The sequence below is a fragment of the Podarcis melisellensis genome (genome assembly GCF_964234715.1).
Source record: "Podarcis melisellensis genome assembly, chromosome: 1".
Lineage (NCBI taxonomy): Eukaryota > Metazoa > Chordata > Lepidosauria > Squamata > Lacertidae > Podarcis > Podarcis melisellensis.
In genome coordinates, this window is record NC_138528.1 from 121372768 (window position 1) to 121444856 (window position 72089).

Sequence of the window (72089 nt, forward strand, 5' to 3'; positions counted from 1 at the left end):
CGTACAACAAGGAAATTATTAGCTCATAAAAGGAACTATGCAATAATGCTGACTTTGGAATTCGCTGCTTGCCTGACAAAGAGAAATCGAGGGCTGGAATTTGGCTGTTTCTTGACGTCATCTGCTTTTGTTGAACTGTGCCATGGGCAGCTGAAATGAATTCAAGGCTTGCTTCCAAGGTAGACACAGACAAGAAGGTGTCAAGGGCAGGGAAGTAGATGCAATAGCTGTGGGCTTCGGGTCAGCTTTTGCAAACCTGGTGATCTCCACATTTTTTTTAACTACAACTTCCATCAGACCCAGCGAGTGTAGAGGGCATGAGCTTTGTGGAAGCTGCCTTAGATGAACAGAGTGTTTTTTATTGGCTTAGCCATCTGATTTCAAGACATTTTGGGAGGAGCCAGGTGATGGAGCTGAATACAGTAGCCAGCGGTTCCTTCTCTCTTGCACTTTGCAGCCTTCTGGCCTTCACCCCCTGATGGTAGGTAACATTGTAGGAACTCAGCCCCCCCCCCCTCAAAAAAAAAAATAAGTGGGGCAAAAACACTAAGTCCCCCGGAGAGAGCACCCCTGTATTATATATACATGGGAGCAGACTTTTCTTTCTCCATGCAATTCTCCAGGAATGGGTTGCATGTATGTTTTATTTAGCAAAATTTATACAGTGGTACCTTGGTTTAAGAACAGCTTAGTTTATGAACAACTTGGATTAAGAATGCTGCAAACCTGGAAGTAGGTGTTTTGGTTTGTGAACTTTGCCTTGGAATAAGAACATGTTCCACTTCCTGTTGAGTGTGTTCCATTTGTAAATTGAGTCCCCCGCTGCTATGGGAAAGCACGCCTTGGTTTAAGAACACTCTGGTTTAAGAATAGACTTCCGGAACAGATTAAGTTCATAAACCGAGGTACCACTGTATACCACTTGACTGCAAGAAAACCTGAGTGGTTTGGAGTATGACATATAGTAACTCTGTCAGAGCAGTTTAAAATTATTAGGTTGTTTTTGTTTTTATTTTGGTCATGCATTTTGTGTTTTGTTTTATTTTGATTATGTGTTTTGTGTTTTTATATTGTGATTTTATCCTGTGAGCCACCTCGAGACTTGCAGGTATACGGTGGTATACAAATTTAATTAATAAATAAATAAATAACAACAACAACAACAGTTAAACTAAAGATAATGAGCCCCTAAATGGTTAAGTCCAGTCAAATTTGACTCTGAGGTGCGATGCTCATCTCTGCTTTCAGGCTGAGGGAGCCGGTGTTTGTCCACAAATGGTTTTATGTACATAGGAAACTGGCTTGGGCCTGAACCAGGTTAATCCATCCATCCATAATGAAGGAGGACTTCTTCTTTGAGTTGCCACGGCTCCCAAATAATACTTGCACACACGATTGTGCATAGATTTGGAAACTGCCAATTAAGCCAGAGCTCAGAAAATACTCCTCTTGGAAGTGCAATGGCAAAGAAGATGAAGGAGATTCATAGAATCATAGAGTTGGAAGAGACCACAAGGGTCATCGAGTCCAACCCCCTGCCAAGCAGGAAACACCATCAGAGCACTCCTGAGGTTGTCAAGCCTCTGCTTAAAGACCTCCAAAGAAGGAGACTCCACCACACTCCTTGGCAGCAAATTCCACTGTTGAACAGCTCTTACTGTCAGGAAGTTCTTCCTAATGTTTAGGTGGAATCTTCTTTCTTGTAGTTTGGATCCATTGCTCCGTGTCCGCTTCTCTGGAGCAGCAGAAAACAACCTTTCTCCCTCCTCTATGCGACATCCTTTTATATATTTGAACATGGCTATCATATCACCCCTTAACCTCCTCTTCTCCAGGCTAAACATGCCCAGCTCCCTTAGCCGTTCCTCATAAGGCATCGTTTCCAGGCCTTTGACCATTTTGGTTGCCCTCCTCTGGACACGTTCCAGTTTGTCAGTGTCCTTCTTGAACTGTGGTGCCCAGAACTGGATATAGTACTCCAGTGAGGTCTGACCAGAGCAGAATACAGTGGCAACTAAGCCAATTTAAAATCAGTCAGATGGGACTCCCAAATCCTGATCTGATAAGGTTCTCAGAACAGACAAACACAGCCCAGTGATGGGCAGACTTCCTTCCATTTGGTGGGGGCTTTTTATAAGATTTCATTAAGGAGTCTCATCCTTAAGAGATCTGAAAATGCTGGGGAACATTTATGTCAAAGAGCATAAAGGAGCATGTGATCTTATCTTCCAGTGTGCAACCCCAACTCTACTCCATGAACTTCTCAATCAATGCGGAATAGTCTTGTGTGCGACCCGGAAATTGTGAGAGACATTAAATTGGTATAAGGATCCATTCTGTGGAACAAATGTGCTGTTGAGCCTGTATTTCCTTCTCAGCACCAGCACTGAGTATCACAGGAACAGATCAGAATAAGTGAATTTGTATGTAATTATCAGTTCACTCCTAAGTGAAATCCAACAAGTTATTTTTGCTTAAATGAAGGGAAATGAACGATGCAGCTAAACCTTCAGTTCCTGCAGCATACATCACTGCGCAGATCTATCACAAGCAGAAGCTCATTTTGCAAAGCAGCATGGTTGGTGCTACCCCACGGATATCTGCAGGAATGATCTCTCATTTTATATGCATCCTGACCTGAGCCTGCTTAGAATGGCCTTTTTCCTTAAGGTAGTCTTTAATAACTCCCAAAAGACAAGGCTAACACGTCACTAATTCAGAAATCAGTGCTGCTCATTCTCAGCTGATGAACTGATGCTCCTTAGCCTGAACTGGTAAATTAACTGATTGCTCAGCAATGCCGTGGAATTGGGAGCTTCCTGAACATCAGAGATCAACTTGGAAGCAAGTACCAGAGGCTTCACACCATCCCTGAGTATGCATTTGTGTGGCAAATACTGGTCCTGAATAGGGCAACTGAATGGGGCAACTGTGCCCCTGAAGGAGCAGGTACCTAGCTTGGGAGTCATTTTGGATTCACAGCTGTCCATGGGGACGTAGGTCAATTCTGTGTCCAGGGCAGCTGTCTACCAGCTCCATCTGGTATGCAGGCTGATACCCTATCTGCCCATGGACTGTCTCGCCAGAGTAAGGCATACTCTAGTTAACTCACGCTTGGACTACTGCAACACACTCTACATGGCGTTACCTTTTAAGGTGACCCGGAAACTACAGTGGTGCCTCGCAAGACGAAAAGAATCCGTTCCGCGATTCTCTTCGTCTAGCGGTTTTTTCGTCTTGCGAAGCAAGCCCATTGACAGCTTAGCGGATTAGCGATACAGCAGTCTAGCAGCTTCTAGCGATCAGCTGTTAAGCGGCTTATCAGCGGATCAGCTGTTAAGCGGCTTAGCGGCTTAGGAAAAGGGGGGGAAAGCAAAAAAAAAAAACCGCGGGGACTCGCAAGATTTTTTTGTCTTGCGAGGCAACCCCATAGGGAAATTCGTTTTGCGAAGCGCCTCCAAAACAGAAAACCCTTTCGTCTAGCGGGTTTTCTGTCTTGTGAGGCGTTCGTCTTGAGGGGCACCACTGTACAACTAATCCAGAATGCGGCAGCTAGATTGGTGACTGGGAGCAGCCGCCGAGACCATGTAACACCAGTCTTGAAAGACCTACCGGTACATTGGCTCCCAGTACTTTTCTGAGCACAATTCAATGTGTTGGTGCTGACCTTTAAAGCCCGAAACAGTCTTGGCCCAGTATACCTGAAGGAGCGTCTCCATCCCAATCGTTCTGCCTGGACACTGAGGTCCAGGGCCTAGGGCCTTCTGGCGGTTCCCTCAGTGCAAGAAGCAAAATTACAGGGAATCAGGCAGAGGGCCTTCTCAGTAGTGGCAGCCGCCCTGTGGAAGGCCTCTCATCAGATGTCAAAGAAATAAACAACTGTCTGATGTTTAAAAGACATCTGAAGGCAGCCCTCTTTAGGGAAGTTTTTAATGACTAGTGTTTTAATGTATTTTTAATCTCTTGTTGGAAGTGGCCCGAGTGGCTGGGGAAACCCAGCCAGATGGGCGGGGCATAAGTAATAAATTATTATTATTATCAATCAAGTGATCTCACTGGTATGACTAGCAGGCCTGTGGTTGAGATAGGCAGGAAAAGGTCATGGGATCTAATTTTGCTCCTATTCCAAGATGATTCAGTGCACATCTTGATTTGTGGGGAGATGCAGCTGAAGACAGGAAGTGCTTGCATGTAAGAAACCAGAATGTATTGAGCAAAATGTTCCTAGATGGATAGACCGACAGACACAGACTCACCACTTTCTTCTCATATCTGCCTTTCCGTGACACTCCCAACCCCCTGATGTATCAAGATTGGGCTCAGTGCTCTCCCACACACCAATTGCACAATTGACCAACACATGGAAAATCTGGCTGTACTGACATGTTGCATACCTGTCAACTGAGGGGGCTATCCCAGAATTACAGAAGCCATCCGACTTATGATTGGCTCCAGGGATGTCCCATTTTGGCTCCTGCGAGAGCATGGCCCCAAAAGATGCCCCTTTTGGGGGAGAGCCAGGTGACTCACATGAGAGCACAGCCCCCAAACAGGCATCTTTGGGGCCACAATCTCATGTGAGTCACCTGGTTCCCACAAGGGCATGGCCCCAATAGATGCACATCCCGATTTCCCTCTGTGGCATGTTGGAGGGCACAATATTGATCCTCTATTTAAGGGAGGAACCTTGGCCCAAACAGGATTCCACCTTGCACGGAGGGCTTTCTAAGCAAGTTTGTTGGTAAAAATCCCTATTTCATCCACCTGCTCACAACGAGTTCCCTGGGAACAGAAATAACTGCTTAGTTGGTGGCATAGACAAATATTCCATAAGTGTGAGTCCGTTTTGAAAGTGCCCCCAAATCCTCAAGCTCAGTGGATCTGTGAGGAAGTTTGGGAATTACGCTGGAATGTCGCTGTTTAAGACGGGCTTGTAAAAAGAAATGTATACAGCAATTTCTATCTGCAGGATAATTACTGCTGTGCTCCTCAAGGTAATTTGTTTACAATTGCTCTTTTTCCTCATTCTATGTGCTTCTGGGTTCACTCGATTCTATGCGCAGAGTTTTCACACCAAAATGAGCAGTTAGCTAAATGCTAATTAAAACCAGTGTGCCAGTTTAGCAAGCACAGCAGGAGCCAGAGCAAAAGAGCATGCTCTGGAATTAATTTTTCAGTGTTTACCTCCATAGCTTCTTTTTAAAAAGACAAAGAAAATGTTAGATAAATTCATGTCACCGAGCCGGACCACTTTATGCCCGGAGACCATCTTTCCCCTGGCACAATTGCCATAGTAATTCCTTTGGAAAGACTGCTGCGGCAGGGGCATAGCATGGGGGGGAGCAGGGGGCACAATTTTGATGGGGTACCACCAGGTGCCCCCATGCAGGTGGGCAACCCATCACACCCACATTCATGGTGATGTGTGCAACCCATCACACTGTCGCAGCTCAGTTGCTCTGAAGGTGTCAGTGGTGACAGCTGGGTGGGTGCTGCGGGCTCCGTTCACCCTCCACGCCCCTATCCCCCGGTGTGCGCCTGTCCTGGGCACCGGCAACCCACACTACACCACTGGGTTGCAGTTCAATCCTGTGCTACCTATATTGCCAACAGCCTAGTTTTCCTGAGTTTCCTGTCTATAGGTACCATGCCTGTTGTATTTCAAAAGGCCATCTCTTGTGTCTAAAGCACACGATTGATTGTATTTTTCTGTGGTGGCCTTCCTCAACATGGTGACCTTCAGATGTTGCAGACTACAACTCTCATCTCCCCTTGACCATTGGCCATGCTGACTGGGCCTGATGGGAGTTGGAGCTCAAAACATTTGGACCCCACCAACCTGGGAAAGGCTGGTTTCCTGCATACACACATCTTCTTTGAATGGTCGTTATAGGGGAAAGAAGGCTCTTGAGCAGTATAGTGACATGCTAGTAAAAGTAAAGTTATTAATTAATCATATTAATATGCATCTCTTATATGGCTGTTCCAAGCTACTAATTAGGAGATGGTGGCCCATAACGGTGGTGTGGGTTTTTAAGTAATGAGCACTCAAGAGAATCGTGTTTTAGTCGCAACATACCATCTTCATGTTCTTTCCAAGATACAGTATATTGTTCTTTTAGCCCTTGATTTTGAGGTCCCGTTAGGATCACTAGATTAATGGGGAGGGGGTGTTAATCGCTAGATCCTACTATCCCTGCAGCATGAACAACAACAGCACACAGACTCGACAGCATACAGTAGACCAAAGTGGATGAAAATTTCATCCCTGAGATATTTAGTGTCGGCTGCGGGTTCTTGGTGTGAGTTGTTTGAGGCCACAGCATCTTGGATGGTGATAAGATAAAAGGAAACTTCATACCATCAGCATAAATAAGATGCTAAAGAATAATGAAGAAAAAGAATAATGTGGAACCATGCCATGGTTGAAAATGGAATGTGGATGTGACCCAATTAAAGCAATTAACTGCTATGCTATTTTAATGGGCTTGTTTTATTGTACATTTTAATGACGACCTTCTGAATGTTTTGGTGAAATGGTTGCATTTTCATAGAATTGTAGAGTCAGAAGGGACCCAAGGGATATCTAATCCAGCCCCCTCCAATGCAGGAATCTCCGCTAAAGCATCCATGACAGATAGCCATTTTAATTGTGTGTGAATATATTTCTGTGATTGGTTTTACATTTATAAACTGCTTAGAAGCCAGTTTGGCAAGTGAGCAGTATTTAAATTAATAAAAGATACTTATGCTGCTGTAACAGCCAGGCTCTTGGATGTTCCTTCCGCCAGATACATTATTTTATTATACTGATTGGTTGGTTTTATTCAATTTCTATACTGCCCTTCATCTAAGGATCACGGGGCAATTTACAATATAAAAACAAAAAAAAAGCATAACAGAGTAATAAACAAAAGCTCTCACACACGCTCTCTCTCTCTCTCACACACACACACAAACAAACATGCAGTTTAAAAGGGCATAGATTGTTTAATTAGCCAAAGACCCGGAAGAAGAGGAAAGTTTTTGCCCGGCACCTAAAGCAATGTAACAAAGGTGAGCCATTCCATAAGCACAGAGTCAGTGCAGGAAAAATCCTGTTCTCATGTTGACACCCTCTGGACCTCCTGCAAAGAAGAGCCTCAAATGATGATTGTGGGGTCTGGTTCAGTTCATATGGGGAGATGGGGTCCTTGACGTATTCTGGTTCTGGGTCATTTAAGGCTTTATAGGTCAAAAGCAGCACTTTAATTTGGGCCTGGAAACTAATTGGCAGCCAGTGCAGTTGGGCCAAGATTGGCATTATATGCTGAAACCATCTTGTCCCAGTGAACAGCCTGACCCCTGAATTCTACACCACTTGATGATTCCAAACCATCTCCAGAGGCACCCCTACATATAACACGTTGCAGTAACCTATCTAAAGTATACTCGGAGTAGACAGCGAGTGAGTGATTTTCCCCAAAACCTCTGGCTATATATACATTATTTACACAATGGGTCCCGTGTGATTGGCTGATTCAACTCCCCTCCTGCAGCCTGATTGGGCGGCTCCTGCAGGCCACTCCAGTTGCTGATTCACTTCCTCCTGGAGCCGGATTGGGCGGCTCCTGCAGACCAATCAGGTCGCTGCCTTTTAGGATCCTACCTGCCTATTGTTCTAGGATCCAAGGTCAGTACATAACACTATCTTAGAGGTGACCAGAGCATAGACAGCAGGTGTTAGGCTATTCCTGTCTGGACTGGGGTGCAGCAGGGCCAACAGCGAAAGGCACTCGTGCCAACCAGGCCATCTGAACCTTAAGCAACAACAATGGATTGAGAAAGACCCCCAGCAGTATACCCACTTCTTCAGAGGGAGTGTAACCCCATCAAGGGAAGCACTCACTAAGTGTTTCTCAATCTTATCTCGATAGAGCTTTAGTTTAATTCCTGAGGCAAGAAAATGAGTCAGTACATTCACTGCTACACCTGCAGGTGTAAAGGAGAAGCAGAACTGTGTGTCATCAGCATACTAGTGACAACCAGGGCAGAGTCTGGTCATCTTTCGTAATATGGCGTCCTGTGTGAGGTTGAAATGGATCTTCTCAATTATGGAGCTTCTCAATTTTGTGCCACCTCAGCTTGACCCTGTGTGAGGGAACTGCCTGCACTGCCCAAAATCTGGTACTGCTAATAACATACTCCAAAACTCAGGATGATCCCATTTCCTGTCCCTCAAATCTGCCATAATTCTGCACAAGGTAGGTGCAATTATGGATTCTCAAAGTCTACATCTGTTCACAGATACTATGAGGACATAGACGCTGGCAACTGCCAGGATCTCTATAGCACAACGGAGGGAATCATTAAGAAATCTGACTATATCCTTATAAAAATCTCTGGAATTTAGTTATTTCAGAAAAAGCAAAACACATAAGTTATGGGTCTCTAAGGAACAGGAAGATTCTGATTCTTTCTATTCAATATGATGCAATTTTATTTCATCTAGTTTAGTTTCAAATTTACAGGTATCTCTCCCCATGCCATCTAGAGAAATGCAGGTGTCATCATTTCAGATTGCCTGTTATTATTTAATATGTTTAGCTTTCATATGCCCAGCCTTTAGTTGGATATATTATTGAATACTTTTTAATGTATACTTGTCTCTGTGGCTCCATAATAATGTGAAAACTATTTAAGAAACCAGCCCACACCAGTAACAAAACTGACATGAAAGGTAGAAAAATCCATCTATCTGGTTCAGTTCCTAATCAATCTAAAATGTGTTCAGAGAATCATTCTATCCCTCATTCTTTTTCTTGCTGCTTTCTGCCTAATTAACTTTTCTTCACATGCATTCACCAAGCCGAAGGCAATGGCATCCTGGCCCATTGTTGGCTTGGTAACCACGAACATTATTCCAAATTGCTAAGAGTGCTAGGAAACCTTAGAAATTAGGATATGCCATGGAATGTAGAAGTTCTGTTTCACAACTAGATGGGCTTCAGAAAGTTAGAAGCAGTCCAACACTATGGTTTGGGGGGTGTTGTATTCTAGTCCCATGGAAAAGTTTCCAAGGCTGGAGGTACGGAAAGGCAAGATGAGCCTTAAGGAAAGACAGAAGCTTCAGCACCATGGATAACTCCAAGTGAGCAACGTGCCTCTGGTAAGAGTTGGGGCCTTTTAATCCTCAGTCACCAGACTTCCTAAATAAAATCTTAACACAAACTGGATTTACTTTAATCAAATAACATGTAAAATCACAAGCTCTGAGGCCCTTAACACAATCTGAAAATTTGTTAAACACGGTGGGGTGAAGAGAGGAAGTATTAGCTTCTAAATTGTACTTTATATTGCTCAATATAACTGACGGATCTATGGAACCCAGCAAAAAGATACGGGAACAAAATACTGCCACACAAATTATTTCCAAGGACTGGAATAAAATTTGGAAATCACAACCCTTAAAATCTGTTTCTAGTTTTCTTATGGGAAAACTCCGTGGAATTATTACACAAGGTGGCATTGCACTCCGTTGCAAATGTCAAAAATGGTTTCTTTTATATCACCTAATTGTTGGAGGGGTTCCCATAAACTTAGTACAGTGGTACCTCGGGTTAAGTACTTAATTTGTTCCGGAGCTCCGTACTTAACCTGAAACTGTTCTTAACCTGAAGCACCACTTTAGCTAATGGGGCCTCCTGCTGCCACCGTGCCACCAGAGCACGATTTCTGTTCTCATCCTGAAGCAAAGTTCTTAACCCGAGGTACTATTTCTGGGTTAGCGGAGTCTTTAACCTGAAACGTATGTAACCCGAGGTACCACTGTACATATTATCATTTACAGTGGGAATGTCAGTTGGTGCAAGGTTTTTGGAATTTATTTTTGATGAAATGAGAAAGAAACTATTGCATGTGATCCAGAAGTAATGTTACCAAATATTTTTGATGATCCAAGCTACGCATCATGGTGGCTTTGTGCTGTCTGCAGGATCAGAGGCAGTTGGCCTCTGAATGTCAGTTTTTAGGGATCATGAGCAGGAGGTATGGTTTGCACACATGTCCTGCTTGTGGGCTACCCAGAGGCAACTAGTTGCCACTGGGAGAACAGAATGCTGGAGCAGATGAGCCTTTGGTCCACCCCTTATGTTCTTAAAAACCCTTGGGCCAGCCTCTTAGTTTGGAATTAAGGGGAAGCCAATGGAGTGCTGAGTGTCCAATTTCATTGCCTACAAATGCTATAGCATTATGCACCTCTGCACCCTGGTGGAATGGATTATTCAACAACATTCTCTTGGTTGAGATTCACTCATTTCTAATCACCCCCCAAGGCTCTGGATCAAGGTGAAGATGTTTATCATGCCAATGAATCGCTTCTAAGCATTATGCTGGAAAGGATATAATAGTATTCTATTGCTATCCATTAATGATTTCTACATCTGTACCCTGAGTGGCACAGATTCACTCCTTTGGTTTTAACAGCAATCAATAGATATTACATCAGATGAGATTTTAAAACACTGATTCGACTAATGACTCAGTGCTACATTTTTAAAAAACAACCAAAACTTGCCAACCCATTGAAAAGTGTTCGTATGCCCCGAAACACGAGATTTGATTACCCTCATCATTACCCTACCTTAGAAGCTACAATTCTTATTAATGACCTTCAAATTATCTGGCTTTTTACATTCTAACTCAAAGTCACAGCATATGTTTAAATGCCATCTCTTTCAGCAGAGAATTTCACAGACTTAAATGAGAGCAGTATTTCTTTTGGTGAGCTCCAAGATTTGCATACAGAATTTTCCAATTTGTTTCCCAGGGCTGAAAGCATTTGTCAATTCATTGGTAGCAGAGATGAATTGCTATACCTTTTATTAAAAAAAAGAAAAGAAAGGGATTTATATGTTTATTGTTCAAAACAAATTAATTTGAACATGAATTGTTGTAACCTGTGTTCAGGCCCTGCTGAGCTGAAGAAGAAGAAGAAGAAGAAGAAGAAGAAGAAGAAGAAGAAGAAGAAGAAGACGACGACGACACTATGTTCAGTGATGGGCGCAATCTGATGCTTCCACCACTGCACCCACACCATGCCTGCACCATGGTAAGCTCCTGTCAGGAATGAGCCATCTCCAAGCAAAGGTTTGCAGAAAACAGCAGAAAGCAGCCAGAAACAGAGAGGCTTAGATGTTAACCAGGCAGGGGAGAGGCAGCAGCTGCAGACTTTGGCTCTTCCTGACCTTGACGGGCTGATTGATAAGGCAGCAGCTGAGAACGGGCTGGAACACAGCCAAAGCTCTTAGGGAGTTCAAACAAGAGCAAACAGACACAGATAGAGTTTCTCGAAAAAGAAAGAGGCTGGTGATGATCCAATAAGACTGTGGAGTTGGTGAATGGGAGGGCTGCTAGACAGGAGACTAAGGTGCAAAAGTTCAATATATTCTGTAGACACCGATGGAGTCTTCAGAAGGGTCATCTTGAATAATGATGCCGGGGGCTTTGTTAGAGCCGTCCGGAGCTATCTGTTTGTTTTTGCAATAAATCCTCCTTTTTAATCACCTACGTTTCTGTGTTATCAAGCTGGGAACCTGGAGTCCTGACAGTTCCCCAGCCTTGTCTGTCCTTTGGTAAGTATCAGCAATATGTGTCAGTAAGGCAGGAGAACAATGCAGGCCCAATGCAGCCCCAGCCCCACATCTCTGTTGCCCCCTATTGAATTCAGATATCCACAGACCAAAACAGGATGGGACAGACTGAAATAGCTTGGTCCATCCCTACTTTCTCCCCTGCAACTATGCTCAGCAATGTGGTGTCTAGCTGCAGGTCAGTTACAGTGCTGGTCCCAGGGGCGGGTTACCGTGAGGCGTGGTCAGAGTCCGGTCCTGGGCCAAGGGTCTGGAGACTGTCCACCAAGGGCGAAGCGGGGTCCAAAGCAAGAAGCCAGGTGTGGTCGGGAACTCTGGAAAAACAGATCTGGGTGCTGGCAGAAACAGGTTTCCAATGTCGTTGCTCCCGCAACCTGGGACTGGGCTGACTGGCCTTTATCTCCTCTGAGGCCAGGGGCGGTCCCGGCCCACAGGTGACCTGCCTCTCCTGGCCTTAAAGCAAGCACTCCTCCTGAGAGAACTTAGTTCCCTCCGCCTCTCTGCCCTGAGCCTCTGCAGCTCAGGAGACGCTGGAGTGTTACTGGACCCAGGGGCAGCTTCACCTTCTCCTGACAGAGCTGGGAGAGGAGCACCTGCAGGCAATGGGTCCTAAATCACCTCCAGAGCCAGAGTGGATACATCTGGTGTCTGCTCCTGAGGATCCGGCACAGGTGCAGGCCCTTCAGATTCAAGACTCCTGTGCAGGCTGGGACTCCTTAGGTTCAGATTCTGAATCAGATTCCCAGGCCATCACAGTTACACAAATGCTGATGCCTGTGACCTAATTAGGATATTATCTAAGGTCCATGAAGTCTTAACATGGAAATAGATTCAAATCGCTAGGACAAATTGCTCTTGGACTAACTTTATCTGTGCCAGATAACAGTCCTGGAGCAAATGTTTATGGCCTGATCATAAAACGCACACGAATGTGCATTTCTCAATAAAAATAAAATGCTGACGCAACCCCAATACAATAATTCTTGGTCAGGTTTCAAGCCACTGACCTGACTGAGGAGTAGAAATAGCTCTAAATAAGCCATCTCTGTCTTTTTTGTCAAGCTAATGAAATTGGCTATCTAGAGGATAAAATGTGCATGTATTTCATAATTGTATATTACTGCTTCCCCTCAAAGTCTGGGTTGACTTAAAATGTGCTCTCCTGGTTATGAACACACACACACACACATGCACACACACACACACACACACACACACACACCGTATTAAGTTGCTTTAGCTCTGTATTATCAACAGTGTGGACTAGCAAAGAGATGAAGCTAAATTTGCTTGAGCATTTTTACAGACTAATGACCTTCATTCTGGCTTGACATAGACAATGGGTTGGTGCCTGAGATAAGTTAACTTGCAGGGAAATATTTTGCATATCTGTTCACAGGTGAGCCACGCTGAATTCAATGGAACTTACTCCAAGGTAAGTATATGATTGCAGCCTTAAGATAATTCATGGAAGGAAAAATCCCCCAGTCTAAACTCATGCACTATTGCAAAAGTATTCTGCTTCATTTTTTAATCTGTCCTTTATTGCTTTGGACAGCTCTTACTCTATAATTAAAAGCCTGTCCACTGCAGAATGATTAATTTAATGGCATTTCTATATTCCACTCCTCTTGGTAAGTACTTCACTTGAGCCTATCACAGACAAACTTATTATTGGTGCAGTTGACTGTCAAGAGCAGAGCAACATTAGAACATAAGTAGAGGGTCATAGAGTCACAGAATTGTAAAGGAACCCGAGATCATCTCATCTAACTCCCTGCAGTGCAGGAATATATGGTTGCCCCATACAGGGATCGAACCTGCAACCTTGGCATCATCAGCGCCATGCTCTAACAAACTGAGCTATTCCTGGCTCAAGCAAAGCCCCATCTTGTCCAGCATCCTGTTCTCTCAGTAGCCAACCAGATGCTTATGGGAAGCCTGAAAGCAGGACATGAAGTCAACAGCACTTTCCCCACCTGTGATTCCCAGAAACTGGTATTCAGGGACATACTACTACCAACAGTGGAGCAGCAAATGGGATCACTGTTTTTGTTTCTCATTGCAAGTGAGATTTGCATGAAGAGGATATTGGCAAAACCTATTTGGTGTTTCGCAACTTTTTGACTAGTTGCAGGACCTTAGCCAGACCTAGCAGGGTAAAAACAGAATCCACAGAAGCAATTGGCGACTTGGCTGCAGACAGGATAGATGAAGCAGGAAACAGGAACAGTTAGGTGTTTATTATATACAGTGGACTATTTACAGGAACAGAACATGGATCTTATGCTAGCTCTCTCTGACACAACTCTCAACTCCTACACTAACACCCTGAACTCTGAACTACAAAATACCAGTTAATAGGCCATTAATTATCACTCCCTTGAGAGAGCTTGACCAATCAGGGAGTGGTCTCCATGCCTTCGTTATCACCAGGCAGACTTACTCCTTCAGATTGCCTTCTGGCTGTCTGCCAAACTTTAAATGACTCTGTGTGAGTAGCTGCAAGTACACAGTTTCCCAACAGAGGAAGAGTGTGATGGCCTGGGAATCGGATTTGGATGCTGAGCCTGAGGAATCCCAGCCTGCACAAGATTCCCTGCCTCCAGAGCCAGCTGAGCTGGGGCTGGAGCATGAGCCTGAAGGGTCCTCACCTTTGCTGGATCCTCAGGTGCAGGTACCAGCTGAGTCTGCTCTGGCTAGTGAGGGGATGGAGGACCCATTGCCTGCAGGTGGGTCCTCAGTGCCGTCAGAGGAAGCTGAGGTTGCCTCTGGGTCTGGTAACCCTCCAGCCTCTCCTGAGCTGCAGAGTCTCAGGGCAGAGAGGCAGAGGGAACTAAGTTCCTGAAGGAGGAGTGCTTGCCTCCAGGCCAGGAGAGGCGAGTCACCTGAAGATCGGGGCCGCCCTATGCCTCGGGGGAGATAAAAGCCAGCCAGCCCCAGTCCCAGGTTGTGGGAGCAACATCGTTGGTTGTCAGTTCCAGCCTGATCCCTGACCTGCTTCCCTACCGAAGCTCCTGACCTTACCCAACTCTCTGCCCTTCACCCAGCTTCAACTTCTATGGACTGCCTTCATATTGCACCATCAACCTCAGACTGGACTCAGACCTCACCTCTCAGTTATCCCCCGGGACCAGCACAAAGAGGTTTTCCAAAGATGGATTGTCTTCACCAGGAAAAGGGCTGTTCATGGAGAGCAGAGAAGGGAAGCAGAGGGTTGGATTTTATAATTTATCTAGATGACTATCATGATGATGTGGTTTTTGTATATAGCACCACCAATGTGCATGGTGCTTTATTGAGTACAAGCAGGGCGCTTTTTCAGCTGGAATTCACTGGAACTCATTGCGTGGCGATTCCCACCTCCCCCCAAGTGGAATAAATAAAGACACAGGACACCATTGATAAATAAGTATGGAGGGGTTTGGATTGCTCTGTTGAAGGGTGGACACGGGAACTAGATCATTCTTCCCAAGCTGGTGCCCTCTGAACATTTCAGACTACAATTTCCATCACAGCCAGCTGGCATGTCCAATAGTCAGGGATGTTGGTAGTCCATCAACATATTGAAGGGGAAAGATGAACTAGACTAGGGTTATGCCAAATGTTTGCTTAATTTACCTGCTTTCTAAATTTGCACCAAATCTGTGAAAGCCTCAACACAGCTAACCACAATGTAGTTGAAAAACAGTGATCAGCTCTCAATGACTACCAACAGCAGATAAAGAAATAAATGCAGTCAAGATGAATTCTGCACAGTGTCAGGGACTCGCTTTCTGCCAACTCCAACTCTTTGCCTGTCTCCAACCAGTCTCCACGGGTGTCGGGTCATTTTGCCCCATTCAACCACTCTCAGTGATAAGAGACCCTTTCACAAGGCTGCCTGTTGTATCTCTGAATGAGTTAGTGCTGTGGTTTCGATACTTTCAAAAGCAGGGAGACTCACACAGACACCCATGGGCACAGAAGGTGAGTCATTCCAAACACAAAGCTTCCTTCCTGTATGAGTGATGCTTACATCCAGTTTGGCTACCAGAAGTTGAAAGATCTGCCTCAGGAGTTAGAGAGTTAAAAACATAGTGTTCTTCCAGCAAACATGCTGAGTGAGACTAAAATGTTCACCGCATTTTGATTAGCCTCATGTTGACTATGGTTTTGTGGGGGGGGGCGGTTGTGTGTTTTGTTTTTTTTACAAATTAAGCATATTTTCTTATTAATTAGAGAAGCTTTCTTTAATGCAATCACTTATGACAATATCTGCAAGATGCAAGTTAATTAAATCTGCTGCGATGGCTGCTTTCAAGAATTCTTTCTTTCCATTAGTCATGATATGTTTTCTTTTCTGGAGCCCCATAAAATGAAGTGACATGAATAAATTGGAAGATGTATACAAAGTGATTGGCAAGGTTCAAGTAAATGCAAAGTGCAAGGGATATTGCATACCCTCTAACGTTTCTCCAATGAAGATAAGGACATCCTATTCCAGAATAATAATATTTTTTAAATTTATAGCCTGCCCATATGACTGGGTTGCCCCAGCCACTCTGGGCAGCTTCCAACACATATAAAAACATAATGAAAATTAAACATTTAAAAAACTTCCCTATACAGGGCTGCCTTCAGATGTCTCCAGGGTCACACCCATCTACCTGGTCACACACAGGGGAAGGAGCCATTGTGTCTTTTTGCCATTTTCTCCTTTCAGACTTCTCTGCAGGCCTTAGGTGTTGCCATTGCGAATATTGTTTCAGCTACTGCTGTACCAAGATGTCCTTGTGTCCATCACACAACCCCCAGATATGCGTTGCCAAGCAATCTGATGATTTGGATGGGGGCAAGGCATCTCCAAAAGCAGTATGGGATGGGGAAACAGAGCAGCAGTGATACCTGCCTCCCAGTGGCAACAGCACTGAGCTCTCTAGGATGAGGCGGGACTGTTGGGATGCGTCCAAGGAAACGGGAGCAAGTGGCAGGCCCCCAGCTGGCTCCAGCCCACCGGCTGGCAGCCAGGCAATCTCCGGTTCTTGGATCAGCGTGTAACTGTGACTCGAGCTTCAGAAACCTTCAGAAGCAGAGCACGCAAGCCAGCAGAGAATAAAACTCTTCGCAACAGAAGGGCAGATAGAGGCTGTGTAAAGCGTATTTACAGTGGTACCTCGGTTACATACGCTTCAGGTTACATACGCTTCAGGTTACAGACTCTGCTAACCCAGAAATAGTGTTTCAGGTTAAGAACTTTGCTTCAGGATGAGAACAGAAATTGTGCTCCGGTGGCGCGGCAGCAGCAGGAGGCCCCATTAGCTAAAGTGGTGCTTCAGGTTAAGAACAGTTGCAGGTTAAGAACGGACCTCAAGAATGAATTAAGTACTTAACCTGAGGTACCACTGTACAGGCATTTTATTCAGCATCAGGACAAAGGGAAACACATGTCTTCTCCCCTTTGTGTCCAAGCAAGCAGCATAAGCAAAGGCTATACACACAACGGAAGTTCCCAGCAAGCTGTGCTGGAATGTAAACAGACATGTGACATACAACAACTCCACACATCTGTTAAGGTAGAATATCATAACAGGAACAAGGTAGTGCTAAAGTGGGAGGAGTTCTGGCTTGGCAGCAGCAACCCCAATAGTGAGGAGAGTCTGGCTCTTACTTGAGCAAATGAAAGGAGAAACCTGCCGTAAATTGGGGCTGAAGAGCATTTGACATGTGTGAGAGGGCAGAGCTTGTATGCACACTTTTGTCCTCATCCTTACATCCAGTATTCATTGAACATGGCTAATGACTCCGCACACATTCCTTTCTAACTGATTTTGATGAAATGAGGAAATCTCGGGGTGCGGGCAGAAACCAAGCATGGATTTCCTTGTGAGAAAACCCATTTTGGTACTGAAAAACAAAACCCTGGACTCAATTTTAAACTTCTAAATGTCAATCCTTTGCACTTCATGCAGGTTGGGGTTTCTAGTAAAACATTAAAAAACCAAACTGATGTTGCCAGCCATTCCCTGTATTATACCATGCGTTTTTGTAGCTTCAAAGTAATTTAAGCAAGACATGTGCTTGTTCACTATTTTGTCTTAAATTACTATTCAAATATCTTATTACCTCGTAATTTTCCTGTAAATCCCCCTCTGGGAAGATCTCTGCTTTAAACTGTCTGCATTTCTCAATAGATTGATTTTCACACTCTCACACCTTTTTTCACCTATTCACCTGAATTGGCAAGGAAGGTCTTAACACAAATTAGAGGGAAATAAATTGGAATCGTGTTTGTATCTGTTTCTTTTCAAGATAATTAAGAAGAGCCTCTTGGATAGAGTCGTTGTGTCTTGCTTTTTGGAATGCTGTGGCTTGGCTGGACAGCTGCACTGTGGCTGGAAGGTATTTTCAAACAGGTCCTCCGTTGCCACCTTGGCAGATGAGTGGCGGAGTTCAATGCCGCCGGTTGTTGCCATCAGAAGCAGGGGTTAGCATTGCAATCCATGGCTGGGCGCCGGGCCACTTTGGCAAAAAGGCAGTGAAGCAGGTGGTTGCTCACAGTGTGGCCACTCGGGAGAGGATGTGAAGCCATTTGGCACATACATGCTTTCTGAATGGAAGCAAGCAACACCTTTAGCAGAGGCAACCAGCCCGTTTGCTGAGGACACACAAAGGCCTAGGAAGCGGAGAATCAAAATTTGCAAACGCTGCATTAGAGACAACTGGAAAGTGAGGCTGATTTTGACTTCACAGTGTTGAATAGATTGCTTGGCTGTCCTTTCACATTAGATTTTACCACCCCTTAGATGTGGACACCTATTGGTCCACTACTGCAACACGCTCTGCATGGGTCTACCTTTGAAGGTGTCTCGGAAACTACAACGAATTCAGAAAGTGGAAGCTAGACTGGTGACTGGGAGCAGCCATCAAGACCATATAACACTGGTTCTAAAAGATCTGCTTTGGCTTCCCTGTGGGTTTCCGAGCACAATTCAAGGTGTTGGTGCTGACTTTTAAAGCCTTAAACGGCCTCAGCCCTGTATATATGAAGCAGCGTCTCTACCCACATTGTTCAGCCCGGACACAGAAATCCACCTCCGAGGGCCTTCTGGCAGTTCCCTTACTGTGAGAAGTGAGGTTACAGGGAACCAGACAGAAGACCTTCTTGGCAGTCATGTCTGCCTTGTGGAACACCCTCCCATCAGATGTCAAGGAGATGAGTAACTATATAACCTTTAAATGACATCTGAAGTCAGCCCTGTATAGGAAAGTTTTTAATGTTTTATTATGTTTTTGTACATGTTGGAAGCAGCCCAGAGTGGCTGGGGCAACCCAGTCAGATGGGCAGGGTATAAATTAAAAAAATGCTATTAATACAACAGCAGAGAGTTCTAGCCTCACATTTTTTGAGATTTATTTTTTTAAAAAAATCAGGCTACACACCCTTTAAGGAGTCCCAATAGTGCAATATAAATAGCAGCAAAAAAAATAAAATAAAAACTGTACACATCAGTGGTGTCTTGGTTCTCAAATGCTTTGGTACTCAAAAACCTTGGTTCCCAAACACCAAAAACCCGGAAGTAAGTGTTCCAGTTTTCGAACGTCTTTTGGAAGCCAAATTCTGTCGGCTATTGTTTCCAAGGCACTTTCACCAATCAGAAGCTGCACCTTGGTTTTCAAACATTTCTAGGCTTCCGGAACGGATTAAGTTTGACGCTTTTGTTTTTGCTATTTATTTCACACTTTTGTTTTTGAGGCTTTTTCGGATAATTTGTTTTTGTGACTGTGTGGAACCCAGTTCAGCTACTGATTGATTGACTGATTGTGTGATGGCGGAAATGGATAAAAGCTCCACATCCAAACAATGACTATCATCAGTGCAGGTAAGAAAAAAAATATTAATTTTTGTCATCAACAATACTGTATTATTTATTTTATTGTATTGTATTTTATTGTACAGTATATTGATTATTGTTTTCATTTTATGGATCAATGGTCTCATTAAATAGTAGAATTCATGTTAAATTGCTGATTTGGGGGTTGTTTTTAAAAGACTGGAATGGATTAATCTGTTTTGCATTATGTTCTATGGGAAAGCGCACCTTGGTTTTGGAATGCTTTGGTTTTGGAACATACTTCCGGAATGGATTAAATTTGAGAACCAACGTACCACTGTAGAATCATGACTCAATGGGAAGAGCACATGGTTTACATGTTGTAGGTCTCAAATTCAGTCCTTGGCACCTTACATCTCTGGCTAAAAAGATTTTAGCATCAGGGCTGGTTAAAACCAGTAGTGTACATAGTTGGCTGAAGCAGACAGTGGCCTAACTCAAATCTAAAGCAGCAAACTAGAAGCATAAGAAGCTGCTTTGGTCCAACAAATTCAGTATTGTCTAACTGGCTGGCATGCTTCTGCAGGGTTTCAGACAAGGGATTAAATCTGGGACCTTCTGAATGCAAGGAGATCTTCTTCCATTGAGCTGTGGTTACATTATGCCCCGAAACGTTAGAAAAATTCCCTATCCCTATTAAAAGCTGGCCACCAATTTAATGATAATAGATTAGGAACTTTTAAACTCCCGTCACAAGAAGCCTTTGAGTAAATAGTGTTCCTTTCCTGAAGAAAGAAACTCTGAACGAACAATGCCAAAGGGCAGCGTATAGAAGAAGGCGGTAAATTCTCAAATTATTATTTTGATCAATGTACTAAGTGGTTGCAAAAATCTGGTCAATCCATTAAATGCAAAAGTTAATAAGGAGATAGAACTATCTCACACTTCATAAAATAGAACAGCAAAGTATAATTTTTCAAGTCTTAGCAATTACATTGCCTATCACACCATTACTGATATAATGGGAAGCTAATAAGCCAAGTAATTAGATGCACTAGGTCAGAGTTTTCACCTTCGATTTTGAAGGGTACCACAGAGACAGTGCTTTACAATATTTAGCATATAACTCAAACAGCAGAAATTGAATGTAAGAGAAGGTTTGCTTGTGGGGGTGGGTACCCTGTGAGCTTCATCATAGCTGAGTGAGGATTTGAAGCCATGTCTACTGAGTTAATGCTCTGTGTGTCTTTGGACAATGAATATATAAAGGGGGGAATTCTATGTCACACTTTTTCAAAGGTTTCATCAGCATAAGCATTTAAGTTTCCCTAACTGAACAATCCCTCCTCTCCTCACCCATGTACCATTCTGGAGCATCTCCTGACACACATACCCTGAGCAAGTTGGGTGTGGTGCACAAGGGGAAGAGAGTGAGGGCAAGCCCCATTGCAGTAGTGAAACTCCTTGCACGGGCTTCCAATAGTGAGACTGATGAGTTGAATCTGGCTCAGAATGTGTGTGTATATGTGGATGGATGATATACACTGGAACCTTGGGCTGCGAACGTGATCCGTGCAGGAGGCATGTTTGCAACCTGCACCATTTGCAACCTGCAGCACCACGTCTGTGCATGCGTGGGTCACGATTCGGAGCTTCTGCGCATGCGCAAAGCATGATTTAGCACTTCTGCGCATGCGTGGGTGCCAAAACAGGTTAACTCTGTGTCCAGGGCAGCTGTCTACCAGCTCCACCTGGTATGCAGGCTAAGACCTTACCTCCCCGCGGACTGTCTCGCCAGAGTGGTGCATGCTCTAGTTATCTCACGCTTGGACTACTGCAACGTGCTCTACGTGGGGCTACCTTTGAAGGTGACCCGGAAACTGCAATTAATCCAGAATGCGGCAGCTAGACTGGTGACTGGGAGTGGCCGCCGGGACCACATAACACCAGTTCTGAGAGATCTGCATTGGCTCCCAGTACGTTTCCGAGCACGATTCAAAGTGTTGGTGCTGACCTTTAAAGCCCTAAACGGCCTCGGTCCTGTATACCTAAAGGAGCGTCTCCACCCCCATCGTTCAGCCCAGACACTGAGATCCAGCACCGAGGGCCTTCTGGCGGTTCCCTCATTGCGAGAAGTGAGGCTACAGGGAACCAGACAGAGGGCCTTCTCGGTAGTGGCACCCGCCCTGTGGAACGCCCTCCCATCAGATGTCAAAGAGATAAAGAATTACCTGACGTTCAGAAGACATCTTAAGGCAGCCCTGTTCAGGGAAGCTTTTAATATGTAATGCTGTACTGTTTTTAACACTGATTGGGAGCCGCCCAGAGTGGCTGGGGAAACTCAGCCAGATGGGCGGGGTATAAATAATAAATTATTATTATATTATTATTATTATATAAAACCCAGAAGTAACCCTTTCCAGTACTTCCGGGTTCGGTGCAGTGCACAACACATAATTACGTAACCTGAAGCGTCTGTAACTCGAGGTACCACTGTACAGCCATACCTTGGAAGTCGAATGGAATCCGTTCCAAAATTCCATTCGACTTCCAAAACATTCGAAAACCAAACTGCGGCTTCTGATTGGCTGCAGGAAGCTCCTGCAGCCAATCAGAAGCCGCGAAAGCTCCGTCGGACGTTCAGCTTCCAAAAATAGTTCGCAAACCGGAACAGTCACTTCCGGGTTTGTGATGTTCGGAAGCCAAAATGTTCGAAAACTAAGCTGTTCGAAAACCACCGTACATATAAGCGATATGCACACATGCTTATATACTAACACAGATATTACACAAACACACATATTGGCATTAAAACATTTATTTATATATTTTACCTGATTAATGCACCAATTAATTTTTTAAAAATACTTTAGGGCTTTACATAAAATTGTACAGATTGTGTCCCCTGTTTTTAATGTCTGTTTTTATGACTATTTTAAAGGTGAAGTGTTTATCTTTAAAAATAGTGATAAAGACAGGCATTAAAAACAGGGGACACAATAAAAATAACATTAAAAAACATACAAACAAACCCATACATAACAAAATGGCATCTCTGCCTAAACATAAAACAAGAAACATTGAAAAGTGCAATGATTTATGAATACATTTGTGTAAATTATTAATTATTAATTGTTATTTACTATTACTGAAATTGAAGACAGCAACCAATTTAAGGTTCCCAAACCTAAAATCTATATATAGCACTATTAGACAAAATGCACAAATGAAAAAAGACTCTTTCAGCATATGAGTCAGAACTGCGTTAATAAATATTCTGTGCTGTGAACACACACAAAGGGGCTGTCCAGTCAGAAAAGGTTACCATATGGTACCAGCAGTGCACCTGCAATGTTTTCAGAAGATGATGGATCAGGAGCTCTGGCTGCTAAGTGGCATCATCTATTACTTAGGAAACATATGATTAAGCGTTGGAGAAAGAAACAGGCTAATGCGGAGTATCATGTCCTCAACTTATCCGTAAGAAACAAAAACTTTATCACGACTGCGAAACATGTGACACAAGTGGCACAGCAGGCAGCAGGCAGGATGGAGAGTAAGCAGGCTTGTGGGTATGGCTATAATAATAATAATACTTTTCAGTGGTTTCCTCAGCCACTCTGGGTGGCTCCCCAAAGAATATTAAAAACATGCTAAAACATCAAACATTAAAAACTTCCCTGAACAGGGCTGCCTTCAGATGTCTTCTAAAAGTCAGATAGTTGTTTATTTCCTTGACATCAGATGGGAGGGCGTTCCACAGGGCGGGCGCCACTACTGAGAAGGCCCTCTGCCTGGTTCCCTGTAACCTCACTTCTCACAGTGAAGGAACCACCAGAAGGCCCTCAGCACTGGACCTCAGTGTCCGGGTAGAACGATGGGGGTGGAGATGCTCCTTTAGGTATACTGGGCCAAGGCCATTTAGAGCTTTAAAGGTCAGCACCAACACTTCGAATTGTGCTCAGAAACATACTGGGAGCCAATGTAGGTCTTTCAGGACTGGTGTTATATGGTCATGGCAACCACTCCCAGTCACTAGCCTAGCTGTCACATTCTGGATTAGTTGTAGTTTCTAGGTTACCTTCAAAGGTAGAGTGCATTGCAATAGTCCAAGTGGGAGATAATTATGACCTTTCCTCAGAAAATGGACATCATTCTTCATGTGACGTATGTTTGTATAACTAAATAGGAAGCTGCACTATACTGAGTCAGACCTGAGTCAGATCTAGCTCAGCATTGCCTAGGCTAACAGGCTCTCCAAGATTTCTGACTGGGGTCTCTCTGTTCTACATGGAGATGTTGAGGATTTAACCTGGGACCTTCTGCATGCAAAACAGGTGCTAACAACTAGCTGTAGCCCTTCCCTCCATTACTGTATGGACTTAAGGAGTTCTGTCTAAAAGACACAAGGCCAAAAACCCATTGGGGGCATAGATCCAGTCTCATGGGCTCTTTTGCTTGTGGTGACCATAACAGTCATTAATGAAACTGTGTTGGCAGCCCCCGTTTGTGAGCCTACATAAAGGTAAAAGGTAAAGGGATCCCTGACCATTAGGTCCAGTCACAGACGACTCTGGGGTTGCGGCACTCATCTTGCTTTATTGGCCGAGGGAGCTTCCAGGTCATGTGGCCAGCATGACTAAGCCACTTCTGGCAAACCAGAGCAGTGCATGGAAACGTAGTTTACCTTCCCGCCAGAGTGGTGCCTATTTATCTACTTGCACTTTGACATGCTTTCGAACTGCTAGGTTGGCAGGAGCAGGGACCGAGCAATGGGAGCTCACCCCGTCACAGGGATTTGAATCACCGACCTTCTGATCAGCAAGCCCTAGGCTCTGTGGTTTAACCCCCAGCGCCACCCGCGTCCCTGTGAGCCTTCATAAGAGAGAACAAAGTGAGCATCTGGAGTAAACACAATGTTAAAAGGAGGAAGAAGACCTTGAGCCAGGTGTTGTTCTTCTTCCACTAGCTTAATTGTATACCTCCTTGGTTCTCATTGATCCACCTTGGACCTATGGGGGTGTGAATATGACTGCAGCCTTATTGCCCTGTCATCCCAGTGGCTTGCAACCAAGTCATACTCAGAGAAGACACACCAAAATCAATAAAGTTGATAATTACTAACTTAAACCCATTGATTCCACTAGGTCAATTCTGGGGAATGACATAGTTAGATACAACCCAATGTGATATGGAGAGAAGGTGGTTGAGAAAGATCTTCTCTTTTCTTGGCTGTGCTGTTATGGAGCAGGGTTATTCCTTTTTGAATTCTAGTTTTCGCTTATTTCTTCAGCCTGCAGATCATCACATAGAGCAGCAGGCTGTATTCACATGGCTGCATGCAATGATCTCTACCTGGTCACCTGTGGAGCAAATGATTGGTGCTGAGTTGGGGCGACTTCAGAAAGACAGCAGAAGGGGGAGGCAGAGTTTTAAAAGTTTTCCTGATTCCTTTTCTTCCATTTTTAATATTTGCCTAACGTTCAAACACCTGCTATTGACACTTTGGCATTGTTGTTAACTCTTCCCTCCCACCCTGATATATCCATTTCCTTAGACATAAGACTGAACTCTGCAATTAAGTCCTGCTGCTAACAGTGTTTAATGGATAGGGGGATGCTTAGAATTCTGTGTGCAGATTGCCATTCTATTTGAGCCTGCTGCCCTTGGCTTGATTTTCACCCTCCACTCATTGGTTGCAGTTGCTATCCTGATATTATTTCCTTGAGATTCTGCTAGCTCTCGCTGTTTTCCCTGCTGTAAATATTGGTTGCTGCTCTCATCGTTGCTTCTGTATGATTCCTTTCTTTCCTTTCCCGCCTGACCTTTGCTGTCACCTACAGCTGGCAAACTGTTTGTCTCATGTTGTACTTTGGTTGCTATCAATAAATAACCATCTGCAACCAAACAATTTTCTCATCTGGAAACCTTCCTGATATTCAGCTAGTAGTAACAAAGGTCTGTACAGTAAAAGCTATGGTTTTCCCAGTAGTGATGTATGGAAGTGAGAGCTGGACCATAAAGAAGGCTGATTGCCGAAGAATTGATGCTTTTGAATTCTGGTGCTGGAGGAGACTCTTGAGAGTCCCATGGACTGCCACAAGATCAAACCTATCCATTCTGAAGGAAATCAGCCCTGAGTGCTCACTGGAAGGACACATCCTGAAGCTGAGGCTCCAATACTTGGCTACCTCATGAGAAGAGAAGACTCCCTGGAAAAGACCCTGATGCTGGGGAAGATTGAGGGCACAAGGAGAAGGGGACGACAGAGGGTGAAATGGTTGGACAGTGTTCTTGAAGCTACAAATATGAGTTTGACCAAACTGCGGGAGGCAGTGGAAGACAGGAGTGCCTGGCGTGTTCTGGTCCATGGGGTCATGAAGAGTTGGGCACGACTAAACGACTAAACAACAACAACATTTTTTATTCCTACTGCACTCTCCCCCCTCCCCCCGCTTCCAAATCTCTTCTCATTCTGAATTTGGGTCTGATCTCATTACTTTGGATGGGTAGAATTAAAGGTATTCATGCTCTGCTTAGCATACCGGTTGGGTTCCATAATGTGTTGTCTGTGGGGCTGCCCTTGAAGACAGTTTCAAAATTGCAATTAAGTGCAGAACATGTCAGCTAGATCACTAACTGGAAATGAGCCAAAATAACACATCTCACCAGTCTTAACACACTCCCTCTGGGTCCATTTCCAGGCTCACCTTAAGGATCTGCTTTTTTTTATTTTAATTTTTTTTAAAAAAAAACCTTTAAAACTAAGCAGCTATAAATAAAATTCACAAGAGAAACTTAAAAAAAAAACCTAGATAATTTAAATCTAGAGAGTTTATGGGCACAATCTGAAGAGCACAAATTATTATTATTATTATTATTATTATTATTATTATTATTATTATTATTATGCCTCGCCCATCTTACTCAGTTTCCCCAGCCACTCTGGGTGGCTTTCAGAACACACAAAATTGTAAAACATTAGACATTAAACGTTTTCAGGGTTGCTTTCAGATGTCTTCTAAAAGTCAGATAGCTGTTTATTTCCTTGATATCTGATGATTGGGCGTTTCACAGGGCGGGTGCCACTACTGGGAAGACCTTCTGCCTGGATCCCTATAACCTCACTTCTCGCAGGGAGGGAACTGTCAGAAGGCCCTGGAGGCTGGACCTCAGAGTCTGGGCTGAGTGATGGGTGTGGAGACGCTACTTCAGGTATACTGGGCCAAGGCCATTTAGGGCTTTAAAGGTCAGCACCAGCACTTTGAATTGTGCTTGGAAATGTACTGGGAGCCAATGTAGGTCTTTCAGGACCAGTGCTATATGGTCTTGGCGGCCACTCCCAGCCACCAGTCCAGCTGCCGCATTATGGATCAGTTGTAGTTTCCGGGTCACCTTCAAAGGTAGCCCCCACATAGATCACATTGTAGTAGTCCAAGCAGGAGATAACCAGAGCATGCACCACTCTGGTGAGACAGTCCACAGGCAGGTAGGGTCTCAGCCTGTGTACCAGATGGAGTACACAGTAATGACAAGGGAATGACATGGTCTGGTCCTAGCATAACTCCCCCTTCTACCTGTGATCACTGAGATCAGGTGTTCCTGTGCGCCCCCCACCCGGAACCTGTCCCAGTTATTCTGTTCGCTGGGGCCCACTCACAGGCAGCCCTGACCCTCTCCCCTTCAGAATAGGATATGTCATGCAGACTGTACAATAAACCAATAAAACAGTAAAGGTAAAGGGACCCCTGACCATTAGGTCCAGTCGTGACCGGCTCTGGGGTTGTGGTGCTCATCTCGCTTTATTGGCTGAGGGAGCCGGTGTACAGCTTCCGGGTCATGTGGCCAGCATGACTAAGCTGCTTCTGGCGAACCAGAGCAGTGCACGGAAACGCTGTTTACCTTCCCTACTTGCACTCTGACGTGCTTTCGAACTGCTAGGTTGGCAGGAGCAGGGGCTGAGCAACGGGAGCTCACCCCATCACGCAGATGCGAACTGCTGACCTTCTGATCAGTAAGTCCTAGGCTCTGTGGTTTAACTCACAGTGCCACCCTAATAATACAATAGAAGCTAATAATAAGCCACACATTTTTCAGTTATACTAAAATTAAAGTAATCCCCAACCCCAACTAAACATTTATCCCACCCCCAACACAACAAAAACAAAACAAAATTTAAAATGCTGCAGATTAAAAACTATTTAAAAACATTTTAAAACATTTAAAGCATTTTAGACAGTTGCCCCAAGCCCAGAGTTTTTCCAGTGAGTCTGGGCTCTTCACAACTCACAGCAGGGCAATGTCTCTCCGGCCTCCCAGGAGCCTCTGTAGCAGAGCAAGGTGAGTCTGGTGATCCTTGCCCCCTAGGCCAGGTGGAAAGGGTCTTCAGCACTCACAGCAGGGCTGTGAATGGGATGCAAATGTGTGCAGGTGTCATCATTGTGTTTGCAATTCCTTACTTCTGGGGAGCAAAATCAAGATTCATTCTAAAGGAATAAAAAGGACCGCATTAATTGCCCCAATAAATCCACAGGGCCTTACGACCAAGGAAGCAATGAAAATAATGCATTATATATTCCCACTGTTATTTGCAAGAGGCCACCATAACCACTAAATAAATGAGAAATTCAATTGATATAATGGCTTCCGATTCCAGAATGGGATTTTTCCTATTCACCATTCATGGAATTGTTAGAAGAAGATCAAAAGATAAATTTATTCATATTTCTGTACAGCATTCAGCATTATCCACTTTCACATCTGAATAGCAATTTCCCCCCTATATGTTTGTTTTTACCAGATTTCCTTTTGTGTATGTGCCAGTCTGGAAAGTGGCAGAAGCCTAATGAAGAGCTTTGCTATTAGAGTTTCTAGAAGTTAAGCTTAACAAATTCTCAAATCATATGGAGAAATTATCATTAAAATAATACTATCAGAACTTCAGCCTTTTGGAGTTTCAGTTCATAAATATGCTCTTTGATCGAAGAAGCACGGGCCTCTTTTATGTCGTTTGAATGTCATCAAGGAGATATTCTCATGCTAATTATTGCAGACAATTCCTGACTGAACAGCTCATGGATAATAAAAGAAATAAGATGGGCTTATTTTCAAATTGCTCTTTTTTTAAAAAAACACAACGTTTGTTAACCAGATTTGCTACCAGGATACAAGCAGGGAGCAGCTTCAGAAAAACACAATGTTTAATTTTAAGTATCTGTAAATGAGTTATTAAGCAAGCAGGTGGTTTTTTTAAAGGGTGCGGTACATTATTAAAGCTTGTATAATAATGCCAAGCTAATCTCAGCATATGTGGAGTTCCAGCTAAGCATCTAAAAACTGCTTCCAAAACCTTTGATAACCAACACCTTTAATATTTCCCATGTTCCGTTTCTGCCATCATTCATAACCATTGGTAATGCTGATTGGGGTTGATGAGGAGCTAGAGTCTAACAACATCCAAAGGGCAGCAGTCCCTTGATTATTTTGGTTACCTTTTCTGTTTTCTAATAGTAATACAGGCTCTCCCATTAGGAACTGACAACTAAACGACTAAACAAGAACAACTAGCACTTTAGAGGTGAAATAACAGTTGATTCTGGTACCTACCGACTGTGCATTGTTGTTGTTGTTTAGTTGTTTAGTCGTGTCCGACTCTTCGTGACCCCATGGACCAGAGCACGCCAGGCACTCCTGTCTTCCACTGCCTCCCGCAGTTTGGTCAGACTCATGTTTGTAGCTTCGAGAACAGTGTCCAACCATTTCGTCCTCTGTCGTCCCCTTCTCCTTGTGCCCTCAATCTTTCCCAACATCAGGGTCTTCTCTTCTCATGAGGTGGCTAAAGTATTGAAGCCTCAGCTTCATGATCTGTCCTTCCAGTGAGCACTCAGGGCTGATTTCCTTCAGAATGGATAGGTTTGATCTTGTGGCAGTCCATGGGACTCTCAACAGTCTCCTCCAGCACCATAATTCAAAAGCATCAATTCTTTGGCGATCAGCCTTCTTTATGGTCCAGCTCTCACTTCCATCACTACTGGGAAAACCATGGCTTTTACTATACGGACCTTTGTTGACAAAGTGATGTCTCTGCTTTTTAAGATGTTGTCTAGGTTTGCCATCACCTTTCTCCCAAGGAGCAGGCATCTTTTAATTTCGTGACTGATAGATTGTATCCATTCATTTCTTAGGCTTTAGCATCATACTTGATATTCCATAAGCTGATAACTGTATCACGGGCCTCAGATTATAGCATGGTACCTTTCCATGTGATCACTTGTAAGACCATTGTCGAAGCACTGAATTTACCTTTCATCACAGCAATTACATTATGAGAAACATTTGCTTCCATATAGTTCCAGATGCTTGCTGTCCATGTCACCTCCAAGTCAAAGGATTTCAGATAGCAAGACTGGTACATTGGAGAGCGACTGAGCTGGACTCAGTGGATCAGTTGTTAAGCAACTTGGTTTAAGGCAGCAGGGATGTTGGAGAATTTCGTGAGCTAATCTGATTCATACCTCCCGGACTAATACATGGATTGAAATATAATTATGCTTTAGATATTGCTCTGGTCTGAAATTTCTTATAGGGGTCTTTGCTAAAAAAAAAAAAAAAAGTATCCAAATGCATTATTTAAAAGAGTATACTTTAGGATAAAATCCATTTAGAAATGTATACACTGAAATAAAAATGCACATTCCAGCACATAAATATCATTTCAATATGGTTTTTAATAAGGATTCCATGAGGATCTTTTAAAAAAGTAAACTGATGTGAAAATGGGATGGAAGGACATATGAAATTTACACAAACAGAAGATAGAGATGTTCATTCCCATAAGCTCTACCCATTCCTTTTCAGATTTTTATTTAAATAGTTTTCTTGGTTCTTTGAGTACTTGAGGGCCTGTTCTACATTTCATTCTCTTGTAAGATGTATTTCTCTTGAAAAGTACAATGCGGTGAGGAAAAGTGGGGGGGGGGGACACCTGCTGATACCACAGCTCTTATTCCTTGCCTGCCTTAGCAGTTTGAAGCAACTGTCTTCAGCAGAATTGTGATGGAATATTCTCAAATGAGCTTGGATGATGTCCAGTTGGCACAGCTCACAAATCCTCCAGGTGTTCAGTGACAGGAACAGTGGAGACAGCAACAAAACCTGCGAGAAATATGGAGGCAGCTCCACGGTGGGGTAGACATGCTTGTTCAAGCAAATCCTAAATTTTGCCGGGACTTTGTATGAAAGAGTGGGTGAGCGATTCTATGCAGAAGTTCTCAAATGTAAGATTCAAGGTTGGAGTTTCATCATCTGCCTCGCCGACCTCAAATCGTCCTGAACGCCATATATTATTTAAATGCACAAGCAATGGCATCCGTAATCATCTTAGCATTTACTCTCCTCGACTTGTTTGTTTCTGAAGGTGTCAAAGCCATTTGTTTGGACCTTTGCCCCTCCAGTCCAAAGCATGAATCCGAGAGTAGCTGAAATGTGCACAAGTGCGTAACAGTAAATGTCAGGTTTACAGGTCAGTGGGTCTGTAAAAAATAAACAGAGGGGGAGAAAATCCCTCTTGTCTGTAAAAAGGGCAGCCAGAGTAACTGACAGGTGGGATCTATACAAGAGAGTCTTTTGTTAATTGTTTGCAAGCATATCCTAGAATAACTCCAGAGTCAATCAATATTTCTTTCTTTGCAGACCCAAACTAACACCTCCCTCTTGCAAAAAAACATTCCCAGTGAGGAACCATCCTCAGAGAAGGACAACTACATTTTCCTACATGAGACATTGTTTCCATTAGATTACCATTGACCTCTTGCTTCATGCATCCAAGTTGGTAATTAGACCACTCTATCTAGCAGGCATAAAACTGAGCTATAGAACAAAAGCCACTTTTCCTGCTGGTGAGTTTACACTAATAGGTTTACAAACCTGTTTGAATTTATCTGTATTTTTGATTAATATTTTCTGTTGTTTTATGTAAACCACATGGTGGCTTTTGTTCACTGAGAGACATATGAATCTTTTTAAATAAACTACTACCACTAGCTCCTGTAAATGTCTCTCTCCGAGCCCTAAACTCTTCATTTTGGACTGAGATCATTCCTCTACAAATGTCTTTCTATTTGCAATTGGAACTGTTTGATCAAGGAACAACCTATGTCCCAAGAAATAGAGCCTTCAACTAAGGGGAAACCTTAGAGGATGTCTTGATGGTGTTATTAAAAGGACCCTGGACATAGTAATTTTAATAAAATTCTAAATCTGTGTTTTCATCTTTTCTGCTGTAAAGTTATGTATGTTGTTCTTATGGCCTTTTGCTGCGTGTTTTGATTGCCAGTGTGTTTTTGCTGCCACTGCTTTTAACAGGTTTATTCTTCTTGCATGGATCCAAAATTTTTGTTGCAAAGCCTGATAATGAATAAAATGCTTTGAAATTCACACTTAGACTAAACTCTGTCTCTTTGTGACTGGCTCTGTGCCCCCACTGCCATTTTGCAGCTGGTGGGCCTCGGTAATCTTTAGCCACCTCAAGTGGGCTCTGGGGTAGAAAGTTTGAGAAACCCTGTGCTAAGGACTTTTTGTTGTTTTATTGTTGTGCATTAGATCCAAAAGAATCAAGGTGTGTCTAGGCATTGCTAGGGAAACAATGGATGTGGAAGGTCACAGGCTGGGGAAACTGGTAGCCACTGGTCCTCTGCAGCCTCAGCATTCAAGTTGCCCCAATTTCCAGGAAATGTGGGTTTGCCAAGATAGGGAGCAGCCCTCCCCTATGCCACTGGGTAAAAACCAGTGGGCCTCAAAATGCAACAGTGGGGTGCCCCTCCAAGCACAAGCTAACCTCAGGTTAACCACACAGACCAGCTGACCTGAAACATTTAGATTTGAGTCCATTTAATAGCATTATATCACACCTTGGAACTAAGTAGGAAGTGTTAATTGGCCTAATTTTATAAGAAGGAAGAACGCGTGTCAACTTGAATGCAAGCTATTTTCTCTGTTCCATAACAAAAATTGCCATATCAGAATATCCAATTTATTTCCTTTTTGGAATAAAACCCTGCTCTTTAAATAATAATAAGTCTTTGACTTTAAATAATAAAAAGTTTTTGACTTCCCTCTAAATGCTGCATGCACCTCCACTACCCATTACCCTAATATGGAAAGTGAAGCAGAACTAAAGTTTTGAATATATTACATTAGGAGCTTAGACCAGAATGAAAAGTGAGAATCCAGTAACACTGAAAAGGCACAAAGGACAGAACCTGTTATAAATGATTTCTGCCTCAGAATTAGAAGGTTGGGAAGGCAAAGGCTTAAATATTCCTGCACTCAGAAATGTAAAATCATTGATCGGAATAAAATAATGTGACAGTAGGGTGGTTTTAAAAGGGAATGTATTTTTTTGGGTGGTGTACTATCTCTTGTAATAAGGTTTATAAAAATGACCTTAGTATGTTTAGTTGGACTTGTCAAGACTTTGCAGTGTTTTAACATAACTATGGTGCTGGAGGAGACTCTTGAGTGTCCCATGGACTGCAAGAAGATCAAACCTATTCATTCTGAAGGAAATCAGCCCTGAGTGCTCACTGGAAGGACAGATCATGAAGCTGAGACTCCAATACTTTGGCCACCTCATGAGAAGAGAAGACTCCCTGGAAAAGACCCTGATGTTGGGAAAGATGGAGGGCACAAGGAGAAGGGGATGACAGAGGGTGAGATGGTTGGACAGTGTTCTCAAAGATACCAGCATGAGTTTGACCAAACTGCGGGAGGCAATGGAAGCCAGGAGTGCCTGGCGTGCTCTGGTCCATGGGGTCACGAAGAGTCGGACACGACTAAATGACTAAACAACAACAACATAACCCGAGAGTCTGATTTATCAAGAAATTCAACAAGTAGATATTAACTTTGTCCAGTATATTCATTCATGGCAATGACTCCATTCATTTCTATCATGGCAGCCCCATACCAATTATTTTGGAACAATTGTAAAGGAATCTCTCAGATTTTCAGCAAGGGTGAAGGAAATATTTGAGCAAGATTTGAAGAAATGTGGGAGCAACTCAGGCAAGCTAGGCTCAAGGAGACTGAAGGGAAGGCATGCTGAATATTTTCAAATATTTAAAAGGAAGAGAAAGAGTAAAGAAGAATACACATTCAACAAAGAAGATGAAGTTCCAGCAAAGGGATACAAAAACTTACGGAATATGCAGAAATTGCGAAACTTAGCGGAAGAATGAGAAATCAAGATAGCAAACTTTTTATGAAAGAATGCAAATGGTTTGTTGAATATTTACAGATACATTGTAAACAGATAAAAAACATTTGCAGGATTATTATAATAACCTGCAGTTTCATAAGAACGTATATTCAAAGAAGATAAATAAATGAGCAAATTATGTTAATTAGCATATACAGAAGATTGTAAAAATCAATTTAAAGAACCGCAGAAAGAGGGGAAAGGAAGTCAGGTTTTGAAATGTCAAAATGATTGTAAAATCAGGGAAAGTTGGGAAATAATGGGAGAAGAGGAACAGGCAGAGCTGGAGCAGCAGCTGGCAGACATGTTGTCCCTAGAAAGCATCCCAGACCATTCCAGAACCCGGCAGGCCTTAGAAGTAGGAGAGCAAAGAGCTCAGAGACAGAGGGCAGTTAGCGTCACCCATAGAGGAGGTGATGATGATGACAAATGAGGAAGTGGGAGAGATGGGGGGTGGAGATTCACTCAGAACAACGCCATTATCCAAGAGGATGGGTTCTATAGCCTCTCTCTGTAAAGTTTGAAATAAGAAAGGACTGTGAGAAACTTTTCCTCATCTTTCTACTTTCCTGGGCAATCAGCCAGGAGCCGCCGACAGCAATCCTGACAGCTGAGCATAGATTCTGTTTGGTACAGATTTAGACAAATACTAGCACTGATACTACAGTGGTCAGTTTCTCTCATGACCACATCGCAAACACTTTGAGGCGCAAGCTGTGTTACAAGTACTTCTGTGGACTCAGGCGTGGCGTTGGGGGGAAGAACTGCATTTTGTCTTTTCCAATTAAAAAAAAAAAAGGAAACCAAGCTAACTAGGGAAACAATCTGACTTCAAGTGAGTAAAGGAGTGGAGAGGTGGGGATTGGGATAGGCAGAAAAGTTGTTGAGTGTTTTTTGTGAGGTTTTTTTTTTTAATTTTACCCAATTCTGGGCGTATGGCAACTCTAGACTGGGATATTTTATTAGGAAAGGCAGGCCTAGGCTTTAATCACAGGGAATTGTTTTCTAATGACAGTGATTTGTGGGAGGGATGTTCCGTTCAAGTGATGATTCTTTTTCACTCCTGGGAAAGCAGGCTGGATGATTAACATCCTTTCCAATCACTTTCTGCTTTCTAATATACAATTAAAAACTTATACTTCAATCAGTTTCCTTTCATTCTGCCGACTCCCTCCCCTCTCAGATTGCTTTAGACTGGTTATGACTAATTAATTTATTTATTTGTTCCTTGTTTATTCTAAACTCTTTCTGTCCCCTACTCCCCAAACCATTCTGTTTTTCTCTTATTTTTCCTTAGGTTTCTGCAAACCTCTCTTAGAGCCTGTCATCTCTCACCCTCAACCACTGTGTGCAAATATGCTTTTTACGTTTTTCCAGTTGTTTTCTCCCAGTTTTCCTTTGCTTGCTCAAAGTTTCACCCACCTGGCTTCAGTTTTTGGGTACCTCTGATATCATTACATTGAATTCTTGCCATCCAGTATTATAGTTTTTAATTAAAGTTTGGTTCCCTCTCTCCTCTAGGTCTGGCACTTTCCCCTGTGAGAGGGAAACACTGTGAGAGGTCTACCCATCGCAAAATAATAGTGCCCTCTGTGAAAGAACCACTGCACCTATTGTTTTGAAAGCTGGCAGTTTCATCTCCACAGAAGACTCAACTATGTCTACAAATTTCATTCATTCTGGCCAAAAAGTAAGAATTTGGAGGGAATAATTCAGTGTTGCCCTTTGACAAACGTCCCATCTGCAAAAGAATTTCAGCTTGCCAGATGGAACAACCCCAGCCTTTCTACCTCTCTGGTGTTCTGGTCCCCCTCCCCCACTTCTGAGCCAATTTTTGCCCAGGACTTTTTGCTGGCAAGAATGATCAGGTTAGCAGTGCCTGGAGGCTTTTCATTTTCAATAAAACCTTTGGGTTTATCTGCATGAAAATCCCTGAATGGACAATTTGGCAAGCTTAATACACTCTGGAGAGGCTCCTTTGCCTGAAAACTTCATCCACTTCTGTGAAAAGGAGTGGGGAGTTACAGCTGTTTTTGGATTTTCCTTTATAGTTAATGTGGGAAACCAGTGATTTGAATTTAACTGATCCGATTCTGACATGAATAACAAGTCAAATTAGAAAGACACCGAGTAGATGCTTTCTAATAATACTGATACAAAGCGAATCCAGTTATCAGTCTATTTTTAAGGGACTGGAATGAAACACCTTGGGCAAGCAAACAAACAGGGAAAGTGGACTTCTATTTAAAACTTAATGAAGTGTTTTCCCCCTCCCAGCCTTCTTTCATCCACCTGTGCTAAAGAGACTGGTGGGTTGTAGCATCACACAGGCACCATTCTAATTACAATTTTCTGAAAGTTAAAAACCAAAGGAAAAGGCAAGGGCAGGGAGCCAGTTTCTGTTTGGGGGAAGGAGGGAGTTGCTCAAAGCCACAGAAGCTTTTTTTAAAAAAAGCTTCTGCAACTCTTTTGAAATTACTGAAAGGTAGTCATTAAGCCAAGAGTTAGTTTGTTTTCCTGCCGAGATTAGTAGGAGGTGGTTGATGGCCAAGGAGATCAAAAAGTGCTCGGGCTACTTGTTGCGCAGCAGAGGCCAAAACACAGAGAAGTAATTAGAAGGTCAAAACCCACCATTATAATAACCAGAAGCCCACCGAGAGGAAGAGGGAGGCTTGGTGGAGTCGCTACTTACCTTTGTTACAAATGTGTGTGACCAGTCAATTGGGGATTGCATTTTCACTGATGTGGTCCAAAGGAAATGTTACAACATGGAGCTTTCTTTCATCCTTATTTCTTTTTTTGAAAGTGTAATACTTCAGCAAGGGAAAGAGGTGTGCACAACAGCTCGTGCTTGCTTTTGTTGTTGTTGTTTAGTCATTTAGTTGTGTCCGACTCTTCGTGACCCCATGGACCAGAGAACGCCAGGCACTCCTGTCTTAAACTGCCTCCCGCAGATGGGTCAAACTCATGTTGGTAGCTTCGAGAACACTGTCCAACCATCTCGTCCTCTGTCGTCCCCTTCTCCTTGTGCCCTCAATCTTTCCCAACATCAGGGTCTTTTCCAGGGAGTCTTCTCTTCTCATGAGGTGGCCAAAGTATTGGAGCCTCAGCTTCAGGATCTGTCCTTCCAGTGAGCACTCAGGGTTGATTTTCTTCAGAATGAATAGGTTTGATCTTCTTGCAGTCCATGGGACTCTCAACAGTCTCCTCCAGCACCAGAATTCGAAAGCATCAATTCTTCGGCGATCAGCCTTCCTTATGGTCCAGCTCTCACTTCCATACATCACTACTGGGAAAACCATAGCTTTAGTGCTTGCTTTTAGCATGTTCTAAAAGCTGCATGGCAGAGCAAAAAGTCAACTGGTGAAGCACATGAGTAGATAATGAGATGCTACACCAGTGGCCATCTCTCATGAGCTTTCCCATCCTCAAGGGCAGTGTTTCCCAAACTTGAATTCCCAGCTGTTATTGGACTACAACTCCCACCATCCCTGACCACTGGGTATGTCAGCTAGGGATGATGGGAGTTGTAGTCCAACAACAGCTGGAAACCCAAGTCTGGGAAACAATGCTCTAGGGCTGAGGTGAGGGACCTTTGCCTCTCCAGATTTTGCTGAACTACAACTCCCATCAGTCCCATCAAGCATGCCCAGTGGCCAAGTGAAGGTGGCAGTGGTAGCCCAGCAACAACTGGCGGGACAAAGGTTTCCCACACCCAGAGAATGTTTCGTCAATGAGAGCTAATAACTGGAAATGGTATCTTGTGGAGCTAGAGAGGTCTTTTCAGGTTTTAGAATATGATGTTAGGGTCATGGTGTCTCTTGGGCTGCTTCAGATACTGCCTGTTCCAGCAGTCTACCCATGTTCTTTTCATTTCACACTTCAGCTGAAAGCCACAGGACGAGAACCCTTTCACTCTCACCAAGGGACAGAAAGACCTATCAAGTTTGGTTCGTCCAGTTTCTCATTTTTCCAGCCTCAAATTCAGTTCTCCAAATTTTTGGAGCAATTTTGATTTTTTAAAAAAATCATATGAATTTTCAGTATTTTGGTGTAAATTTCTCCCAGTAAACACATTTTTGTAGGCAGTTTGGACTAATGTGAGCATTTTTCCAAGCATTTTCTCCCAATATTATGCATTTTGTATGTTATTTCATTTTCACCAACCTATTCCTTTTCATATGATTTTTTTCTAAAATAGGTGTGGCCAGAGAACAACATTGCAAAATTCAAAAAAGTGTGAATTTTGGAGGATGGCTTTGTTTTGATTTGCACATTGTTTCAAAATGTGTGGATTAGATAGTTTGCCTTTAAATTCATTGAGTCAAATTTCTCTCCCGTCCCTTCTCTCACCTTTTGGATTGCACCCTTGCCAGGTGGGTTAAAAATAGTTCTGTGAAGTTTGTACTACACATTTGAAAACAGGTAGCTCCCTTTCTTTTAGAGAGTGGTGCAGTGCTTTGAGCGTTGCCCAGAACCTACGAGACCAGGGCTCAAATCCCCACTCAGCCATGAAGCTCACTGGGACAGTCAATGCTTCTACACTTTGCTTAACAGGTTTGTTGTGAGGATTAAATGGGGAGGGGAGAAGCAGGTACCTTGTGCTCTTTGGGATATTAAATAAATAAATAAATAAATAGAGATAGATAGATAGATATAGATGATAGATAGATAGATAGTACCTGGGTGAAAAGTCAGTGTGAGAGACAAAAGAGAGAAGTAAAGAGGTGGATTAGGAGACAGGCAAGAATAAGGAATGCACGTGGGCTGCGAATGCAATTATTTGTACTTAGGCTTCCTTTTAGTTGAGGGTGGGGGCTAGATAAAGGCTTCACAAAAGAGGTATTGTTGTTCTTTTCGGCCTGCATAAAGCCTCAATCCATAAAACAAGGGAGGAATCCTAATTTGTATTGGCATCTGCATCTAGATCTTCAACATTTGTATTAGGATGTTCAGAACAGAGAGGGACAAAAGCCAATACAAATTAGGGTTGAATATTGGAGCACAAATACAATATTGCAGCCCCACCAGCTCTTTCCTGTCCTCCTCCTATACCTTTTTCTTCCTTCTGTTATTGCCATAGTTGTTGACTGTGGGTGGTGCTGTGGTCTAAACCACTGAGCCTCTTGGGCTTGTCAATCAGAAGGTTGGCGGTTCGAATCCCCGCGACAGGGTGAGCTCCCGTTGCTCTGTCTCAGCTCCTGCCAACCTAGGAGTTTGAAAGCACACCAGTGTGAGTAGATAAATAGGTACCACTGCAGCAGGATGGTAAATGGCATTTCCGTGCACTCTGGTTTCCATCACGGTGTTCCGTTGCACCAGAAGCGGTTTAGTCATACTGGCCACATGGCCGGAAAGCTGTCTGTGGACAAACACTGGCTCCCTCAGCCTGAAAGTGAGATGAGTGCCACAACCCCATAGTCGCCTTTGACTGGACTTAACCATTCAGAGGTCCTTTACCTTTACCTAGTTGTTGACAAATGTCTAAGTGTAGTATCTGTTGGATAGATGGACATTTTCACATATTTTAATAATAGCGCCCAACAAATAGTTCTCTGGATCCTACTCATATAATTTGCTATACTCATATAATTTACTATATACCTATATTCATTTTTAAAGTTCAAATGGATTTTCCCCTTGCTTTTCAATGATAATTATTTCATGTATATTTGTTTTATGGATTTCATCTATGCTTTTACTTAAAATCTCTGCTTAGCAGGGCTTAAGTCATTCACGAATGACAATATCGCAGGCATCTGGTGGACCAGCATGAGAACAGGATGCTAAACTAGATGAGCCATTAGCCAGATCCATCAGCCTCTTCTTATGTTCTTATGGTATCCAACTCACACATTCCAATCAATGCAAGGATTTGCATTTGTGGAACAGAACCTCAGCCCTCTCCTCCCCAGTGCATACCCCACTTCCTCCTCAAATTTATTCCAGGGGAATAAAATTTTTAGTTTATTCTCTAGCACGATGAATTGTCAGTTTGGTTGCTGCCCCCAATGGTGGTCTCATTTCCTGTCACAGTGTTTCCTGAATCTCAGACAAAAGCGAGTGTTTAATGTGTGAAGTAGAAGTTGGAATCTAGCACAGTGATTGGTCAGTTTTGTTGTTACCACCTCTGATGGCAGCTTCATTTCCTTTCCCGGTGTTTCCTGAGTCTCAGACGGAAGCGAGCGTTTAATGTGTGCAGCAGTGTGGAATGTGGATGTGTGGTGTTTTACTGATGAAAGTTTGACCTCGTTGAAGGGCAGTATTCCGAGTCAAAATGAGAGTACCCCTAAACATTTTTTTAGAAAAAAATCACTGCCTAGAACAAATTTAGGGGTGCACGAGAGGATGGGAGAAAGTTCTGTTTGTACAAGCATAAATCTTTGCGCTGGCAGGATGTGTTGGTTGGATCCCCCGCCCCCAAACTATCTAAAATTAATAAATAGGAGCAAAAGCTAACAGCTTTCTTTCTTTCTTTCTTTCTTTCTTTCTTTCTTTCTTTCTTTCTTTCTTCCTTTTAGTCTTTAAGGTAGCCGCTTGTTTCAGTAACAAACCTTCTGGCTTGAAAGAAAGAAAGAAAGAAAAACCCAGGCCAAGATCTTCAGCACAGACAGGCATAATGAAACACATACTGAGAAAAGGAATAAAAAATGGAGATGATTAAAGCTTTGGGAAGCCAAACAGTGAGTAGGTTTCTCGTGGCTTAAGGGATTACGTGCTTCCTAAGGTGGCTGTCGCTGCAGCGCATGGGGCAAGGAGGAGAAAAAAGGAAATCAATGGATGAGCTTCCAGTACCATTTCGACAAATATGTAACGCCAGAACGGTTAAGATTTAGCAGCCGGGAGCCAGTGTGTGCCTTTTTTCTCCAGATGACTTTTCATGTACTTTCTATCGACACAGGCTCCCGCAATGCTCTCATACGCACACTTGAAATAAGAAAAAGATGGGGAGATGTTAGTGTTTCATTGTTGGCAGGTGTAGCTGTGAAGACATCTAAAAGGGGATGGGCTTCAGGGTTAAGGGTTTTATCTCTCTCCGCGAGTTTGTCTTTCCTCTCTCACGGTGTAACAAGAAGATATAAATGCAATTATTTATATCCAGTGTAATATACTCCCCACCGCCGAACCTTATTCATTTATTCAAAGAGATGCATTTTCCAGGAGTTTTGTTTCTACAGATGGCTTAGCTAAGAACACTATCTGGAGCAAATATACACAAACGTTGGCAGCCTTGCCAAGAAACAAGATTAGATTTTAAACACATTCACACATACCCCAAATCCTCGGCAGAACCAGAGAAGTGTACTTGTGTAGGCTCTTTTAGGCTGCAGTCCAAGTTTGCGTTAGGAGTAAGCCCTACTGAGCTCAGCGGAGTTAGTATATATGTTTAAAGGTAAAAAGGTAAATGATCCCTGGATGGTTAAGTCCAGTTGAATACAACTATGGGGTTTAGCCCTCATCTCGCTTCAGGCTAAGGGTAAGGGAGTCAGTGTTTGTCCACAGACAGCTTTCTGGGTCATGTGGCCAGCATGACTAAACTGCTTCTGGTGCAATGGAAGACCGTGACGGAACCCAGAGCACACGGAAATGTCGTTTACCTTCCCGCCACAGTGGTACCTATTTATCTACTTGCACTTGTGTGCTTTTGAACTGCTAGGTTGGCAGGAGCTGGGACAGAGCAATGGGAGCTCACCCTGTTGTACGGACTCGAACTGCCAACCTTCTGATCGGCAAGCCCAAGAGGCTTGGTGGTTTAGACCACAGCGCCACCCGCGTCCTGTTGTATAGAATTCTATAGAGCTGTACAGTGAATTAAACTTTTAGAGCAGGTGTTAGGAACATCAAACCAGGGACCAAATGCAGCCTTCATGGCATCCCTCAGAACTCTTCCCAGGCCTCATAGCTCCTCACCCCTTCTCAAGTCCTTTTGCCGAGGTTGAACTCTCATTGCTTCCCTGGAGGGTGCCTCTGAAACGGCACATGTTCACAAGCTGTTATTCAGAATGGTGCATGTATTGAATATTATATACACAGACAGACAGACAGAGCTAAGAATTACATGCGCAAGATAGTTGGGCACCAGGCCTTCTTTTGGATTGCCAACCCCTGAGAGCCAGTGTGGTGTAGTGGTTCAGAGCGGTAGACTCATAATCTGGTGAACCAGGTTCGCGTCTCCGCTCCTCCACATGCAGCTGCTGGGTGACCTTGGGCTTCTCTGAAGTCACACTTCTCTGAGGTCTCTCAGCCTCACTCACCTCACAGAGTGTTTGTTGTGGAGGAGGAAGGGAAAGGAGAATGTTAGCCGCCTTGAGACTCCTTTGGGTAGTGATAAAGCGGGATATCTAATCCAAACTCTTCTTCTCTTCTGGTAATTTGTACTGGCTTCTTCCTTGCCCTTCAAATGGACCTGTCCACACCTCTGAGGGGAAAGAGTTTCACAGACTTTCCAAGCCACCCCGCTTTCTGATTTGATCCCAGAATGTCCCGCTTTTCCTTAGAACGTCCCTATTTTCATTGGAGAAATGTTGGGGGATATGCAGTTATCCAACCCCTGAGCCATCTGAAGGCAACCCTGTTTAGAAAATGTTGCTTTTAAAAAAAATGTTTAATGTTTTGTTATTTTTTTATATGTGTTGGAAGCCGCCAAGAGTTGCTGGGGCCACCCAGACAGGTGGGTGGGGTATAAATAGTAAAATATGATTATGGAATAGGATGTTCCTATTTTCATTGGAGAAATGTTGGAAGGTTTGATTCCATAGGCAGGGTGCCACAACAGAGAAGGCCCTATGCCATGTGAGCTAGACCTACTGGTTGGAGAAAGAGAAGGCCCGCCCCTTCCTGCTACCCATGGTACCTGGGCCAGTTGATAGGGGAGAAGGTGTTCTGACAAACAACTTTGTCCCAGGTTGTTAAAGACCCAGGCATTGCCTTTGTGGCTTTGTAATCACAGAAATTTGGCATTGCTTCCATTCAGGTAAATGTTGGCTTTTCAGATTATAAAATTTCCATGTTGCCTGCTTCTAAGAATGTCTTTGCAGATATTCTTTTGGTAAGGAAAATACATTCTGAGATTTTGAATTTACAGTCCCTATAAAGTAATTTCTGCAGTCAGTGGGTGGCACTAACCAATTGCCAGTTCCCATCTTGTACATCACACTGAGCTATGGTTCTATCTCTTGCAAAACATACCTGAGCATTTAGTCTTTTTAAATGCTGTGAAATGATGTGGTTTCTTTCAAACTCAGTGGAAACCTAACATAAATTGACCACGTCCGTCACCAGTGTCAATTCATTATTTTTGTAGAAAAGCACCTTTACATAATGTGAAATGATTAATCATGTCTCAATAAAATCCCACACTCCTCTGTGCCAAACAGTCGAGAGGTTTAATTATACTGAACATTTTTTATGAGAGTGTCATTTATTATATGTTCCTTTATGCCATCCATTTATACATTTTTTTATCACTTAGGTGGCCAATCAGGGTCCAATCATTGAATTAAGCATGAATTTGACATTCTGACACATCTTGAATTGTCATTATTGTTCCTAACAACTTCCAACCTATCATCAGTCAAGGCATAATTATTAACTAGCAATAGGATTGCAAGTCATTTCAGTTGATTTTTGACATGTGGTGCTTGCATTGGGTTATGGCAATGCAAGTTACTTCCACAAAAGGAAGGATGTCAGGATTAACAGATGATGAGATATTCTTATGATAAGGTCAGCAGGCAAGTTTTTTAAGCAGCAAAAGTAATAGCCTGTGGGAGAGAAAATTCAGAACATGTAAAATCAATCCCAGCTAGGCTGTGACCAATCTCCATACTAAGTGGTGATATACTAAGTCCCTTTAGATGTTGTGGGACTCTAGCTTCCATCAGCCCTTGCAACAGGGTGCTGTCATGGAGATGCTATGTAGCAAGACCTCTAGTTTGGCTCTGTAGGATATATAGGACTTGCCGATCAGAAGGTCGGCGGTTCGAATCCCCGCAACGGGGTGAGCTTCCGTTGTTCGGTCCCAGCTCCTGCCAACCTAGCAGTTCGGAAGCACGTCAAAGTGCAAGTAGATAAATAGGTACCACTCTGGCAGGAAGGTAAACGGCATTTCCGTGCACTGCTCTGGTTCACCAGAAGCGGTGAACCATGCTGGCCACATGACCCAGAAGCTGTACGCCGGCTCCCTCGGCCAATAAAGCGAGATGAGCACTGCAACCCCAGAGTTGTCCATGACTGGAGCTAATGGTCAGGGGTCCCTTTACCTTTTTAACAGTTGAACCAGCTGGACACTGTGGGGCATCATTTGTCAGCAGTGAGATAAGCTGGCACTATTTCAAATTGTTGCTCACCTCTTCCCCGACATGATTATGAGGAGCTTCACAAATGTCCAACGCATGATGTTTTTACATCAACTGTTCCATCAGATTCAAGATAAAACAGCATGTGTCTGCTCATTAAGGGAAGAAAAAGTCAACTGGTAAAGGAAATGAGAGCGGTATAATTTAATTATGGCGCTTCGGGACATCCGTGTTGAGCAGTCAGATGGTCTTCTCCAACAGTAGCAGTGGAAAATGTTGGGAATAATTTGTACTTTCCAAAGGCTGCCTCCGTTCTTTAGTATCTGAAGAAATAAGGCATATGATTTCACATGATTTCATTTTTTAAAGCCTGTTAAGTGGAAGAGGGCCGCGCCACTTAATAATATTTAAAATTATTGTTTGACAAAATTTATAGACCATTTAATCATAAAAGAAAAGAAAAATCTAAACAGTTTCCACAAAGTAGTGTGAAATAATTATGAAATAATAAGAAAATGGCTATATGAGGCTGCTTTATAATGAATCAGACCACTGATCTACATGTTGTATTGTCTGCTTTAAGTGGCAGTGGCTCTCACAGACCTCCTTTCCAATCTCTGTTGCCTCAGATCCTTGGAGTAGAGGTATCAGGATTTGAACCATTGTTGTTGTTTAGTCGTTTAGTCGTGTCCGACTCTTCGTGACCCCATGGACAAGAGCACACCAGACACTCCTGTCTTCCACTGCCTCCCGCAGTTTGGTCAAACTCAAGTTAGTAGTTTCGAGAACACTGTCCACTGTCCTCTATCGTCCCCTTCTCCTTGTGCTCTCCATCTTTCCCAACATCAGGGTCTTTTCCAGGGAGTCTTCTCTTCTCATGAGGTGGCCAAAGTATTGGAGCCTTAGCTTCAGGATCTGTCCTTCCAGTGAGCACTCAGGGCTGATTTCCTTCAGAATGGATAGGTTTGATCTTCTTGCAGTCCATGGGACTCTCAAGAGTCTCCTCCAGCACCAGAATTCAAAAGCATCAATTCTTCAGTGATCAGCCTTCTTTATGGTCCAGCTCTCACTTCCATACATCATTTGAACCATAACTCAATCCAATCTTCCTCCCATGCCAAATGAATGTGACTTCTGCTTCAGGAATATCTGAGGAAGGTGGTGGAGAACAGAGTTCTGTTGAGCCCTACAAGAATTCTCCACACACAGATGCACAAACTGAATAAATCATGCCTCACATTTTTTAGCATTCCAAGTCTACAAGGTACAGTTAAGTTAAAACTTACGAACAGCCAATAGAAGTGAAACTTTCTCTTTTTTCTTTTGTTATTGTCCAGAAAGTGTGCTGGAAAGCCTCAGTTGTCACATTTCAAAGACTGTGACCCTTGGGGCCACTTGTCATATGTTGAACAGTTCTTGGGCATGAGATCACTGAAGCTGTGCCCAAAGGTAACCTCTATAGATTATATCTGTTATATTTGAAAGGAGCTGATGCTTTTGCTTGTTGGGTGGGGCATGGGGAGAAAGGAAAACTAGTTAGTTTTCTTTGTAGAAGTACTGTGACCTGAAAATAAATTCCAGATTATCTTCTGTCCTTCCAGCTTCCACTACCCCCCCAACACAGTTTCTAATAATCTGTTTGCTTTCCCCATGCCCCAAACCCAAATCAACCAACTTTGGAGCCCTTAAAGGTAAAAGTAAAGGGACCCCTGACCATTAGGTCCAGTTGTGACCGACTCTGGGGTTGCGGCGCTCATCTCGCTTTACTGGTCGAGGGAGCCGGCGTAAAGCTTCCAGGTCATGTGGCCAGCATGACTAAGCCACTTCTGGCAAACTAGAGCAGTGCACGGAAACGCCGTTTACCTTCCTGCCAGAGTGGTACCTATTTATCTCCTTGCACTTTGATGTGCCTTCGAACTGCAAGGTTGGCAGGAGCAGGGACCAAGCAACGGGAGCTCACACCGTTGTGGGGATTTGAACTGCCAACCTTCTGATTGGCAAGCCCTAGTCTCAGTGGTTTAGACCACAGCGCCCTTATTGTCCTTTAAGAAAATGAAGCTGGATTTTCTTAAACAACAACAACCCCATGTGTTGCTCTGCCATCTATCCCCACAAATGAAGTCTGAAAATGGACCTGCAGCCTATTACTCTCAATAGCAAGCAAGCAAATAAACAAATTTGTGAGACACTTGTTATTGCCACAGGCAACTCAAAGCAATTTTACAAAAGAAAGAAAGAAAGAAAGAAAGAAAGAAAGAAAGAAAGAAAGAAAGAAAGAAAGAAAGAAAGTCTGCCTTTAGGTGTCTGTCTCAAAATAATTTCTGTTGCTGCCCGCTGCCACAAGAGTTCTTATAGCAAAGAACTGGAAGGGAGACAAAAAACCCCACAATAATAGATTGGCAAATCAAATTTACTGAATTTGTTGAATTGGCCAAAATGGTGGCAGCTATGAGAGAACCAAAAATTTAATAAAAGAATGGAGTTGCGTGAATGAATATACGAAAAAACATTGCTCCAGTACAGAAATATTGATATGTAAAGAACAGAGGTGGTAAGGGGGAAAGGTTACAAATGCAAATAAAATCAGAATATTTGTCAAATACAGTATAACAACACAACTGTAAAGATAAGTTATTTAATTAAGGTCAAGCAACGATGGTAGGAAGTCAGATTTTAACTCACATTTAGAGTTATGTTGAACCAATGGGGGATGAGGTGGGGTGATGCTTTGTGTTACTAACATGTACATATGTGTAAACCTTTCTTTTTCTGTTATTTTGTTGAGGTAAAATCTTCAAATAAAAAATAAAATAATTTCTGTTGCTGCTGCCACTGCAGTTGTTGAAAGGGAAGTGGTCCTATTTGGCCATGCAGGAGCGGACTGACCTGATGTTCTCAGCAGCTGATGATGACTGCTTGGCTAGCATTATCTTATTGGTTGCCTTCACAAATCTTTGGCTCGGATCTGCTTTTTCCACTCCACAAGATTTGTTTAGCGGCTTGTGCTGTGTTGCATAGGGCGGCATTTATTCTAATTCCTTTGCTCACACTCACCCCATTAAGCTTCCATTTTCAATCATCAGCTATTGAAGCACTTCACTGCACCACTAAGCAAGTCGCTGTAGTGTTTTATGCTGCAGCCGTGCTGTCGTCTCCTTTATCACTTTGCTGATACTCGGTGGATAAAACTTATCTGCTGCGAGGAAACTAGTGCTAAGGAAGGCTCCTCGGAATTTTGAAAGAACAAAAGAGAAGGGGAAGAAAGGGGTTTTCTCAGTTCAAAGACAACATTGCTCATAGACACATCAGCAAATCTTTAATCCACCATCAGTTGAAGATGGCTTCAGGATTTAGGGACAATGTGTGCTTTGTGTTTGGAATTATAGCTGCACTGTGGAACTATGAAAAGGAAGGACCCTCAAATAAAAGAATTGTCTTTTAAATCTTCCAAAGGGGGATCTCTAATAACATCTTTGTAAACCAATCTATATGTTCCAGATTTGTGTCATCTGCAACACTGATAAGGTGTCCCTCCATTCTTTCATCTAACTGATAAAATGCTGAAAATATATGGCCCAGGCAGATGTACCACTCCAACAGACACCTCCCTTAGGATGTTGAGGACACATTGAGTACAGGATTTTAGCCAGTTGTGATTCTTCCCAATGACTCCCAATATTTAACCAGTTGACTAACCAGAATATCACCCATAACTTTGCTCAAATCAAGATGAATTATGTGCACAGCATTCCCACAATCTATTAAGATAGTAACCTGACTGAAAAAAGAGAAAAGACAACTAATAACTGCACTGAAAGAAATGTGTTTATTGTAATCTAACCTATTCTAACCCATTCTAACCTATTTTAGTATCTTCCACAGTACAGTGGTACCTCTAGTTAAGAACTTAATTCGTTCTGGAGGTCCCTTCTTAACCTGAAACCGTTCTTAACCTGAGGTAGCACTTTAGCTAATGGGGCCTCCTGCTGCCGCCGCACTGCCACCGTGTGATTTCTGTTCTCATCCTGGGGCAAAGTACTTAACCCGAGGTAATACTTCCAGGTTAGCGGAGTCTGCAACCTGAAGCATCTGTAACCCGAGGTACCACTGTACCAAAATCAGATTAACCAATTTTAATTTTCTTTCATTCGTCAGGATTTCTCAGTTATGACAGGGAGAAGTTCTGAGAGTCAGGCCACCTCTCCTAAGGTCTTTCCCCTGTTGGAGTGCTTCAGGTCAACCCTCTTGCCTGAAGACTGGCACTTCTCCTGTGCTCCATGGTTTCCTGCCTAGAGTGCTCCCTCCACTGTTGGACTGATGAGATAGCTTGGGAGGCATTTGGTTCCTTCAGCCCAGGAGAAGATGCCCATGAGAGCTCTGACTCTGGTTCTACAGGACCCAGTGCTGAGGGTTCCATGGGCAGTTCCCTATCTGGTTCCGTGGGCAGTTCCAGTTCCAGTGCTTCCCTGCCAGTGTGGTGTAGTGGTTCAGAGTGGTAGTCTCGTAATCTAGGGAACCGGGTTCGCGTCTCCGCTCCTCCACATCCAACTGGGTGACCTTGGGCTAGTCACACTTCTTTGAAGTCTCTCAGCCCCACTCACCTCACAGAGTGTTTGTTGTGGGGAAAGAAGGGAAAGGAGAATGTTAGCTGCTTTGAGACTCCTTCAGGTAGTGATAAAGAGGGATATCTAATCCAAACTCTTCTTCTAATCACCAGAATCAGTTTCAGTGATGGGAATTTAGTGGCTCCTTAGTTGGTGAAACTGTAGCATCTGACTCAGGTGGAATCTACACATATATAAGAAACGCTGTGAAAATGCTGAATTTTTGTGTGTGAAACATTTATTGAATTTGCCATAGCTCACCATCACCATCTAGTGTCACATTTGCATACTGTACTTTAAAAGGTAAAGGGAACCCTGACAATTATGTCCAGTCGCGGACGACTCTGGGGTTGCAGCGATCATCTCACTTTATTGGTTGAGGAAGCCGGCGTACAGCTTCTGGGTCATGTGGCCAGCCGCTTCTGGCGAACCAGAGCAGCGCACAGAAATGCCGTTTACCTTCCCACCAGAGCGGTACCTATTTATCTACTTGCACTTTGATGTGCTTTCAAACTGCTAGGTTGGCAGGAGCAGGGACCAAGCAACGGGAGCTCACCCCGTCACGGGGATTCGAACCACCGACCTTCTGATCAGCAAGCCCTAGGCTCTGTGGTTTAACGCACAGCGCCACCCGCATCCCATCATATTGTACTTTACAACACACTTAAAACATTTTATTTGCAGCTGTAAAGCTGAGTCCTCAGTGTCCTGTTCAGTTCTGGACTTACCTCCCATGGCTCTATCTACCTTCTCCAGCTATGTAAGTCATCCAGTGTGCTTGTCTTTTTTAAGAACTAGACTGAGGCTGTCAATGGCAATTGTATTACGATGGTGCGCAAGCCCTTATGTAGACTTTTGAAATTGCCCATCCTGTAGCCCAAGATCACCCCCCAAAACATCATACATACATCACAGAAGGAGGTGGTCTACAGCAGGGGAGGTGATCTACAGCAGAAATACATCACAGGAGGCAGTCTATAGCAGAAATCCTGCCTGTCAAGATACCTGATTGCATTACCTGGGCAGTCTGGTCATTCTTTTGTGATGGTTAATACTTTAGTTCCTGAATCCAGGTCACAGGTTCACTTTATTCATACATAAATATGCCCTTAAGACAGGATTCACAAGCAAAAAGACAATGGGAAGGCTTTCCCCATTTGCCTCCCTTACTGCAGGGGAGAGAGTCATTGGGAGAGTCAAAATGGCTTCAGAATTGCTCTCCCTTACTATTTCAGATGCATGGTTCATATATATTAAATATGTGTGCATTTATGAATATTTATGCTATATTCTTATAACACTTGTGAATTATCTTTAGCTTTTCCAAAGCTCAAAAAAACCTTAGATACCTTCCATATTCTATGGAAATCCTAACTCAAAAACTCCCACATTAAGTCAATTGAAGCTTTGCCCTCTTTAGGACTTCTAAGGTAGCATCTCAGCACTAGGATAGATTTTTCTGCTACTCTTAAATCATAGCACTTATGTGCACTGGGAAATTAAAAAATGAAGCAAATACAGCAAAATGATCAGAACACAGAATGAAAGGGCTTAACATTGCTTAGTCAAGGGATCCAGGACTTCTGATATATAACCGCAATGGGAATCAAAACATGGGACCATAATATTAATAAAGCAGCTCTGTCATTCTTTTAATGAGAAAAGCTAAGACTCTGCCTTTTTGATCTATGATGTTTCATCTCTAACAACCCAAATGGTGTCCCTGTGAAAATTATGAAAATGAAGACATATGCAATGTGTGCATTGATTTTTGATAGATGCTATGTTTAAATCAAAAACATAAAAGCACATAGCACAATTTTTTTAAATAAGTATATGAAAAACTGGGAAATGCTATCAATAGAAATCCAGATGGGACACAAAGACTAAAGATCAAATGGCAGGTGCATTAAATTTAAAAGGAGGCTGGGATTCCACACACACACACCCCACTTATCTCAGAACTTAATGCCCTGTCTATACAACTGATTAAACTGGCCATATGAAATATTAAGCATGAATAAACTGTGCTTTCAGAATCTTCATGGCTGGCCACCGATCACCTCAGTTCCTTTCCCGTAGAAAATTGATTGCAGATCAATACAGGGCCAAAAGGAAATATAAATGAGAATCTCAAACTTATCGCCCTGATTTAGAAGTAATTGAATAACATTCTGCAGTTCCAGGAGAGGACTGTGGATTGTGCCTGTTAGGTGAAATCTTTTGTAAGGTTCTGCTAGAACAGGGGTCAGCAAACTTTCCCAGCCTTGGGCCTGTGTCTCCAGCGCCAATCGCACGGAGGGCTGGAGAGCGAGGGAGTGCATGCCCATATGTGTGCGCACACGCTATTTCCGGCGCACGTCTGGGTCGGAGGAGCACCGGAAATAGCTTGAGCGCATGTGCACGGGCCTCCTCTGACCCAGATGTGCACCGGAAATAATGCTTATGCATGCACAAATAACGCTTATGCATGCACACAAGCTATTTCTGGTGCTCCTCTGACCCGGAAGTGGGCAGCCACGCAGCGCCGCGCCGGTAAGAGCGGGCGGCGACAGCGGGGGTTGCCGCAGGCCAGATAAACAAGTCCCTCGGGCCTTATCCAGCCCACGGGCCTTTGGGGACCCCTGTGCTAGAAGGAGACTGCCTGGGATACAAAATGTGAGCGTTTGCAAGGTGGTCCAGAGGCTCCAGCCAGTTTCGATTCTGTCTGATTTAGGCTAAGCCAGCTGAACTGACACGAGAGGAACTTGCGCCATCTCTGAAAGATGGGCATTCTGGGAGGAAGGGGGAGAGAGAGGTTAGAGCAGAGGGGTGGGCTTACTCTGGATCCTTACTCTATTCTGCTTAGTTACATGGCCTGACAACCCACATCAGAACAGTGGCGTAGCATGTTTGGGCCAGGGGGGCCATGGCCCCAGGTGCAAATTTATGAGGTGCAAGCAGGTACCTCCATGACAAGCTCTGTCATCGAGGCTGGAGCTGTGAGGAGGCAAGCTATGGCCAGGCCAGGCCTTCAGGGATGGAGCAACGCCTCCTTCTCCTCATGGTCAGCAAAGGGACACCCGTGTGCACCCTGCCCCTCGACCAGCTGAGAGGGAGGAAGGAGGAGAGCACTGTGTGTCAAGGTCCCCAAGACACCCCCCAATAAAACACAAGTGACACATTATTTTTGTTTAAGGTTTTTGGCATAATTTTGGCCACAACTTTATTAAATTACAAGCAATGTGAGTGGTTGCTTAGGCATTGGTTGTGACTATCTGACCCCGCACGGGGACAGTCTGACATTCGCACACCTGTGAAGTCAGAAAAGGGTAAGAAACCCGGGCAGAGAGACAGGACTGGGAACCATGCCTCACCTCTCCCCAAATGCTCCCGGGGGCTCTCGCATGGTCCTAGCCCCTTGACAGGGTTCAGACAAAAGCATGGCGAGCCCCTGGGTTCCTTTAATGGAAAACCCTTGCAGCAGCAGCACTTTTGGAGGGGCAGGCACAGCCAAATCCATACCCCTCCACCAACCAATTCCAAAACCAATGCCTAACTGCAACCTTGTGACGATTTGCTAAGCAGTAGGCAAAAACCAAATGGCACCAGCCAATCAGCCAAATGGACAAAATTCCTACCGGGCCCCTGCCCCCAAGAGCAGACGACCCCATGACAGGCATAGCAAGGTCAAGCGAACAGCCTAAAATAGGGAGGGAGGGCGGGTGATCCGATGCACACAGTGAAAAGAGGAAGCTCAACACTGTGTGCAGGGCATTTAAAGACTAGGGCTGTCAATCAAAAAATTGCAACATATAATTCTCCCCAGCAACAGCCAGCCCTCTGCTAATGGTGGCCAAACTCTTTCCCGCCCAGCAACAGCGGGGTGTCTTGCTAGCCCCCACCACAACACGTGCTCTCCATGAAGGAGAACATGCTTTGCCAGAGCCACATGCATTTCCCAAAGCCCCTCGCTGCAAAGAAAGGAGGGTGAGGCAACACAGCAGCACTCCTGGCTCCATGTTTCTCTGCTCCCAGGTTGGGGCTGGTTTGCAAGGAGAAACTCCCTTGGTTAGACACCGGCCAGTGAAGGGACTTGGCCCCGGGTGCTTGGAACCCACACTAGATCCCTAGGTCAGACAGCCTGTTATTTAAGATTGATAATTCAAGACTTTTTAAAGTTGGAGATCATAGCTGGCCTATATTTCAGGGAATAAATATGAAAATGTTAGGAGGCTTTTGACACCTTAGCCTCTAACACAGGGGTCAGCAACCTTTTTCAGCTGTGGGCCGGTCCACCATCCCTCAGACCATGTGGAGGGTCGGACTATCTTTTGAAAAAAAAATAATGAACGAATTCCTATGCCCCACAAATAACCCAGAGATGCATTTTAATTAAAAGCACACATTCCACTCATGTAAAAACACCAGGCAGGCCCCACAAATAACCCAGAGATGCATTTTAACTAAAAGCCCACACAGTGGCGTAGCGTGGGTTGTCAGCACCCGGGGCAAGGCAAGTAATTTGCACCCCCTATCCCGTGGATTTGCGCCCCCTAACCCATGGATTTGTGCCCCCTAACCCTACCCCCCAGATGTTGCCCCCGGTGTGGCCGGGCCCCCCTGCACCCCCCACGCTACGCCACTGAGCCCACATTCTGCTCATGTAAAACACCAGGCAGGCCCCACAACGCAGAGATGCATTTTAAATAAAACAACACATTCTACTTATGTAAAAGCACACTGATTCCAGGACCATACGCGGGCTGGATTGAGAAGGCGATTGGACCGCATCCGGCCCATGGGCCTTAGCTTGCCTACCCCTGCTCTAACATCTATAACTTCTTCACCTTTGAGACAAACTCAGAGGTGAGGCTTTTTAAGGAAAGGCTAGCTCCTTAGGAATTCTTAGAAACCTTTGTATCTTGCAACCGCCGCCACTGTGTATTTTGTATATATGTTCTGTGCTCTGAAAGCTTGTTGTTCTGTAAATATGGTTTGATATTGTGAACTAAATGAGTTTTTATACAAGACCTGTCTCTCTAGCAATTTGATTCATATACAATGTCCACAGAAGTCCCATAGGAAATACCAGTATAGGCTCTTTATGGGAAATCTCACACAGTCTGGTTAACTGAAGCAATTCAGGGTTTGCTTAGTTACCGGGGTGTGAGAACTTATCTATAAGAAGCAAACTGTGGCAGGTCTAATAGTCCCTCTTGTTCCTGAGCAGCCTCATCTTGACTACAATGTTCTCCACACTCATCAGCTGAGTTTGCTATTAGAAGGAACAATAGTTTCACAGCATGTATGAAAAACCATAGAGGTCTCCCTCAGTCCCACATGGGGAAAATGTATAAATAAAATCAGAAGGTGGCACAATTTGCAGAACGGCTTATATAACCCCCTTTGATGCTATTGGTCTCAATAATATTCCCTGCATTATTAAGTATACCCTATTAGGGACGCGGGCGGTACTGTGGTCTAAACCACTGAGCCTCTTGGGCTTGCTGATGAGGTTGGCAGTTCAAATCCGCACAACGGGGTGAGCTCCTGTTGCTCTGTCCCAGCTCCTGCCAACGTAGCAGTTCAAAAACATGCCAGTGCAAGCAGATAAACAGGTACCACTGCGGCGGGAAGGTAAACGGTGTTTCCGTGTGCTCAGGCACTCATCACAGTCCTCTGTGCCCCAGTAGCAGTCTTGTCATGCTGGCCACATTACCTGGAAAACTGTCTGTGGACGAACGCCAGCTCCCTTGGATTGAAAGTGAGATGAGCGCCGCAACCCCATAGTCACCTTTGACCGGACTTAACCATCCAGGGGTCCTTTACCTTACTTTTTTTTTTAACTTTAACCTATTCTTTCAAATTTTAATTTAACGTTAGCATTGGCCTCTTCTTCTTTGTTTGGTATTTGCATTGATTTGTGGGCATTTGTTAATACTCGCTTGCTTTCACATTGTTCTCTCTTGCAGGCAGAATTGTCATGGGCGGTTATGAAAAGGCGCCACAAATATTTGTGATACCATCATGCTGACCACATTGCAGAAGTCCTTTTTGGAAATAAGAGGCAATATTGGACAGCATAGCATATAAGGAAATGGGAGCCACCAGTGGTTTCATACACATTCAATTTCATTTGCTACTAAGGACATTTTCTTTGATCTGAAACAAAGGGCAAAATTTTGAGAAAAGCTGCATTTCCATACTAAATACTATTTAAATGTGATGAACAAATAATAATAATAATAATAATAATAATAATAATAATAATAATAATAATAATTTATTTATACCTCACCCATCTGGCTGGGCTTCCCCAGCCACTCTGGGACGCTTCCAACAAAGATTAAAAATGCATTAAAATGTCACCCATAAAAAAATTCCCTGAACAGGGCTGCCTTCAAATGTCTTCTAAATGTTAGGTAGTTTTTATCTCTTTGACAGCGGATGGGAGGGCGTTCCACAGGGCGGGCACCACTACCAAGAAGGCCCTCTGCCTGGTTCCCTGTAACTTGGCTTCTAACAGTGAGGGAACCGCCAGAAGGCCCTCGGCACTGGACTTCAGTGTCTGGGTAGAATGATGGAGGTGGAGATGTTCCTTCAGATATACTGGACCAAAGCCATTTAGGGCTTTAAAGTCAGCACCAACACTTTGAATTGTGTTTGGAAACGTACTGGGAGCCAATGTAGGTCTTTCAAGACTGGTGTTATGTAGTCATATGTCTTTATGATTTGCTGTCCAAAACTGCAGTTGGCTAGAGTAACAAGCCTTTCTCTGCTTCCAAGTGAAACAGCTACTATTGTTTTGAAAATTACAGGCAAATGATATACGTAACAGCAATGTAATGGCATGTACCTATAAAGCATCAAAGAGCCAGGGGAGCTATGATATTGTACAGAAAGGTGAAGCCTAGGTAGCTGAAATGGGTGTGATTACCTTTGCACACCATAACATTAGGCTCAATTCCAAAAAACAGCACCAGAACAAAAGCACCACCTTGGCTATTGGGTGTCAGGAGCATGGAGATGATGGACAGATGGCAGGTAGGATGAGTAAAGGAAATAAGGGAAAGCCTTAGAGCCAGTTGGCTGCCAAAATCCATAGTTAAAGGTAATTTAAAAGCCATTGTCAAGATTCACATACTATTGCCCCATTGCAAAAAATAAAAATAAGAATAAAAACAGGAGGGTTGGGTGGAGTAAAATGTTTTATGGTATTGTGACTTGCCGTTATTTTTATTGATTAAAGTTTAGCTATCCTTTTCCCCCCTCATTCATTTTTTATTTATCTATTTATTTTATTGGGTTTTATAAACAAGAATAATGCTATACAAACAAGTATATCATGTTTTCTCATGTCGTTCGTATATCAGAAATATAGCGTAATAATGTTTACTTATTCTTCATTGCAATTTATAAGTGTAAACTGTTATTTGCTGATATTTAATTTTACTGGTAACTGTTGTATTCTAATGGATTCTAATGTAATGTTGCTTTATTTGATGTGTTGTTTATTTTAAAGTTATTGTGACTTTTTTTGTATTGGATCAGATTGTTGTTATTAATGTCTGGCATTTTATTATATTTTTATATGTGTTAGAAGCTGCCCAGAGTGGTTGGAGCAATCCAGCCTGATAGGTGGGGTATAAATAATAAAATTATCATTTATTGTTATTAAGGGAGTGCCTGTTTATACTTCCCCCACAGCACCAGTGGTGCACCACTATTTGGGTTCACCAAGAGAGGAAGTAACCATGCGATCCACATCTTAAGAGCTTCCATGTTAACAATTTGATGGGGGCTCACCAGCAGGAAGCATCAAACTCATGACACATTGGTAATTTATGAATTGGCCTTCAGTTTTTCTGTTTGATTGCTTAGAACCTTTCCAGTCACCGATCTTGCTAAAGAAAGAGCCTCCGCTTATTTTCTCTTATCATAAAACCAAATCATAAAACCATATAGAACAGTTACACAAGGCCTGCCAGAATAGTTCACAAAAGAGGTGATTTGGGGACATCCTTTTTAAATTCTGTGTAATTGGATAGCCACTTGTTGACGTATTAGAAATCTTTGCTAAATGCAGCAAAGAGTAGGAAGGTTGTGTGTGTGTTATTGTTAAAGGTGCTTCATCTGAGCATTGGTCTGATTCCGATTCATTGGTTCAGAAAGTCTCTGTCCCTCATGCAAACTTCATTCGTCTTTTTTAGATTTTCACCATTAAAAAGGGGGAAAATGAAATCTCAAACACGGATGTTGCACTTTGTAACTCTTCACAGCAAGGAGTATATAATTAAACAGGGGATATTCAAAGGCATTGCATGTCATCAGACTTCAAAGAGAGAGAAACATATTTTGCATCATTAGACTCACAGTTGTTTGTCATTTCAAATGCCAGTGAGATAGGAGTGCAGTTTGCATCAGATTATAAACATTTCCCTCATACGTCTAAAATGCATTATGAAAAACCCAAGTGATGTGTATCTCTTTGATTGTTTAGCTTAATACCTGTGAAATCAGAAATAATTTGGGACTAATTGTAGAACTGAAGAGTTCTGTTTGTCTTCTGGCACAGGAAACACCAGCAGTAAAACTCAATGGTTTTAGAGCAGCTAGTCCATACAGAAGGGCAGTTTATATAACAGCAAAATTAGTGTGTGAATATTGCCTTATTGTGATGGATTGTTGGAGGAATCAATGAAAAGGCCCTTGACAATGGATACCAGAGGGACAGAGCAGAGAGTCTTTCCAAAATATCTCAAAACCTAGGCAGATTTCTGCAGGAGAAGGCAATTGTAGCTTTCCGTGGTGTGGAAGAGCCTGAGGCCATCAGTGTGTTGCTCATCATCAATCTCCTTCACTGCATAAGTCATTGTGTCATGCTGTGATGTAAATTAATGACTGTATTATCCATGTAAGGCATTTGGAAGCTTCTATGCCTGAAAAGTAAGTCCCACGGAAACCTATGAATGAAACTCATTGAGTGAAACCTCTTAAGTCTCTTATCTGATTCACTGGAATCACTGCCATGTTGGACTCTCAAAATCTAGTTTAACTTTATTTATTCATTTATTGGATTTCTGAGTCACCGCATAGCTGGAGATCTAAAGCATAAGATCAAACAAATTAGATGGAACAATTACAGCTATCTTCTTTAATCCACCAGCAAGTTTGGCTGAGCTCTCCTCCGAACATCCAAGAATATTCAATCATGAATATGGATGGGGTCTAAGGACTTGGGTCAGGGAGATGGTCGTTTTTCAAATGAGCTTCCAAGGATGTGGCTGGGTTGACATTGTGGGGACAAACAGCATTCCAGATGTCGTTTCATACATAAACAAGTTATGCATTGGCTGTTAGCATGGTGCCCTCTGCTAAAGAAACCTTAAATATGGTTTGGAGAACAAGTTCAACTCAAGTATGTGATCAGCATGGTAAACAGAATCCGTGCTGGAGGTCTATGAAGTGTCAGGCTTTCAATGTTGCTTCATGGTGTGCAGGCAAATAGGCTGAGTCTTGTGCTCAGTTGTGCTGCCATAAAACTGAAGTGAATCATCTGTCTTCATGATAGCAATTAACGCTGTCTGTTCACGAAGACATGATCTGATGACTGCAGCCATTCTGGGGGGGGGGCAGGGGGAGTGCCAGTGTTGGTGTCATGAAAAGCTTGATTTCATTTGGGTTTCCTCATGTGACTGTCACCTCAGTCCTATATATAGAAGGAAGCAAAGGTCAAAAGGCCTCCATTCAAATAAATGTGCTTAGAATCACATCCCCAAGGCCCAGGGTAACCAGCCAGTGAAATGTCTAAACTGCATTTGCTCTTAGGAAGAGTGAAGTGTGGTTTGTCTCCCCTTCAAATAACCACCTTTTGAAAAATAAAATTCACCCATCTTCCAGAATTTGCAACAAGATGTAAAGCTGGCATCATTGTGAACAGAATTGACTATTAGATGGAGAACACAAGGAAGGAGATCATATTCATGCACAATCTACATGGGAAGCAATTTGAGCAAAGTGGTTCTTGTGTGCTTAGGATCAATTTAAGCTTGTTAACAGAAAACCCCTTTGGTTGCTGGAGTGGTGACATCGACCAGAGCTAGAGATAAGCAAAAGGCCCATGTCTTAAACAACAACTTTGGCTTCCCTTGGAATCATGTTGATGTTTCAGTTGATGGTTGGGAGGCAATTTCAAAATGCACCTCAAAGTTGAATTTAGATGAAGCCTGTTGGCCTTCTTGGGGTGTATGGACTCACCCCACTGTTAAGAACGCACACCCAGATGTTTGACTGCAGGAGAAACCCCTACAATGTAATTCGAATTCCCATTTGGATGAAATGTTGGTAGCAGCTCTAGCCAATGCTGTTTGGAAAATTAAGATTACCATGGTACCTCTGGTTATGAACTTAACTTGTTCCGGAGGTCTGTACTTAACCTGAAACCATTCTTAACCTGAGGTACCACTTTAGCTAATGGGGCCTCCTGCTGCCACCAGGCCGCCGGCACACGATTTCCATTCTCATTCCTGAGGTAAAGTTCTTAACCCGAGGTACTACTTCCAGATTAGCGAAGTCTGTAACCCGAAGTGTTTGTACCCTGAGGTGTTTGTAAGCCGAGGTATACCTGTATCAAAAAGAGGAGGCCACCCAGAGGATGTGCAACAAAAACAACTTTAACATGGTGGGAGAAGTGATGCAATGGTCTGCTGCGTGCAACAGAGAATAGAAGTTAAAGAGCACAGTGCCTGAGAGCTGTCTCAGACAGTTCATAGTATGGCAAGCCAGGAGAGCCAACACAACAGAAAATGCATCAAGAGTTTCCCATTGGCTGGTATTCCATGCAATGTCTGATTTCTGCAGCAGCTGTGCTACTCTGGCAACACCAACATGGGCCTTGGTCTTACTTCAGAATTCTTACAACAGAACCAGCATGCCTTGGGTTAGCTAATCAACAGCTGACTGATGATAGCTATTCCCTCCCACCAGTGAGAACTGTTGTTCTGTGAGGGGAACCAGGGTTCACTAACTAAGAATTGGAATTTAGGAAGCTGTCATATACCAGGTCGGATTATTTGACCAACCATCCCAGGATATTCACTTTGACTGAAATCATCTCTCCAAGGTCTCCAGGCTGAGGTTGTATAAATATATATATATATTAAAAAATCAGCTGCTGCTGAGATTGCCATGGACTGAATCCTGTAATTTCTACATGCAAAACACGGGCTCTGTGAAAGAGCTCTGATCCCTCTCCTTCACCAGACCAAAATTTCCAGGCTGCTTTGAGAGAAACAGTAGGTGGAATTCCATGGAGCTGTTGATCAGGGCAAGCAATTCTACTTGCTGGACAAAAGTTATCTTTCCTCCCTGCTCCCTGCACTCTTATAGGCACTCTCTCAAAAATTCCAGAGTGGATTTGGGGCTGGGGGTTGCAGAGGGCATGCAGGAGAAGCGGGGGAAGCCCTACTGCATTTGCAGGAAACCTTGCACTTGCTTCTACATCATGGAAAGGAATAGCTGAATCTGGCCCATTGACAAATAAATTAGCATAATATTTGCACAGATTTGTTGTGGAACTATACAGTAAGCTCTCTTCCCACATTCCCTCCAATAGGGGCAGATAACAACAGTGCAGTTTAACTTTCCTTTCCTTTGTCCCATAACTAAAATACGCTGGCCTTTTAAAGAAACCGTATCAGTGGTTGATTATTATTATTTTCTTCAAAGAGCTGAGACAAAATACTTGGCAGTCCACAGGTGCAAAGCATGAAATATTACCACTGCCATGATCAAAGCAGAAAATGCCTTCATTTCATTGTTAAACTAGATGAGAAAAGGTGTACGTATGCATATGTATTGCAAGTGCTTAGCAAAGCAGTGGCATCAAGGAGGTGAATGAGGAGCACAGCGTTGCCATGAATCTGAATGAACTGGCTCGCCTGTTAGCTCATCTCTGGAACAGCGTTGAGCCTTTTTTGTATTGTGTTCTTTGTGCAAAGCCTTCTATCTTTGAACACATTGACATTTCTTCTCTGGTCAGACGATGACTCAGAGCACTTAGACATTCCACTTATAATGTGAGCCACCAGTTCTGCTACCACAGGGGTCACAGCAAAGAATAGATTGCTGCGAATTTCACCCACTGAAGGTCATTTCATTCAGAAATGGGGAAAGTGGTTGCCAAAGGGTAATCCCATCTCATTTTATCAGTCAGCTGGCTGATGAGTTCAAACAGTGACATTAAAAGGCATTGCCACAGGATGGCTGCAAAACAGCCATGCTACAGGAATGCCCAGGACACTAGTTCCGTAGACTCACACTGAAAGAAAACAGGAATAAAATATTGTGAGTTTCCTATAGTGTTTGCGGCATATTTTCAGAAGACGTCCAATGAACAGAAAGCACCAAAGTGTACAGCTTGCCCCTGTTCCTTTCATTATAAAATAGTTGCTGTTGTGTCAGCTGCAGGTTACATTATGTTACAGTAGCGGGCAACTGTTTTGATTTGTTTGCTTGCTTGCTTGCTTGAAGACAGTAAGAAAAGCACACTTTTTAAACACAATCCCTTGTGTCTTCCTCCTTTCTTCTGCTGCACCTTCTTCCTCAAGTTGCCTGAAGGAATCTGGGAAATAGTAATATAATTATTTATTATTTATACCCTGCTCATCTGGCTGGATTTCCCCAGGCACCCTGCGTAGCTCCCAACAGAATATTAAAAACACAATAAAACATCAAGCATTAAAAACTATCCTAATAATAATAATAATAATAATAATAATAATAATAATAATAAAAAAAATTATTATTTATACCCCGCCCATCTGGCAGGGCTTCCCCAGCCACTCTGGGCGGCTTCCAAAAATATATTAAAATACTGTGATACATCAAACATTAAAAGCTTCCCTAAACAGGACTGCCTTCAGATGTCTTCTAAAAGTCAGGTAGTTGTTTATTTCCTTGACATCAGATGGAAGGGCATTCCACAGGGTGGGCGCCACTACCGAGAAGGCCCTCTGCCTGGTTCCCTGTAACCTCACTTCTCGCAGATGATAGCCAAATATCTCAAGGGCTGTCACATGGAAGAGGGAACAAGCTTGTTTTCTGCTGCTTTGGAGGGTAGGACTTGAGCCAATGGCTTCAAGTTACAAGAAAGGAGATTTCAACTAAACATTCAGAAAAAAAACTTTCTGACAGGAAGAGCTGTTTGACAGTGGAATAGTCACCCAAAGGAGGTTGTAGACTCTCCTTCTTTGAAGGTTTTTAAGCAGAGGCTGGATGGCCATTTGGCATGGATGAGATTGCTGCATTGTAGGGGGTTGGAGTACGACAAGGCTGTATATTGTCTCCCTGCTTATTTAACTTATATGCAGAATTCATCATGCGAAAGGCTGGGCTGGATGAATCCCAAGCCAGAATTAAGATCGCCGGAAGAAATATCAAGAACCTCAGATATGCAGATGACACAACATTGATGGCAGAAAGTGAGGAGGAATTAAAGAACCTTTTAATGAGGGTGAAAGAGGAGAGCGCAAAATATGGTTTGAAGCTCAACATCAAAAAAAACGAAGATCATGGCCGCTGGTCCCATCACCTCCTGGCAAATAGAAGGATATATAATGGAGGCAGTGAGAGATTTTACTTTCTTGGGCTCCATGATCAGCCCTGAGTGCTCACTGGAAGGACAGGTCCTGAAGCTGAGACTCCAATACTTTGGCCACCTCATGAGGAGAGAAGACTCCCTGGAAAAGAACCTGATGTTGGGAAAGATGGAGGGCACAAGGAGAAGGGGATGACAGAGGATGAGATGGTTGGACAGTGTTCTCGAAGCTACCAGCATGAGTTTGACCAAACTTCAGGAGGCAGTGGAAGACAGGAGTGCCTGGCGTGCTCTGGTCCATGGGGTCACGAAGAGTCGGACACGACTAAATGACTCAACAACAACAACAGGGGGTTGGACTAGATCAGGCTTCCTCAAACTCAGCCTTCCAGATGTTTTTTGCCTACAACTCCCATGATCCCTAGCTAGCAGGACCAGTGATCAAGGATGATGGGAACTGTAGTCCAAAAACATCTGTTGGGCCGAGTTTGAGGAAGCCTGGACTAGATGATCCTTGGAGTCCCTTCTAACTCTACAGCTCAATGATTCTATGGGAGGCTTGAGCGTTCTTGAGTGGTTTAGTCATGCTTGACCACATGACCTGGAAAACCGTCTGTGGACAAACGCCAGCTCCCTCAGCCTGAAAGCGAGACGCACGCCCCAACCCCATAGTCGCCCTTGAAGGGACTTACCGTAACCATCCAGGGGTCCTTTACCTTTTTACCTTTTTAATCTTCACACATCTCATCTGCTGTATACCTAGTTTATGGTAGGGATATTTTTGTAAGCATACATCTGTTGATCTAGCCCCACACCGATGACATTTGCTTCTTAATTGGGAAACGTGTAAAGAAAAATCCCAAGTGTGTGGATAACAACATCATACAATTTAATGAGCGTGGGAGATTAGGAATGCAGCAACTTCAGAAAAGAAGCTGGATTCTTAAGATGTTGTGACTGGAGGTGCATTCCTGTCAGGGATTTGCACTGCCACTTTTGCTCGCAGCCAGGAATGGATTTTCTGCAAAGAAACACAGAACCGGTTTCATCTGTCTCTTCAAACATCCTTTTCAGGCACTCAAAACCAGGAAATCACAAGGGGAGATGGTGCAATGCAACCAGATGCATAAAGAAAACCGCGTTGCTTCCTCCATCTTCTCTTGATGACTTCAGCACTAGGGGGCCTGAGGAAGGTTACAATACAGAATCCGCAAAAGAATTAAAATAATTCCGACGACGGCTTCTGTGCAACATTTGGAGACTTAATGCAGACCTTTATTTAAATCTGTCCAGCAGAAAGGGGATATGTAAGCTTTCTCGGCACCCTATTGCACAACTTGTTTATGTCAGGCATCTGGATGAAGTAATATGGGAAGGAAACACTGTTTAATTGATGGGGATAAAATATTTATTTTAGAGGTGTGCATTAACCACCTGATTTGCTTTGTACCCTGTTTGGTGATTGAGATAAAAAGTCTGTCTTGCTCCAAGGTATTTCACAAGGTCTGATTCATTTCTCCACCCCTTCATTATTGGGATTAAAAACCCAAAAACAGAACAGCTATAATCTCCCTACCTTTTGATAGAAATAGCTGGATAAATACCAGTTTAGATGCATATCAGTCCAGCCAAATGAGATGCAGACCAGTCCAGAAGCTGTTGTTCTGGGCACCTTTAAAGTCTGGTTGTTGTTGTTTTTTAAGGGAAGACCTACAAGCTCCTTATTTTAGAGTGCAACTGAATGAAATTTGCAAGGATGTTCACCCCTTCTCTAAGCAGTTGGTTTGAAAATGGCAGGCATGAGAGAGATGCTCTTATAAACTGCCAAATAACAGATAAATAGGTCCAGGGGCTTTTTTGCTAGCTAGTTTTAAAATGGATTTTTGGGGTGAGAAAAACTAAAAGGGATTCTTTTTCTGGGTAAAATCATTCCCTCTGGTTACAAGACTGGCATGTCAGTCACAAAGGAGATCTCTCTCTGCCCCACCTACACTACAATACTTGCTCTCTCTTCCTCCATCACCTAATCACAACATAATAGTGAGCTTAGAGATATTATCTTTGCTTTCAGCAAACACTCATTTGATGCAGTGGCATAGCGTGGGGGGTGCAGGGGTGCCGGCCGCACCGGGCGCAACATCTGGGAGTTAGGGTTAGGGGGCGCAAATCCACGGGTTAGGGGGCGCAAATTACTTGCCTTGCCCTGGGTGCTGACATCCCACACTACGCTACTGATTTGATGTCTGAGTTGTGTCATACAGATCCTGCTTCCCCTCCACTCCCAAACCCCTCTGACGCACTTTGCTTCACATCAGAATTTGGGATTCATCCAAATCGTATGCACACCCCTTATATATCTCTCTTCATTTCACTTATTGAAAAATATTTCCTGTTTTGACTGCTCTTTGGGTTTAGCTTAGCAGTACATCAACCCAGCACCAGATTAGGACCTTTAGAGGCCTTAAGCATGTAGATATAATACTGTATTGGCCTGAATATAAGCCACACTCGAATATAAGCCGCACCTTTAAAATTCGGGGGGGGGGGGGAGAGAAAGACATTACCCAAATATAAGCTGCTCCCTTAAAATTCTGCAGGCACTCACATCCGCTCTGTTTTACCGTATGCCTGCTTCAGCAGTGATATCAAAAAAGCCAATTTTTGTTAGGTCACAAATTTAAGCCACACTTTAACTTTTCACAGTTGGAATTTGAGGGGGGGAAGTGAGGCTTATATTCTGGCCAATACAATAGATGGGTCACCAAAATTTTTTAAAATTCAAAATATAAACAAAATGCCTTATATGTGTAACAGAAAATTGCATACAAGAATGTCCATATGAGAATAAATTAAAACTAAAATGCTGGTGAATTTTCATGATGACTTTTTTAAAAAAAACAAAACAAACAAACAAATACACAAACCAATTTGGAAATGAGGAGAACTGAATTTGGAAATGAGGAGAAATGAGGAGAATCCTGGAAAAATGGGAAATGGAAAGAAACCCAATTTGGCATATCCACCCATCTCAACTCACAGATAGAGGCCCTTAGGAATCCATATAGCCAGCGCCGCACCTATGAGCACCTTTTACACATCACAGTAAGTCACGGTGACTATGCCCATCTGGGCCACATTGTTCTTCCTTGCTATTGCTGGAAGGAAAACAAACCATGATCCTTGGACTTAGGGTTAAGTCCAAACCAGGACTGTGGTTTGTTTTGCTCCCAAGAAACCACCACCTGTAGCCATAATCCCCATTAGAGGCACAGTACTAAGAAGGGTTTATTTCCTCTTCTGCATATCTGTGTAAAATATCTTATTCCCCACCCCATCCCCATCTTAGCACAGTTTACTGAATCAAAGCAAAGGAGCCTACGAGCAAAGACAGAAAATATTACAAAAGCCTTTTATATGCAAAAACCTTTCAGCATGATTGAAGGCTTAAAATAAATTAGGGCTATCTTAGCTTCAAAATGCTGTTTCTTGGGTATTAATAGTGCTTTTTAAACTTTCTTTTTAAAAAGAAGACTTCCCTTTGTCATTGTTGAAGGATCTTTTTATGAAGTTAGATATTATTAGTATTTCACTAAATTTCCATAACACTCCCCTTCTTCCTCCTCTCCCCGAATGGGGAATTAATATGAAAGTAATATTCCAAATTGAAACCGCCCAGCAAAATTAGCTGGGGAACATGTACAGAAATTGTTTGTTGTGGAGTTGCTGGTGTTCTTTACATCTGAGATAACTTCATGGAAAAGCTTCCTTCTAACTCCAGTAGTTCAACCTTTAGAAACTTGAGGTCCTTTTCCTATATATTGATGGAAGGAATTAGCGGTGTGGTCTAAACCACTGAGTGTCACGGTCCGGGTTACAGGCAGTCGGAGTCCTGGCTTGGTATGTTGGGACTGGGGTAGAGGCCAGGAAACAGGAATCAGAAGTCCAGGGTCAGCAGTCCAGGGGTCAGGAAGCCATGGGTCCGAGGGTCAGGATACCAGGACTCAGGAATCCAAATCACAGCTAGGTGGGTAGCATGTTGCTGTGGCAAAGAGCCAGAGGGAAATATTGTCTTATATACCCCTCCCAGCCCTTGCCACCAGGTGCTACGAGTCTTCTGTCAAGCCTCACCTGTGTGGTCGCACCTTGCCCTTCCAGGCCAAACTCAGGAAGGCCCCAGTCCTGCGAGGCCATACCTGTCACAGGGCCTGGCTTCGGCATGCACTCCTGACACTGAGCCTCTTGGGCTTGCCAATCGAAAGGTTGGTGGTTCAAATCCCCACGACGGCGTGAACTCCCATTGCTCTGTCCCAACTCCTGCCAACCTAGCAGTTTGAAAGCATGCCAGTGCAAGTAGATAAATAGGTACCGCTGTGGCGGGAAAGTAAACAGCGTTTCCGTGTGCTATGGTTTCTGTCACGGTGTCCCGTTGCACCAGAAGCGGTTTAGTCATGCTGGCCACATGACCTAGAAAGCTATCCATGGGCAAACACCAGCTCCCTGAAAGTGAGATGAGTACCGCAACCCAATAGTTGCCTTTGACGGTTCTTAACTGGCCAGAGGTCCTTTACCTTTACGTTACCTTACTATTGGCACGTTCTGTTTCCTTTAAAAACATTTGTTCTCTCATTTGTGGAAATGCATATTTAGCCCAGCAAACTCAGGCCTAGTTCTCACTCTGGTGGCATTCTTGAATTTGGGCCATGACCACACTTCAGACTGTAGGTGAGGGCTCATTTAACACCCTCCCAGACCAAAAGACAAAAACTTTCAAATAGAAAAGAATATGGATGGAATTCAGTGTTGTTGTAGGATAAATGTTCCGTCTGTTCAAACATTGCTGCTTGCCAAGCAGAACAATCCCCGATCCTCCCTCGATCTCCTCCTGCATGCTGTTTTGGGGGGTTATCTCCCTTTGGCACCTGTTGGCCTTAATGAAGAACTAAATTGCACTCCTGTATTTGTGATTTCTCCATGGAACTTTGGATTATCCGCTCACCTCTTTCAGGTTCTGTTGTTTGTTTGCCGGCTTAAGCATTGTGGTTGCATTATCTTGCTTTTCAGTTGTACATCAGTATTTATCGAGGCGCCTTTGTTGAATTCGGAACCAAAGCAGATAGGTGGATTGGCTTGAGTCCACCTAGGGATGGAGGAGGCGTGGTGCATTATTGGAAAGTAAACTAAATTTCTGTGTGCTTTGCTCTCTGTAAACCAGAGAGAGAGTCTCTGGATTGTTGTATAGTTTGAGAGACTGAACCGGTATAGAATAAGACCCTATCTAGATGAGATGTGGGGAGAGGGTGGTTCCGCTTCTGTGTGATGATGTATTGCCCTAGATAAGTGGTTCCCAACCTTTTTTTGGCTATGCCTCACCTAAGCATTTCTAAAATCCTAATACCCCCTTCCCCCGTGACATATAATTCTTATTATATGTGGTACTTTCGTACTCGAACGCCTTGGTTCCCAAAAACTGAAAACCCAGAAGTAAGTGTTCCAGTTTTCTAATGTTTTTTGGAAGCCAAACGTCCGATGCAGCTGTCGGCTATTGTTTCCAGGCGCCTGCACCAATCAGAAGCTGTGCCTTGGTTTTTGAACATTTCGGAAGTCAAACCGACTTCCTGAACGGATCAAATTTGGCACCTTTGTTTTTGCTATTTATTTTGCGTTTTTGCTTTTGAGGCTTTTATTGTTGTTAATTTGTTTTTGTAACTGTGTGGAACCCAGTTCAGTTACTGATTGATTGATTGATTGATTGATTGCGTGACTGTGGAAGTGGATAAAAGCCCCACATCCAAACAATGACTATCATCATTGCAGGTAAGAATTATATATATATATAATTCTACAATACTGTCTTTCTTACTATTTATTTATTTATTTATTTATTTATTTTTACAATATTCTACAATACTGCCTTATTTATTTTATAGTACAGTACATTGATTGTCGCTTTCATTTTATGGATCAATGGTCTCGTTAGATCAGTCATGTCCAAAGTCGGAAGGTCTAATCCTGCCCACCTGCTGTTTTAATCCTGCCCCTGCAGCAGTTTATTTCCTGGAACAAAATCCTAAAACAAAGTCAGCAACTTCAAACGTAAAGTTATTATTCTCATTTGCAATGGTTTCTTTCAATATTTTGCTTAGTTGCCCTTGATTATTTAAGACAGGCTGTATGCCAGCAAGTGATTCCTTTGGTAATGTGAAGTGGCAAAGAATTGGTTTAAATAAATATATGATTAAATCATTTCTCCACCCATGTGCTTTCCCATAAAATACTCTGTCTTCCCAAAGCAAGTAGCTGCTTGGACAGTTGCAAACGTAGGATTTCCTGAACACCGATAAGATGGGTGGTGCATTTATGAGAAAGATGGAGATTGATGTTTTCATAACAGCGGAGTCACATCTGCTACGAACCACTGGGCAATTATTGAAACAGTAATTTTTGAGAAACCTTCCCAAAGCTTAAGCCAAGAAAAGCACTGTAGAAATATTTGGGAGGTTTCACATTCTCTCTCTCTCTCTCTATATATATATACATACACAGATAAATGGGTGTCTGAGTGGTAATAAATTAAGATATATGTATTTGCAGAGCTGTGATAATTGGCAAGCAATTATATCTTCAAAGATGCAGATGCAAATGGATTCCTCACTCCCAAAGACTAAAGACTCAGGGGATGCTTGATTTTCTTTAGAAAAAAAATGTGTTGCAAATAGGCAATGAATTATCCAATTGAAGGTGAGCATGTCTTGCATATATTAACCTCAGATGAAAATGTATTCATCAAGCCAAGAAGTCGTAGGTTGCATGTGAAAATAATGGGAACATACAAATATTCCCCGTAGGGGGAACTAAGTTGGAACTTAGAATTGCTTCTACGTGGCTGAAGAATGGTGCAGTTGTCGGAATTTTTGAAATAAGCTTTCTGTACCAGCCGGTCACGTCAAGTGATAAGTACACTCAGCTGCACATTTTTAGACGGCAGTCTGAGCTAGAGAGCCAAGACACTACAAAAACAAATGTCTTTGCATTTTTTCATACATGTCCTTTGCTGCCAGAGTCTAAATCTCCACCTCCAAGACACTCTTGTAGGACTATGGGCAGACCCTAATAATAATAATAATGGTAATAATAATAATAATAATAATAATAATAATAATAATAATAATAATAATTTATTTGTACCCCATCTATCTGGCTGGGTTTCCCCAGCCACTCTGGGCAGCTTCTAACAAAGATTAAAAATACATTAAAATGTCACACATGAAAAAATTCCCTGAACAGGGCAGCCTTCAGATGTCTTCTAAATGTTAGGTAGTTGTTTATCTCTTTGGAATCTGATGGGAGGGTGTTCCACAGGGCGGGCGCCACTACCGAGAAGGCCCTCTGTCTGGTTCCCTGTACCCTCACTTCCCGCAGTGAGGGAAGCGCCAGAAGGCCCTCGCCGCTGGACCTCAGCATCCGGGCAGAATGATGGGGGTGGAGACGCTCCTTCAGGTATACTGGGCCGAGGCCGTTTAGCGCTTTAAAGGTCAACACCAACACTGCTCCCACTTTCTGCTGTTCTTTGAAGAAGTCCTGATCTTATAAGGTTGTCTTGCACATTAATGAACTTATGGCATTGAGCTAAGCAGAAAAAAATGCACCTTCTTCCAGCAAACTCTGGTTTCAGCGATCACAGAATTGAGCCGGAAGAAATATGCAAAGTGTTAGCGCTTTAGTGACTAAAGAAAATGGAAGAAGGGAGGTGTCTTATTCATCTCATGCACTGAGGCATAATTATCTAATATAATAAGTGGGGTGGGGGAAGCAATAGCAATTCTTTCCTCGTGTTTGTGATATGGCAAGCATCTGCAAGCTGTATTGGTTCCATAAAACAAAACCACATTAATGAAGATAGGAGCTGAATTATTGGTCACGGCAGCATTGTGATAAAGCTAAGTAAAGTGGCAATTCCACCGGCTCATAAATGCTAATAATGTTTCCTAAGGCTTTTTGTTCTCTTAAAAGTGCAGAAGTAACCATTTTGTTTGATTCTTTTCCATTCATTCCCGCCTCCCCCGAATGTGTGTAAACTCAACAGATTAAAGGCTTTCCATATTTCCTTGGTCTCTGTCCTCGAATCAGAAAGTAGAAGGACTGAAATGTATAATAAATTTCCCTGGAAATGTGGAACAGCTTAAAGATGTGCCAGTTCTGGAATTGCATTTTCTCAAAGTTCTAACATGGAGAAATGGGAAATGAAATGTGTTGAATGTGAAATTACAGGGCAGAGCACACAGTTTTCAGGACAACTGCTCTTGCACAACAGATTTTAAAAGTTTAGGGCATGACCTAAGTCCTGCCATAGCACAGGCATGGCAAACACACATTTCTAGCTACCTATCTCACCAAGGATCCAGAACTGATTGTGTCTACCTGCCATATATCCTGGAGAGGTTTGGAAAAAAGATTCTTACTCACTTGTAGCAGAGTTACTCTTGATGGAGATTACTATCAAACACATTAAAACTTTGTTAGATTTTTTCATCTGACCTCATCTACCATTAAACAAACATTCCTCACTAAAATACTTAGGCTAGAATAAATCACAGACACTTAGCTTTGCAAGTAAGTGAATGTTTTACTCGGATTTTTCCAGAAGTTACATCAGACAAGTCTCCATTCCCTGGCAGTAAAACAAAGAAGAAGAAAAGGTTCCAAATGATTTTAAAAGAAAATAATTTGGTTTCCTTACAAAAAAAGGGTCATGCAATCTTTCCATTAGCAAAGATGCAGGCTGTAAAATTTCATTTTGGAGAAATTCAGTTCACTTGCAGGGAGCCATGGCAGCATGGCTCCTTCTTTGATTGTTCCAGGAAGCATAAATAGAAAAAGACTAGGAAGGGGAGAGCAGGGGCTGCCAAGAGCCTGGTAAGCCAAACCCACTTGCAACCTGAGCCGGGCCCTGTTAACTCTATCATGCATGCAAGTGTGAATCAGTAGCTTTTTTTTTTTTAACACCAACATATACACATGTCTCATGTGTACCAAGGTATATGTTCTGCTAAGGCACATGAGGCCACCACCGTGAGGAGGCTAAGCAAGTCTGGATCTGGTGAGAGCCTGGTTGGGTGACTTCCTGAGAACTGCCATCTTGGGTAATAAAATAAATAAATATATTTGCAGGTATGTCAGAAAACAGTGCTACATGGCAAACATGTTCCCAGTTCCTTGTGTCATAAAGGAATATCTGATAAGAAGCCAACTTTAGCGGAAACTACTTGCTATAAGTACATCCAGTAGCAAGCAAACATTTCTCCCCATATAATCTCAAAATTGTTGAGTTTGCTGGAATAAATTCATGAGTAAACTTTTATTTTTTGTGAACCTGACACAGTTCAATGACATGCTGTGCTACCAGCACACTGATTTCTTGGTAAAGGCACACATTTTAATTTCAAGCAGTACTCTGTCATATGTCAATATATTTTTTCCTCCAATTTGTGTCAAGGAGAAATACATCTCCTTTTCACTCCCAACATCTCATCGCTTTAATGTAGGCAGTGTTTTTTTCTGGGGGGACATAGGGGTTCGCATACCCCTAAACATTTTATGAATCTAACGGGAAAAGAAGCAACCAAAATTTTTTAAAAATGTTGTTTCTTCTCTAGCACGGTGAATCATCAGTTCCGTTGCTACACCCGATGGCAGATTTATTTCCTGCCATGGTGTTTCCTGAGTCTCAGACAGAAGCGAGCGTTTAATGTGTGAAGTAGGAGTTGGCATCTAGCATGGCGATTGGTTAGTTTCATTCTTACCACCTCCAATGGCGGCTTTCTTTCCTTTTCTGGTGTTTCCTGAGTATGAGATGGAAGCGAGCATTTAATGTGTGAAGCAGTGTGGAATGTGGATGTGTGGTGTTTTA

The 72089-nt window shown here is 43.1% G+C and overlaps 1 long non-coding RNA gene across 3 annotated transcripts; it reads left to right on the forward strand.

Annotated features, from left to right (window-relative positions):
* Positions 1 to 34407: 34407 nt before the first annotated feature.
* On the forward strand, positions 34408 to 54775 carry LOC309363695. 3 transcript variants are annotated; one of them, XR_014165542.1, is made up of 5 exons: positions 34408 to 34536; positions 34999 to 35049; positions 37903 to 38077; positions 40231 to 40388; positions 54558 to 54775. It is a non-coding gene; the product is annotated as an uncharacterized lncRNA (long non-coding RNA). The 3 variants fall into 3 exon arrangements; XR_014165543.1 differs by having other exon boundaries at positions 40231 to 40384; XR_014165544.1 differs by lacking the exon at positions 54558 to 54775 and having other exon boundaries at positions 40231 to 40971.
* Positions 54776 to 72089: the final 17314 nt, after the last annotated feature.